Source organism: Haemaphysalis longicornis, unplaced genomic scaffold (genome assembly GCF_048455015.1).
Source record: "Haemaphysalis longicornis isolate Haplotype H1 unplaced genomic scaffold, Haemaphysalis longicornis Haplotype H1 scaffold_5, whole genome shotgun sequence".
Lineage (NCBI taxonomy): Eukaryota > Metazoa > Arthropoda > Arachnida > Ixodida > Ixodidae > Haemaphysalis > Haemaphysalis longicornis.
The window spans coordinates 15,551,301-15,623,389 of record NW_027526385.1 but is presented as its reverse complement, the minus strand read 5'-3'; the positions used below and the strand labels follow the sequence as shown (position 1 = coordinate 15,623,389).

Genomic DNA, 72,089 nt, shown 5'->3' with positions numbered 1-72,089 from the left:
AGTGTTGTGCGAGTGTGTCAGCCTGGTCTTCCAGTGTGTCCCCTGTAGTGCTGACCAGAGGCAGGCTGTGTGTTTGTTGTCCCTTGAGTTTGCGTATTCGTGTCCATACTTTCCTTGTGTCTGTGTAGGAGTTTATTGATGTTATGAATGTACGCCAACTCTCTCGTTTTGCCTCACGGCGCACACGTTTTCCTAACGCCTTGGCCCGTTTGAACAAGAGGAGGTTTCCCGACGTGGGGTACCGACGAAGGATACCCCACGCCTTGTTCTGGGCCTCTCGCGCCCGCCTACAGTCCTCATTCCACCACGGCCTCCGCTGGTTGCGCGGGGCACCAGAGGCGTGGGGAATGGACTTTTCGGCGGCATCGAGGATGTGCGCCGTGAGGAGTTGGGTAGATTCTTCAACGTGTAGGTGTCCTATGGATGTGTGGTGTAGTTTGGATGTCTCTGTAAATGTATTCCAGTTAGCTCGTGTTTCATTGAACCTATTATGGGAAGATGGACTGCATGGGCCTTTACCTATGTATGTAAGTGAGGAGGGGAAGTGGTCACTGCCATATGGGTCAGTTCCCACACCCCACTCGAGAAGAGGAAAGAGAACTGCGGAGCCAATAGCCAAGTCAAGACATGAGTATGTGTTGTGTCCTATGTTATGATATGTAGGCTGTTTATTGTTGAAAAGGCATGCTCCAGAGGATGTAAGAAACCTCTCCATCAGGCGACCCCGGGCATCCGTACGAGAAGAGCCCCAAAGAGTGTTGTGAGCATTAAGGTCGCCTGTCAGGATGTATGGTTCGGGCAGCTGGTCAACCAGCGCCTCGAAGTCAGAGCTTAAAAGTGAAACATCAGGAGGAATGTATATGGAGCATACCGTTATCAACCTATTAAATATTATCAAGCGTATTGCTACAGCCTCAAGGATAGTGTTCAGAGTAACAGGGTGGCAGGCTAAAGGATTTCCGGGCAATTATGGCCACACCGCCAGAAGAGTGTGTGCAGCCATCCCTGTCCTTTCTGAAGACCATGTAACTATTCAAGAAATTTGTGTGCTTGGAATTCAAATGTGTTTCCTGAACACACATAACACTTGGCTGATTAGCATGCAGTAGTTCGTATATATCAAGATTTTTAAGAAGGCCTCTACAGTTCCATTGAATTATGTTTTCTCTTCCCATTATTTAGTGTGAGAGCTACTGGAGTGTGTGTGTTTGTTTATGTGTCGTCTTTCGGGGCTGTGACTCTCGCCTTTTTTGGCTTGTCGGGAGGCTTTGGCGTCGGGACACGTTCCTTGCGCTGCGTTGCAGGCAGGAACGGCCCGACATCCATCTCGTCGTCGGATGTCCGAGGGGTGCCCGACGGACCGGGCCCCCTGGACTTGGCCCCCCCTCGGGAGCCCTTCGTTTGAGCCGCCACCGCCGAGGGCGTCCGGGGCGCCAGAGGTGGCACAGGCGGTGCAGTGGGAACCGGTGCGGGGCCCGTGGTGTCCATCACCTCTGTACCCTCCAACGCACTGGAGGGCGGGGAGACAGAGGCGGGAGCGGCACCGGTCCCGACGGAAGAGGTTGCCACCACAACCGCTGCTGCCTCAGCAAGCGGCGTGGTGGCGGGTTGGGCTGCCAGAGGCAACCCAGGGGGGGGCGGGCGAGGGACCAGGTCAGACTCGCTGAACTGGGTCCCTGTGGAAACGAGACGCCGCTCCGCCCCCCGGCGAGCCGCGTCGGCGTACCTCCCCAGGGGGAAAGAGGCGAACCTCTTTCGCGCCTCTGGGAAGGTGATGTTTTCAGTGACTTTGATGTTGATGATTTTCTTTTCTAGTTGAAATTTTTCGCACTTGCGGGAGTATGCCGCATGCGGCCCCCCGCAGTTTACACAAGTGAGAGTTTCGGCTGAGCAGTTCTCGCTCGGATGATCGTGCGCCGCCCACTTTGCACACGTCGTTCGGCCACGGCAAGAGTTCGTACCATGCCCGAAGCGCTGGCACTTAAAACAGCGCCGCGGGTTCGGGATGTACGGACGGATGGAGCAACGGATAAAACCTGCATTTATGTATTGTGGAAGAATTGCGCGGTCGAAAGTCAAGATAATGTGTTTGGTGGGAATCTCCCTGTCGTCTCTGCGGATGGTGATGCGTCTCACGGCAGTGACGCCCTGATCCTTCAAGCCGGCAAGGAGATCCGCATCCGTTTCGTTCAGGAGGTCTGTCTCGGATATCACACCCTGCGAGCTGTTGAGGCTCCGATGGGGTGTGACCCGGATGTCTAGATCAGCCAGTCTAGTCTGAGCTAGAAGCTTCGTGGACTGCTGCTTGTCATTTATTTCGATGAGGAGTTCACCGGACCTTTGTTTTTTGCACTTATATGATTTTCCTACTATGGCTTCAAGATACTTGGCGATCAAGAAGACTGACTGAGATGCTAGAGGGTGGGTTGGATTGAGCGATTCCATCACAAGAAATCGAGAAAAATTATCCGGTTCAGGAAATGTTAAAGATGGCAATTGGGGAAAAGATACTTCGGTGCGGCCCCTTTTCAGGGACCGATCACGTTTGGGGGGGGGGTTTGAAAATGCCATATAGCATAGTATAAAAGCAGGGAGACTGGGGTACTTTCTTCTTTGACCTTACCCTGGTAGCCAAAGAGGTCCCGGAGCTCCCTGCCTGGTGAACAGACAGGGAGCCCATCCGCCGGAGCTTGACCTGGACTCCGACGGCCACCGATTCGTGGTTTCTAACCCTCCACCTATAAACACATCGCCACGGTTGGATCCAGCTTATGTTTGGGGGCTCGGGGTCCGCGGTATCGCCAGTACCGTCACCAAGATTGCTCAAGGTGCCCCGTGCGGGGGCGTCCAGACAGGGAGCCCATCCGCCGGAGCTTGACCTGGACTCCGACGGCCACCGTTCGTGGTTTCTAACCCTCCACCTATAAACACATCGCCACGGTTGGATCCAGCTTATGTTTGGGGGCTCGGGGTCCGCGGTATCGCCAGTACCATCACCAAGATTGCTCAAGGTGCCCCGTGCGGGGGCGTCGTAGTCAGCCCGTTCGCACCGTCGCGGTCTCGGCGTGCGTTATAGCAGCGCGGTGGGGCGTGAAAGAGGGCGCGCAGCTAGCGCATGCGCGCTCTCCCCCCCGTACTGCTCTCCCTCTACTGCGCGCGCTGCAAATATAGCGGCTAGCGGTCGCTCGTGTTTCAGTCACTGCGTTGCTCCTTCCTTCCTTGGTTGACGCTCGTGCCCACGTTTACTCGTGTCTGGTACTCCAGCATCACGGAAGAAGCGATGGAAGCAACACTGCCTTCAATCAGTACTGAGGCCCCAATGCTCTGCATTTACTCGTGTTCCCCTCGCGGGAAGGCGCGGGAATTTTTTTGTTATTTTGTCGTCCTTGGCCACGTGACAATATGTTGGGTCTTTACAGGTTAATTACGAAGATACCAGCCCTGATGTTTGTATAACAAACCTTTGAACCTTGTTATCGCAAATGAACACCTTTTCAGTTTGTAGAAATATTCTTTTGTAGTGCTGCGTTTTGAATTTTTCTGTGCTCGTTGGTTAAGGTTGTCGCCTGTTTTCACATAGTTCTTCGTTTCTTTTAGTAGACGTCACGTTATTTTAGTCGTTTTGCTTCTCTACATATCTCTTTGATGTCATAGTGTTTACGTGCTCTCCATGGCTATGAGTTACTCTACTTCCCTACAGGCATAGCTCGGCATGGCTTTATGGAAAACTACTCAAGGTGTTTTGGTGAGTAGCGCCACCACGGTCCCGAGCTCCGCAGGGGTGCCTACTGCTGTAGGCACTTGGTGTCTTGCAACACCACGGACCCGAACACATTTGGGTTGGACCCACCCACGCCCTCGGCTATGCGTGGCTTTGCCGTGTCCGGGGAAAAGGGCATCCTGGTGGTTGAGCCAAAGCCAGGGTTGTTTTGGACCTTCGTGGCCCCCTGGCAGAGGCAACACACCACTTCGGCCCCCGCTTCCCGTAGACGGTGCCCGCAGTCTGACCCGACCTGGGCGGAATCAGCCAGTCGCCTCTTCCTGTCTTCCCTTTCCTATGTTCTTTCCTAACCCTGTCCTGTCATCTTTTCTCTTCCTCATTTTTCCGTTTTTTCTCTAGGCGGCGAGGGTTAACCCTGTGCGAGGACATCACCCTAGATTCCGACCATAGGGTTATAGTGGCGAGGTACAGTTAACGTGTGCTTCAAAGCCACGTTCCCTTGTTGGGCTCGGTGGTGGGCGACTGGCCTCGCCACCGAATTGATTCCATGTTCTATGGCTATTTTCTCAACTCTCGCAAAACACCCTGATCGACCTCCTAAAAGAGGTCGCACCGAAGTACTCCGCACCCAACCACCTCAGGCAGCTTTCAGCAAGTATCTAGTTGTACACTCGACCGATGAAAAACCTATGACCGAACTGTCAGTCTTCTTAAATGCCAAATGTATTGAAAACATTGTTGGCAAAGACTACAACGCCAAAAAGATGCCCTCTGGAGACCTCCTTGTTGAAGTTATGCGAAAAAACCAAAGCGAGAACCTCCTGAAGCAAGAAAAAATTGCCAACTTGACCGTCACCGTTACGCCACACCGCACGCTAAACAGTGTCCAAGGTGTTATCTCTGACAAAGAGCTCCTCCATGAGACAGATGATGATCTCCTTGAGGGACTGCATGACCAAGGTGTTGTTGGCGTCCGTAGAATTATTATGAGAAGAGATGGAGCAGAGATCAAGACCCGACACATCATCCTAACATTTGCTAGCTCTACCCTGCCAGAGACAGTGAAGGCAGCTTTCCTTAGCTGTCGTGTACGCGCCTACATTCCAAACCCGAGGCGATGCTTTAAATGTCAACACTACGGTCACGGAACTCTAGCTTGCCGTGGCAAGCTCACCTGTGCGAAATGTGGCGAGAATGATCACTCTTCTGATGACTGCAAAAACACAATCATGAAATGTCCGAACTGCAGTGGTTCACACGCTGCATACTCACGATCTTGCCCATCTTTCAAGAAAGAAAAAGAGATCATTCAGATCAAAGTAACCGAAAATATCAGTTTCCCCGAAGCACGCCAAAAGCACAAGATGTTTTCGGCTGCATCCTATGCAGACGCCGCCCGCCGGGGGTTGGGGCGACGTTTGGTTAGTACTGCGACACAATGCAGCTTAGCTGATGTATCGCTGTCGTTAACCCCCTCCGAGCAACCACCAGCTCCTGCCTCTACAGCAGAGGCCCTGGTGGTTCCTCCTCCTGCTGGGCTGCCGTCCACAGCCGAGCACCCCGCCACTACGTCTGCGGAGCCCGTGGAGAATGTGGTGACGGGCGCTGTTGGGACTGGTCCGGCCTCTTCCAGTCCAGCTCCATTGGCCCGCACGACACCCGAGGGCATTGAGAGCATGAACTCAGGTGGCCCCACACGTACTCCTTCCCTTCCCGCACCGCAGGTTCCAACCAAGAAGCCTGCGGCCACCTCAGGAACCAATCCGCGAGGTGGATGTCGGATGGACACCATGTCAGTGCCGCCTGATTTGTCAGACGAGGACATGGACACCTCGGCATCTCAACCTGCCCAGCAGGCGCAAAATGAGCGCCGCGGCACTTTTGGCCGTGGGAAAAAACCACCTCATCGTACAACAGGCCCTAAACAAGACTCACTGACATGAACCAAAATAGGCAACTTCTCAACTACATCTTTATTATCTTTAATCCATAACAGCTGTTGAAAACATAGTTCAATGGAACTGTAGGGGTCTCATAAAAAACTTGGATGATGTATATGAACTCCTTTATAAACATCAATCCAGTATTGTTTGCCTCCAAGAGACACACCTGAATCCCAAGCAAAGTAACTTTCTTAAACAATACACTGTCTTCAGGAAAGATAGAGATGCCTTTGCTCACTCATCTGGTGGGGTGGCCATTGTTACGCGAAAATCCATTCCATCCCAGTCCATTAGACTACTCACCAGCCTTGAGGCAGTTGCTGTCCGCGTGATCACTTTTTGGTCGGCTGATTACAATATGTTCCTTATACATTCCCCCGGATCATCCATTGTCTACCTCAGAATTTGAGTCGTTGGTAAATGAGCTTCCTGAACCATTTATCTTAGTTGGAGACCTAAATGCACACAACAAACTCTGGGGTTCTGGGCGAACTGACGCTCGCGGCCGCTTGATTGAACATTTCCTAGTATCATCTGGTGCGTGTTTGTTCAACAAAAAACAGCCCACATATTATAACATTACACACAACACGTACTCACACATAGACTTTGCAATCGGTTCTGCTGTGCTTTTTCCACTCGTTGAGTGGCAGGTGGAGAAAAACCCGCTTGGAAGTGACCATTTCCCAGTATTCCTGAGATGCCTAGACAGAGACCCTTACACTCCCACCCCAACTAAAAGGTTTAAAGAAACCGCTGCAGACTGGGAGAAATTTAAGCAGAAATCTCAACTCACATACAGTTCCATAGAACACTTGGGTATTGATGAAGCTTGTAGCCTTCTCACGGCACATATCCTTGACGCTGCAGAGAACTTCATTCCCCAGACTTCTGGTAACACAAGTAACCTAAGGCGGCCCTGGTGGAATGAAGAGTGTCGACAAGCACGCCAGGCACAGAACAAGGCGTGGGGCATTCTTCGCAGGTACCCCACTGCGGACAACCTTGTAGCGTTCAAGCGCACAGAAGCCATGGGAAGGCGCATTCGCCGTCAGGCCAAAAACAATACCTGGAGGTCCTTCTTAACTTCAATAAATTCTTTCACCGATACAAGAAAGGTTTGGAACAGGATAAGAAAACTAAATGGACAAAGCACACATGGCTTACCCCTTGTTGACACCACTGGTGGCACCCTGGAGGACCAGGCAAACGCGTTGGCACAACACTTCGAACACGTCTCAAGCTCTTCACATTACACAAGCACATTTATACACTACAAAAAGTCAGCTGAGCGGAAGTCCATACGTGACCACAAGCAATCAAACGACTCCTATAACTCTCCATTCTCCCTTCACGAGCTCATGACTGCGTTGGCTGGTTGCAAGCCTTCGGCACCAGGTGCAGATAACATTACGTACAGCATGATCAAACACCTTCATACAGACACAATCAATACTCTCCTGTTTTTATTTAACAGAATATGGCGTGCTGGGCACTTTCCTAAGGCATAAAAACAGGCTATTGTTGTGCCACTGCTGAAAGAGGGAAAGGATGCATCCTGTGTTTCAATGATGATGATGATGATGTTTAGAGTTTAATGGCGCAAGGCCGACTAAGGGCAAAGAGCGCCAAACAGAAGTGATTACATGAAAGTGACATGGAAGTAAAAGAACACTTTAGTAAAAATAAACAAAGTAAAACACAACGTAATGAAGACGACTGGTGTAAAGGGCCAGGTTGTCAACATGCATGATAAGAAATGAGATGTAAAAATTTTTCGTCGGTGAGAAACTCGAAAACGCGTTGGATTGAAAACAGGGCTTCGTCTCCTAAGAAGTGTGACGGGTGTGGTGGAATATGTCGTGTGTGTAGTTGAGGGAAGTGTTTGCGTCGTGTAGTGTCGAGTGCCTTACATTGTATGAGGATGTGCATCACGGATAGGGCCTCTCCGCACCTACTGCACAGAGAGAAGGTGCGAGTGTGTTGCATGAGTATGCCCTATCCGTATCTGGCCAAGGCGACTTCAATGTACCTATTGCGTGTGTCGGTGGTGTATGGTCCCAAGTGTGGTTTTATTACGTGTAACTTGTTGTCTGTCTGTTCACCCCAGTGTGTTTGCCATGTTTTGCGAAGTTGTTGTCTGATGTGTGGTTTCACGTCGGTGTAGGGTAATGTGGTTATGTCTACTGTATTCGTGAGTGTAGCAGCGGCAGCCATTCGGTCCGCTGCTTCATTCCCGGCTATACCACTGTGGCCAGGGACCCAGCAAACGACTAGTTCAAATTTGTGGACAAACACCGACATTATATCCTTGATGATCAGATTGACAACGTGGTTTTTCGAAGGCACTGTTGTCGACAGTGCCCGCACAACACTGAGGGAATCTGTATAGATAATGGATTGTGGGATGTGGCTTTGAAGTATATTACACTTGGCTGATTAGCATGCAGTAGTTCGTATACATCGTCAAGATTTGTAAGAAGACCTCTACAGTTCCATTGAATTATGTTTTCTCTTCCCATTATTTAGTGTGAGAGCTACTGGAGTGTGTGTGTGTTTGTTTATGTGTCGTCTTTCGGGGCTGTGACTCTCGCCTTTTTTGGCTTGTCGGGAGGCTTTGGCGTCGGGACGCGTTCCTTGCGCTGCGTTGCAGGCAGGAACGGCCCGACATCCATGTCGTCGTCGGATGTCCGAGGGGTGCCCGACGGACCGGGCCCCCCCGGACTTGGCCCCCCCTCGGGAGCCCTTCGTTTGAGCCGCCACCGCCGAGGGCGTCCGGGGCGCCAGAGGTGGCACGGGCGGTGCGGTGGCGGTGGGAACCGGTGCGGGGCCCGTGGTGTCCATCACCTCGGTACCCTCCAACGCACTGGAGGACGGGGAGACAGAGGCGGGAGCGGCACCGGTCCCGACGGAAGAGGTTGCCACCACAACCGCTGCTGCCTCAGCAAGCGGCGTGGTGGCGGGTTGGGCTGCCAGGGGCAACCCAGAGGGGGGCGGCGGAGGGACCAGGTCAGACTCGCTGAACTGGGTCCCTGTGGAAACCAGACGCCGCTCCGCCCCCCGGCGAGCTGCGTCGGCGTACCTCCCCAGAGGGAAAGAGGCGAACCTCTTCCGCGCCTCTGGGAAGGTGATGTTCTCAGTTACCTTCACATTAATGATCGCCTTCTCCTGCTTAAACTTCTCGCACGTTCGAGAGTAGGCGGCATGGGGTCCCTGGCAGTTGGCGCAGGTGAGGGTTGACGATGGACAATTATCAGAAGGATGATCATGCTGAGCGCACTTTGCGCAGGTCAGACGACCACGGCAGGAGTTGGTTCCGTGCCCGAACCGCTGGCACTTAAAGCAGCGGCGCGGGTTTGGAATGTAAGGACGAATGGAGCATCGGATGAACCCTGCGTTGATATGGTCAGGAAGTGAGGAGGGAGCAGTTGAAGGTCAGGATAATATGTTTCGTGGGGATTATCTTATTATCTCTACGCATCGTGATGCGGCGCACGGCTGTGACACCCTGATCCTTTAGACCTTCAAGAATGTCGGCATCTGTCTCGTTAAGAAGATCTGCCTCAGAGATCACACCCTGCGAGCTATTCAGGCTGCGGTGGGGTGTGACCCTGATGTCCAGATCGACCATTTTCGTCTGACTAAGAAGTGTGGTTGCCTGCTGCTGGTTTTTTACTTCAACAAGGACTTCACCTGTGCGTTGTTTTTTGGCATTGTAGGTTTTCCCAATTATTCCATCAAGGTATTTTGTAATCAAAAATACTGATTGTGAAGCAAGAGGGCGGGCTGAGTCAAGAGATTCGATAACAAGGAAACGAGAGTATTTGTCTGGCTTTGGGAAGCTACTGCTTGAAAGTGGAGGGAAAGATACTTCGGTGCGGCCCCTTTTCAGGGACCGATCACGTTTGGAGGGGGGTTCTGAATTTTCCATACAGCATAGAAAAAAGCAGGGGACGGGGGTACTTCCTTCTCAAACCTTACCCTGATAGCCTGAGAGGTCCCGGAGCTCCCTGCCTGGTAAACAGACAGGGAGCCCATCCGCCGGAGCTTGACCTGGGCTCCGACGGCCACCGTTTGAGGCTTCTACCCTTCACCTTTAAACACATCACCACGGTAGGTTACAGTTTATGTTGGGGGCTCGGGGTCCGCGGTGTCGCCAACACCGTCACCATGAATACTCAAGGTGCCCCGTGCGGGGTCCTGTGTTTCAAGTTATCGTCCAATTGCCCTGACCAGCTGTTTGTGCAAGCTGTTCGAAAAAATGATCAACAGAAGGTTACTATACTTCCTGGAATACAATGGTATTCTCGACAGCTGCCAGGCAGGGTTTCGGTCGGGCAGGTCAACAATGGACCAACTTGTCGCTTTTGAATCCTATGTGAAAAATGCCTTTGTGAACAAACAGTATTGTATGTCTATATTTTTTGATCTAGAAAAAGCATATGACACTGCCTGGCGCTACGGCATCCTGCGAGACCTGAAATCTTTTGGAATTTGTGGGAATATGCTTAATGCCCTTGAAAGCTATTTGTCTGAACGAACATTCAGAGTGAGGGTCGGGGCTGCAGTATCCGCGCTGTATATGCAAGAAAATGGCGTTCCTCAGGGTGGAGTACTTAGTTGCACACTTTTTATAGCTAAGATGAACACACTTGGAAAAGCTCTGCCCCGTACCATTTTTTACTCCATTTACGTGGATGATGTTCATATCAGTTTCCGGTCCTGTAACCTGTCTATCTGTGAACGGCAGTTACAACTTGCCACAAACAGGCTTGTAAAATGGGCCGACGAAAATGGCTTTAAGCTAAATCCTCAAAAGAGCACATGTCTTATTTTCCAAGAGGCGTGGTATTCACCCTGAGCCCACCGTCCACCTCAGTGGAGTGGCTGTGCCTGTGAAGAAGGAACACAAGTTTTTAGGGATTGTGCTAGATGAAAAGCTGTCATTTATTCCACATATAAAGCTACTCAAAATAAAATGTATAAAGGCAATGATTATCCTAAAAGTCCTAACCCACCACTCCTACGGCGCAGATAAGATGTGCCTGCTGCGTCTCTACAACAGTTTAGTGAAGTCGCGGCTGGACTATGGGAGCGTAGTATACGGGTCAGCTTCGAAAACCGCTTGACCCTGTTCTGCACCTTGGGCTTCGCCTTTCGTCAGGAGCCTTCCGAACGAGTCCTGCACAAAGCCTATATGTGGAATGTGACCAGTGGTGCCTGGAAGACCAGCGCTTATACACAGATCTATTGTATGCCATGAAGGCAACATCCATAAAAAATCACCCTTCTTCGTTTATTGTCAATGACACCTCTGCCATGCACTCGTTTCTCAGTCGGCCCTCTATATCTATGCCTTTTTCGTTGAGAGTGAGAGTGCATGCTGAAGAGCTTGGGGTTTCTTTTAGCGAGACTTACAAAACTTCGATCACAGACCCTGTTGCTCCCTGGGAAATGTCCCCCATTTCTTGTGATTTATCTTTCAGAGCCGTTAACAAAAGAACTGCACCAAGAGAACTCATCTTGCAGCACTTCCTACATCTACGACACAAATACCCCTACACAACGTTTTACACAGATGCCTCCAAGTCCGCCCATTCTGTGTCATGCGCTGCACATGGTCCAAACTTTGCTATCACAAAGACAATGAACAAAAATACAAGTATTTTTACAGCTGAGGCACACGGCATTTTAACCACTGTGGAACACATTACAGAAACCAGAATACACAGTTCCATTATTTTTACAGACTCCCTGAGTGTAGTATTAGCTCTCCATTCAGGAAAACCAACTAGAAACATTATTTTAAACCGTCTTATCAAATCCATAATGTCTGCTTACGCTCTAAAATTGACTGTAGTAGTGTGCTGGGTACCTGGGCACAGTGGAATTTCAGGCAATGAAATTGCTGACCAGAACGCTGCTGTGGCGGCTCTCCGCAGTGTTGTAGATATCCCACATGTGCCCTACCTAGACATGAAACCACTAGTTCGGAGTATGCTTCGGAGGCGCTGGCAGGTACAGTGGGACACACAAATCGAAAACAAACTGCGCATTATAAAACCACACATAGGGAAATACAACACAGAGAAACAGAACAGGTTCACAGAAATATCAATATGCAGATTAAGAATAGGTCACACACACGCTACACACTCATGCCTTTTAAACGGAACCCCACCACCATCTTGTGAGAAATGCGGACGAAGACTTACAGTCCTCCATGTATTGATGGAATGCTTGGCATACCATGACGCAAGGAAACGACACTTCCCAGAACTATACACCTACACGATACCCTTACACCCATCCTTGTTTTTATCTGATCAACCCCCGATTAGAAGTGAACGCCTTTTAGCCTATCTCGCTGACATTGGATTTTTAGCACTCATCTCATACCATGTGTGACATCAGGGCCACCCAATGCAAATAGTGAGGGCGGTTCTGAGCGTTTTCATAACGTGCCAGGGACGTCACCGCCATCCCTGCTATGTTATGGCGCTCCCAGCACACACATAAACATCGTCACTGTTACCTCTCATCTTATTCATCTTCGCTTCTTAGAGTAAGGGCCCTTTACACCCATATATACACTATTTTTATCAAATACATCACAATCATCGCCATGGCATTTTAATAAATGTGACAAAACAAACATTGTCTTGGCGCTCTTTGGCCTCAGACGCCCTTGCGCCAATAAAATATACACAGTAGTAGTAGTAGCTTTATGGAAAACGACGAAATCGTCGCACTGTGCTGGTGAACGGTGCTTGTATAGCTCTAATTTCCCTGTTTTTTTGTAGCCGGTATTAGGATTCCTGTATGAAGTGTTTTAGCGTTTAGGGTTAGTACAACGTTTCGCCTTGCCTACTGGCGTAAATAAATTGTTTTTGAACTGGTCACATGGTTGTCTCAAAGATGATGATAAAAAAAGCACTAGCTGCGCAACTGAGGACAAATGAAATTTTGGTTGTTAGCGCCCCCGTCCCATCTGCATTATGGAACCGCCCCCCCCCCCCTCCAAAATGGGCACCTCAATCCGCCCCTGTTCAGGCCCTCCAACAAATGACCTTCAAATATCAACAAGGTGGCTTACCTGTGTAGGAAGGGGTTCTGCGCTCTGAATGTGACAGAGGCAAGTCATTCACTGTGAGAATTGCCGATAAATGTGGCTCCTTGTTTTACAGAAAAATTTCAGTGAAATTGCCATGCCATCCTAGCAGACTTGAATTAAAGCAAGGCGCTCTTTGTGTAATCAACCCGGCACGCCGCTGTTTCAGAAACTAGATTTTCCTGGTTGACAGTTTAACATTTACAGAAATCCACCATTCTCGTTAATGATGCCACAAGGTTAAACGCCTATTGATGCATCCATACTGGGCTCGCGATCTCGCCCGATTAGAAAGGTTTTGTGGCTGGTACCTTCAGCTTACGCCACCCCCCAACCCCAACTGATAACTTGCATACAGAATGACTGAAGTTTTTCAGTGACAAAGCACACAATTTGCATCTGGAAATAAAATCTGCGGGCAACTTTTCACACAAAATAAAAAAAGCACTTCCTCGCTTCTCTTATTAACGAACCTTCAAACAGGACGCACTTGTAAATTAGGAACTATATTTGGTGATTTCTTGCGTTCTAGTAAGTCCTGATACTGTTTAGTTCTTATTTCAAGTGTGTAATCCTTCACATATATTGTACATTTTTGTGGTATAGGGTATGTGGTATATGTATTATGACAGGGAAATTGCTGTTTGTCTTACCTGTTCCTAGCTCATTGAGCCGCCAGGCTTGATGAGAGCTGACCCGCATAAACAAGACTTTTTTAGCACACGGAAGTACATGCTGCCATCTCTTTTTTTTAATTTTTGAAGGTCTGGGAACCTTTGTCTGACAACAGATGGAGTTAAATGACGAAAAAAGCACAAAGTGCGAGAGGAGGAGGAATAAACATTTATTTAACTGTACGAGTTCCACTGTGGGAGGCCTCGTTAGACCAGGAAGCCTAGGTCCTTGGCTGCCCAGCAGGCCCTGCCCCCCAGGTCTTGAGGGAATGAGCTGGTCCTCCCACTGCTCCAGTGTTGGTTTGGTAGGGGGGGTTAATCATGGTGATTGTCGGCATTTCCAGACCATATGGTAGAAAGTGTTAGGTGTGGGGCAGTGTTGACAAGTCAATGTGTATGTTGTTGGGTAGATGGCATGGATGGTTGGGTTTTTTTTTTGGCGCAAGGCCAGCTTGGCCTTGGGATCATACACTACTTGGGATCATACACACACTTGGGATCATACACTACTGACTCACACAATAGACACATTGAAGTTACCTTAGCTAGGTTGCGGATAGGCCATACACATGTAACACACTCACACCTGCTCACTGGCTCTCCAAGACCCATGTGTAGCAGGTGTGGGGAGGGCCTATCCATAGTCCACATCTTAATTACATGCAAGGCACTCGACACAACAAGACACAGACACTTCAAGGAACTATACAGACAATACATTCCGTTACACCCTCCCTTGTTTTTGGGTGACAATTCCATCGTCTCTGTGCAACGCGTTTTTAAATATTTGTGTGATGTTAAGGCGGACGACGACGACGACGAAGGGTGCATGCGTGTCTCGGTCGGCTCCGGCTTTAATGCCAATTATTGAGGCGATAATTAATTGGTATCACAAAGATTGTGTTACCAGTGCTTCCGGTAGGTCATCGCGCACAAGGTACGATTTTTTCGGAACTTCTCGGGGATTTCTCTGTGCCGAAATCCTGTTCGGAGCTAAGCCTAACCGACTGGGAACAAAATACGTGGCCGAGATAGGCCGCCAGGCCTTACGCTGAGCCTAATGCTGGCTGAAACAGAGACCATGCCGAGCGAACTCGCGGAGTCAGGGGTCCTCACAACTGACGACACGGGCCGGATGTGCGTAGAGGTCACAGGTGTTGATGAGGAAGTTGCGTCAGGATCTCAAGAACACAAGGAAGGCTGGACGACAGTCAGCCGCATTAAAAAGCCGAGGCAAGAGCAAGCACAGGGCACCTTGCCCCCAGCGCTAACGGCGGCTAAAACGTTTGCACAAAGAGCGGCGGCAGCGGCTACGATGGCGGCAAGACTGAACACTAACTTGCCAAAGGAAGACGGCAAAATCATAGTACGACCACGTGGTGCACTTTGCGTGGCGAGGACCCCACTCCCTGCTATCGAGGCGGCCATCACCAGAGCAGCCGGCATACCAATGACCGAAGCGGAGCACGACGCTTTCGTGGCTAACAAAGAGCAAAATATCATCATAGTCAGCACACCAGACGCAGACCGGGAACGCAAGTACTCGAAGATCAAGGAGATCGAGATAAGTGGAAGGAAACACGAGGTGGGAGCTTACGCGACGGTGCCCGAGGGAACAACGAAGGGCGTGATCCGCAACACGCCGCTGGACCACTCCCAGGAAACGATCTTAGCCAAGTTGATAACCGACAGGAACCCAACGGTGATCGGGGCCAGGAGGATCGGTAACACCCCTACCATCATCGTGGCCTTCGAAGGAGACAGAGTCCCCCGGCAAGTGTATTACGGCTCTAGCATCTTGGAGTGCAGCCTGTACAGGAAGCACTTCGATTTCTGCACGACGTGCGGAGAAGTTGGTCACAGGAGAGATGTGTGCCCAACACCAAACGTACGAGTGTGTGCGGACTGCGGGTTGAAGAATCCGAAGGAAGGACACTCCGAGACCTGTAAGCCAAACTGTAAGCTGTGCAACGGACCTCATCCCACCGGAACCTACGGTTGCAAAAATAGGTACTGGACCCCTTACATTGTTACGAAGCGAAGATGGGCCAGGAAAGAAGCAGAGGAAGAACGGCGCAGGAAGGAGCAGGAGAGCCTCGTGCCCGGCAGTTTCCCAGAACTAGAAAGGGCATCGTTCAACAGGGGCCAGGGAAGACAACCACGCTCGGTGAGCAGGAGAAGATCCGATCGTAGCGCGAGTAACAAGAGAGAACAGAGCCGATGCAGGTCAAAGTCCAAGGATAGAGTGAGCTGGAACCGGATCGTACAAGACCGCGCTGCAAGGAAGGAGTCCACGACGCGTTCCTCCACACCAAGTAACATCAAGACAAATCAAGATGAGGCCATCCAGAACGAAGCGGATGCACTCCGCAAGGAGAACGCACAGTTACGAAGCACAATAGAGAGCATGGCTGAACAGATGAAGATAATCAGCCAGCAGCTTCATGCGTTACAAGCGCAGCAGACCGAGCAAGCACGGCAGCCAACGCAAGAACGACAAGCGCCGCAGCAACAGCAGCAGCCGCGAGGAGCAACAACCAGAACCTATGGGAGATGACAGCAGTGCCAGCGAATGTCAACCACAGCAAACGGCAGCCTCTGAACCATCACCCAAGAGAAGGGCCGTTGAGAACATCAAGGAAAGGAAACTTATTGATAGAGTCAACAAGCTGGAAGACACGGTCACCAGCCTGAAGCAGGAATTCAACAGTCTCAAGAGTGAAATAAGCAGAGACATGGCAGCCATCATACAGCAGAGCATCACTGCGGCTATACAGCAAACTGTCATGCCTGCCATACAACAGAGCGTAAACGCAGCCGTCCAACAATGCGTGCAACAGCACATGTCCGTTGCCATACAACAAATCAGAGAAGAGATTAGCCTTAACATTCCACAATGGACGGGGCCACCACAGGCACAGTAGATGACAAGTCTCTCGTCATCTGGCAGTGGAACTGGCGCGGTTTCGACAGCAAGAAAGCCGTACTCCAAGTCCTCACCACCAAGGCAGTCAGAAAGCCAGACGTTCTTGTAATGCAGGAAACAGTCAGTGAAAATGTGCGATTACCGGGCTACAAGGTACACGCCTGCCCTCCCAGCCGAGCACCCAACGGCACGGGTAGGGGAATTTGCATCTTAATCAGAAAGGGGATATGCCACGAAGAGAGGGAAGGTCTAAAGAAGTCGATGGCTGAGCACATCATCACGGAAGTAGTAGTAGGCAAGAAAAGGAAACAGAGCATTTACATCGCAAATATCTATAGTAGACCAAGCTACATCAAACAGCGTTTCAAGACGCTGATGCGTAAGATCAGCAAGACGGCAGGTCTCAATGATAACCTCGTAGTATGCGGAGATTTTAACGCTCATCACAAGAAATGGGGATACGATGCGAATCTGATCAAGGGCAGAGATCTCCTGGAAGCCACCGAGGAAGAAAACGTCACCGTGATCACGGACCCCGCACACCCAACACGTACCGGCTCCAAAAGAGATCGCGATACTACACCAGATCTTACGTTCGTCAGGGTAAACAGCAACAGCAAGCTCCCGACGTGGACCAACACGGGTCTCAACCTGGGAAGCGACCATTACATTCCGGAAATACGGGTCCCCGTGAACGAGAAGCCAGTCAAGACACGCATCCACAAGCTAACGGATTGGGATATGTACCGCACTCTGTTACCTGTGGATGAAGAGGACATTCAGGATATTGAGACTTGGACGAACAAGATCATGGATAGCGCAAAGGCAGCTACCAAGGCGATAGAGACCAAACCCGAAATAGAGAAGATCGACAGCCGCTTGGCACACATGTTGGAAGCGAAGCAATCCATCCACAAGAGGTGGAAGCAACAACGACACAACAGAAAGCTAAGGAAAAAGGTCGCCGATCGCAACCGGGCCATCCAGAAACACTGCACCGCACTCTGCCACCAACAGTGGGCGGAGGTATGTAGTGCGGCGGACGGTCAACTTCACATAGGGAAGACGAGGTCATTACTACGCCACCTATTGGACGAGACCAAAACTAAATCCCACCAGCGCGACAACCTTAGCAGGCTCTTGAACAAGTCAATCAGAGAGCTTGGTCAGGAGGAGACGTTCAAGCGGATCGGTGACAAATACCTACCGGCCATCCCAGAGGAAATACATCCCGACTACCAGGGTCCCGCCAACGACGAGTTGGATAGAGACATCGAACTCTGGGAGGTTCGTGCAGCGGTCCAGGAACTGAATTGCCGCTCGGCAGCAGGACCGGACCGGGTGACAAATAAGGTGCTGAAACACCTCAACGAACCGACGTTAGCTAGTCTCACGGCCCTGTTCAACAGGTGCTGGAAGGAGGGAAAACTACCCAAGAGTTGGAAAACAGCAAAGATGATACTGATACCCAAACCAGGCAAGCCCCCAGGTATTGAGAACCTACGGCCAATTTCCTTGACATCGTGCGTAGGGAAAGTGCTTGAGCACGTCCTCATGATTCGATGGCAAGCATACTTGGAAGAGAACGACCTTTACCCCTATTCGATGATCGGATTTCGAAGCAAATTAAGCACCCAGGACGCCATGTTACAGATCAAGGCGGAAGTCATTGACAACAGAACAAGGGACAACCAAGCCATAGTGGGATTGGACTTACAGAGCGCCTTTGATAAGGTGAAACACTCTGTCATCCTTTCCCAGATCAGCGCCCTGCGGATGGGGGAGCGTACGTACAACTACGTGCGCGACTTCCTCTCAGGGCGCACAGCACATATTCAAGCAGGAGACCTTACCATGGATGAACGGAAACTATAGTTCATCTCACAAGCTAGCTGCAGCACTGTGGAGGCTACATTGTTGTCCCCCTCAGGGCGCCTAACTCACCGCAAAGGAAGCGACAAAAGGCGCTGGGGCCGTGCGGTGCCACTTGCCGAGAGGGGAGAAGGGAGTGTCCTTTCAGGACCCCCTTCACGGCGGATTAGGCGCCCTCAGCGGGCGCACTATTGATAACAATGTAGCCTCCACAGTGCTGCAGGTAGCTTGTGAGATGAACTATAGGAAGTGTAGGTACCCCTCAAGGATCGGTGATTTCACCACTGCTCTTCAATCTAGTCATGATTGGAGTGGCAAGACGACTGGAATCACTACCCGAGGTCTGCCACACCATTTATGCGGACGACATCACGCTACGATGCGATGGCCACATTGAATCCTCCCTGCAGCTAGCGGTGGACGCCATAGAAGAACAGCTACAAGGCACGGGTCTGATTTGCTCCCCTAGCAAATCGGAGCTACTAATCATCCCGCCAATGTCAAGACTCCGACAACAGAGTACCATCAAATTACGGACCAGCAACGGGCAAACGATCCCGGAGGTGGCTAAAATCAGAGTGCTGGGCTTCCTGATTGAAAGGAATCGCAGAAACAACGACGCGGTTACCCGCCTGGTTGGCAAGGTCACGGCTGCCACGCAGCTCATCAAACGAGTGGCAAACAGGAAATCCGGCATGAGAGAGGACAGCCTACTCAGGTTGATCCAATCATTTGCAATAAGTCATGTTGCTTACGCCGCGGCCGCGCATCCAATTGCACGAGGGTAAAGAGGACGGGTTTATTAATTGGCCATTTAATAAAGCCTTGAAGCTCATTGTTATTCACCCAGAGACACGAAACGAACTGGAACGGGTCCGAACGCCAGATTCATCGGACCGTTACAGGTGCTGTTTCAATAGACCGATAGGAAGAAGCAACACACCCATACGTTTCGACTCTCAAACCACGATTGAGGCGGGCGTCCTAGAAGGGAATGGTTATGTTAAGGAAGATCAGCTGCTGCTGCTGTTGGAGGTCTCTCGTAATTGTAATAATTGGGTCCCAGTTGGTAATCAAATCCTGCTGAGACAGGGCAGTAAGTGAAGACCAGAAAATTTTACAATTAATCCTATGTTTAGTACGGCCGCGTGTTAATTATACGTGTGCATCGGCATTACTGCACCAACACTTAGCTGCGTAAATATTACGCACTACGAAGACAAAGCATGCAGAGAGTCTGAGTCAACCTACTTCTGAACGATTGCTCAAAATAAAGTTCCGATTGTGATCTTTTCTCTGCGGACCGAATTCTTTCGCCAGCAAGGAGGACGCTTAGCAACCAGAACGATGCAGAAATAAAGAAATTAAGCGGTTTCTGGCACAGCGCATCGGCAGTAAATAAGAGGATCAGCTTTGACTGTAGAGGCTACTCTATCAGCAGAAACGAAGCTATTGCTGGGGCAGGCATGAAAGACGATAGTATTACGTGTGTTATCGGTAACCGATAAAATTACAATATTTTTGCGCATTCATTTGTCACCGCACTCCTCCAAGCCTAAAAAATCCGTGCCGAGTGAGTTCTTCTTGAGTGATTGTGTACAAGTGCGTATCATAGTTTGGTTAGTCAGGATTACTGCTGCAAGGAGCGCGTCCGCATTTGCTGTTGCTGGTGTGTTACGTTTCTAACGTAAGATATTAAGGCGCATTTTGTTGCATTCGAGTCATGGGAGCCCACTAGGCCAGACAGGAACGTTACCCGCCGCTGTGGCTCATGGGTAATGCGTTGCGCTGCTGAGCCCGAGGTAGCGGGTTCGATTCCCGGCTGCGGCGGTCGCTTTTCTTATGGAGGCGAAAAGCAAAAATGCCCGTGTGTACGATATTTCGGCGCACGTTCAAGATCCCCAGGAGCTCAAAAGTAATCCGGAGCCCTCCACTACGGCGCGCCTCGTCGCCTGCGTTGCGTCGGCGCGTTAAACCCTACAATCAATCAATCAATCAATCAATCAATCAATCAATCAATCAATCAGATAGGAACGTTGACGAAACGTTTGAGGACGCAAAAAGTCTGTAGAAATTTAGAGAATTACCTGCTAATGCGTAGCAGTCTTATGCCGCTTTCCTATAGTAGAGTTCTTTATACCCAACGGTAGATATGAGTCGCGAAACACGTTGAAATTTGTTCTTAAGTTTTCTATTGTTTCATTTCGCCAATGATGTATGTTTATACCATTATAGCAACAAAGGCTTTACTGCCAAATGATGATGTCTATCCGAAGATGCAAAGCGTATAGTGCTAGCTGTGGTACCAAGAGAGGGGGCGGTGAAGGGGGCGACCGCAAGCACTCCCCTCCCCCCCCCCTCCCAAGGGGGTCCTCAGCCTCTGTTTCTTTTAATGGGATTGCATTTCTGAGAGGTTGAGAATCGCACCTGTTCACTTTCGCCCTTTCTCTGACCATCTGTAATGCATGCTGGAACAACCCCGCCTCTTGCCCGCTTGTAAACCAATCGTTCACGTGATCAGCGAGATGAAATTTCCGCAAGATGGAACATCCAATCGGGCACTGAATACCCATACAGGCCGGAGATTCACCGAGACGGGTGATCGAATCGAGCCAGGATATCCGTCAGACGGAATATCCAACGAATCAGAAGATTCATTCTAGCCCGAATGTCCATTGAGACGAAACGTCCCCCACATTAAAGAAAAAACAATAAAACAGGTCTTGTATGCTCATTCGGTAAAACAGATAGCGATGTGTTTGACTCATTTGTATCACGTTTTACCTTAGCAAGCCTAAATGAGCTTTCTGACAATGTTGTTCGCCTGATGCAAGCAAAACGCAGTTCGGCATCAATGAAGCCTGTTTGCTCGTGAGCGTCTTTTACTAAAATGTTCTGATCAATTTCAAGAGTATCGGTTGTCACTAAAACTGCCAGCTAATGAAATTTGGTTTTGAGTTCCACAATTTTTTAGGGCCTTATTTAATGGGTTCTTCACACACGGTGTGGCCACATCAGTATATTGGCGACAGAAAATCACATTTTGATAATTACCCGCACGCTGGAAACACTATCTTGTTTCACTTGTCGCTCTATTTAAAAGCAACTCATGAGCTATCCTGTCGAGTTGGCCGGTGCGCTACTATAACGTGATTAAAGGTAAGCTTGTTGGGAATAAGCTTGACGGGAATAAACACGCAGACAAAAGCAGCTCGACAGCTAGCACAATAAATATTTGAATGCGTGCAGCATCGGCAACTGACCTTGTACTGCTGTAGCGTATTACGTGGGCGAAAGCCGGGAAGCAATCCGAGGATGACAGACTTTCAAAGTGTAAAATTAATTTGAACTGGTCAATTTCCGAGTAAGAGATGCTGTGAGACTTCGTGGACAGCCATGGACGGGGAGGGGGGGGGAGGGACTACGGACTAATTTATGACGACTAATCGATGTTGAACGTGGGCTACACTAGAAAAACATAGACATTTCTGCTTGTGCAAATTATTGCTTTGCTGCCATGTTTCAACTTGATGCAAAAAAGGACTATCGTTGTTAGGAATCAAGCAGCAACAATGTGAACAGCAGCGCAGTACTTGATTCATGCACTCGGCTACCATACTCTAAAGCTCAAATGGTTTCAGTTAAGATTGTTAAATAGATGAATTCCTTATACAAACGTTTGCGAAGGCAACAATACCGTTACTGTATTCTCACCTTCGTGCCGAAGGGTCAAACCAATCGGTGACTTTCTTCATTTTCCGCCAATCAGTGAACTGCTTGGTGAAAGTGGATCCCACAAAAAGACCCACGGAGGCTGCACACGCCAAGAAAAAAGCGGTTGGCATATTTTAAGGACACAGCACAACCTAGGTAATTGGTTGTTCAGTCGTAACCAAGGCTTTCTTAATTTTTTCAAACTGATGTTTGTGTTTGCATTGCGTAGCACGGGCCAAAATAAACATGATTTTCGTCATTTATGCAGTTGCTAATGCAGTATTTATGTTATAAAGCTTGAAAAAAGAAAAATACCATTCGACGTGTGCGGAAGCTGCAATAACTGCAGCAGTCACGCGAAATGACGTGAACGTATCTTGCGTTGTGTTGGACGATGACCAAGATTTGAATGTTCATACATACAAAACCTGTGTGTGTGTAAATTATATTTTAAAGAAAAACTTTAGAGCTAATGGCAACAATAATATGTTTCGGAATGTAATTATTGGGTTCTTTTTTCAAGGCTTGTTCGAAGTAGCTTATGTTTCGTTTATCCCGTGCAACATGCTCATAGCTGAAAACGTTATCTGTGATTGCAAGTAGCCATAAATCAGCACTGGACGCTACCCCCAAAATACCAAAGTAATTACCTGCGACTCCAAAAACGCCATAAACAAATATAACAGAGGATGAATATTGTCACGAAGCCAAGGACGACGCAGTTGTCTTGAAGGAGAAACAAGTTTATTGGAGCGAACTTGTGCTCCCCTAACAACTCAAAAGAATACAGAGGCGCGAAGCAGCGGTCATCACAGGGACCTGCGCAGATGAGTGTCGCCGAATCGAATCTCGCGGCGTCTGCTTTGCAGGCTTTTATCTTTCGGCGCGAGTGTTTCTGGAACCGTCGATTTACATACAGAACATTGTAGATCACAGAAGATTATTCTGGGCTAGCGACGTTAGGGCGAAACAGTCTGCTTATCTGAATGAGATAGCTCGTGCGGCATAAAACTAAAGAATGGAAGACGCCCCTCGCTTGGGACACAGATAACAGAGCCGGGCGGGGCCAGCCAGTAAAAACAAACAATAAATAAACAAACCCATACATGGTTCACGGCATTACCCCCCCTCTAAGAGTGCATCGACCCGATGCTAAAACAAAAGACAATCAAACAACAAGAACAAACAAAAGACAAGAACAAACAACAAAAAAGTCCGTCATCTTGCATAGTTAGGTTTCAACCGAACCACGTGGACGACTTCAGGCCGCGTGCGTCGTCGTGATGTTCCGGAATCACCATCGGGGATCACCTCGTAGGTAAGTTGGCCGACACGTCGTAGAATCTCGTAGTTGCCGAAATACCAACACAGAAGCTTCTCACTGTGTCCGCGTCATCCGATGGGAGTCCAAACCCAAACACGATCCCCTGAGTGGTACTCGGCGTCTCGGCGTCGGAGGTTGTAGCGCCCGGCATCCACCAGCTGTGGTCCATTGTACAAACTCGAGCGAGCTGGCGGGCCTCCTCCACGCGCTGAAGGTATCCTTGGACGTCGGGGTTGAGGTCGTTGCCTTCTACATGCGGAAGCATGTCGTCAAGCATCGTAGTAGGCCGTCTTCCGTCGACAAGCTCGAACGGTGTTATCTGCGTAGTTTCCTGGATAGCCGTGTTGTACGCAAACGTGACATACGGGAGCACTTCGTCCCTTCGTCCCAATTCTTCTGTTCAACGTCGACGTACAGTGGGGTCCACTGTTAAAGGGAAACGGCGAGCGCGTGGCCACTGCGCTCCGCGAAGCGCCGGCGCCGAGAAGTGGCGAGAATCGGAGACAGCCGGCACATGCGCACTGGCCGCATGAGGCGGGAGAAGCCGCTGTGTCGTCTGCTACGGCGCTTCGCCCGGCCGTTCACATACTTCGAGTGCGAAATCCCTCAGCTTGAGCGACGCAGCGGAGCGCCGTAGCAGACGACAGAGCGGCTTCTGCGCCTCGTGCGGTCAGTGCGCATGTGTCGGCTGTCTCCGATTCTCGCCACTTCTCGGCGCCGGCGCTTCGCGGAGCGCAGTGGCCACGCGCTCGCCGTTTCCCTTTAACAGTGGACCCCACTGTACATTGACAGCATATCTGCGATTATCTTGTTCAGACGTTCTGTTAGACCGTTCGTTTGGGGGTGGTACGCCGTAGTTATTCGGCGATCCATGTTGCTGTAGCGTAATATACCTTGCACCAGCTCCGCAGTAAAGGCCGTTACGCGGTCCGTGATTAGGACTTCCGGGGCTCCATGTCGCAGCACAACTTGGCTTATGAAGAACTTTGCGACTTCCTGTGCAGTGCCCCTCGGAAGAGCGGCGGTCTCTGCGTAGCGCGTCATGTAGTCTGTCGCTACGAGAATCCACTTCTTCTCGGATCTGGATGTAGGGAACGGGCCCAGAAGGTCCATTCCAATCAGTTGGAAGGGCCTCGATGGGATGGTGATCGGCTGCAGGAGTCCGGCGGGTCTCGTCAGTGGCGTTTTTTGTCGCTGACAGTCACGGCAGCTCCGGACGTAGTGGGTGACGTCAGATGTAAGGCGGGGCAAGTAGTACTTCGCCTTGATTTTTCCAATAGTGCGAGCTGTGCCGAGATGTCCGGAAGACGGGTCATCGTGGCACGCTTCCAAAATTCTGTCACGAAGGTCTGAGGGGGCGACAAGAAGATAATTCGCTCTCGTTCCGGGACTGAAATTCTTCACGAGAACGGAGTTTTTCAAGCTGAATGCCGGCGGTACAAGCAGTCGGCGTCGGAGCGTTTCTTGCCGGATTTATAGACTATTGCAACGTCGAACTCTTGCAGGCGCAAGGTCCACCGCCCAAGACGGCCTGAGGGGTCCTTCAAATTGGCGAGCCAATACAGCGCATGGTGGTCTGTTTCTCGGACAAAATTTCAAAACTCCGCCCATACGTGTATGGTAATACACGTATGGGCGGAGTTTTGAAATCGCCAATATAATAGCGAGGCACTCTTTCAGACGCTGAGTAGTTTTTCTCCTACTTCGACAGGCCACAGCTGGCAAAGGTGATTACTTTTTCGCAACCGCTTTGTTTTTGGACGAGGACGGCACCCAAGCCTATATCACTGGCATCCGTGGGCATTTCCGTTTCGGCGTCTTCGTGGAAATGCGCGAGCACGGGCGGGCTGTGCAGGCGTTTTTGCAGCTCGCAGAATGCTATTTCTTGGTCGTTTTCCCAGCTAAAAGGGGTGCTATCTTTCATCAAGCGTGTGAATGGCTCTGAAATGCGTGCGAAGTTTGCGACTAAGCTCCGGTAGTATACGCACAGTCCGAGAAATCTTCGCACGCCCTTCTTGTCTTTCGGCCGTGGTAATTTTGCAATGGCTGAAGTTTTTGCCGGGTCAGGTAGGACTCTCACGGCGTTGACGACGTGTCCGAAAAACTTGAGCTCCTCCTACACGAAACGGCACTTTTCAGGCTTCAGCGTTAACCCTGACGTACGAATGGCCTCGAGTACAGACTCCTACCTTGCAAGGTGTTCGTCAAAAGTCCGGGCGAATACCCCAACGTCGTCGAGGTATACGAGGCAGGTGTGCCACTTCAGGCCAGCTAGCACAGTCTCCATGACTCTTTGAAACGTTGCTGGCGCCGTGCACAGCCCAAACGGCATCACCTTGAACTCGTATAGGCCGTTCGGGGTTATAAATGCGGTCTTCACTCGGTCTCTCTGGTACACCTCAATTTGCTAGTAGCCAGTCTACAAATCCATCGATGAGAAGTACTTCGCATGGCAAAGGTGGTCGAGGGCGTCATTGATTCGGCAGGGGGTACACGTCCTTTTTGGTGATTTTGTTCAGTCGCCGGTAGTCCACGCAAAACCTTAATGTGCCGTCTTTTTTCTTCACCAGTCGAAATATCGAAAGTTCCTATCTCGGTTGAATTTTGAACTGTGAACTCTTCAGAGAACATCTATACAGTTGATGTGTTGGCATAGTTTGAACATTGTAGATTTCTGCAGTAGTTATAGGCTCTTTTTCTAGTGGGATCGGTAGAAGCTAGGGACAATAACATATTTGGAGACGGTATTTTTCCGATTTCCCGTATTTCGACGAGTTCACGAAAATTTTGCTTTACGTTTCTTTATTTTTTATTTTTTTTTTTTTATGGAGGGGGGAGGGATACTATGGTTCCGGCTTCTCAGCCACGCACATGTATCTGCGTTCGGCGCATTGTGGTCCTTGAAGATGCTTGAGTTTTTCTGAGGCTACCTAAAGGGAAATAAAAAAAATATTTCCAATGTGTGTACCAATGTACCAAAATTGTGTACCAAAATTATGTACCAATGTCTACCATTCTTAAGCCGCTTGTCTCGAGTGTTAGTTTTTTATAGCCAACATTTCAGGTTTTTTAAGTCCTATCCGACCAATTATCTCCATTCACGCTATGACAACGATTAGAAGTGGAGCATTCGCGAAATCTGCATTATTGTGGAAATGCAGTTCGCCACACGTTTCCCCCTTTCCCGTAATAATTTAATATATTTTTTTAAAGTGCTTCCGACCAATTATCTCCATCTACGCTATTATAACGATTACAGGTGAAACTTTCCCGAAACCTGCATTCTTGTGTACGTGGCATGGGTTATACGTTTTCCAATTTTCCGTAATATTTTAATATTCCTCTAACGTTTTAGTTTTTAAAAAATTTCGTTCGACCAATTATCTCTATTTACGTTATTATAGCAATTACATTTAGAACTTTTGCGAAGTCTGCATTATTGTGGAAATGCACGGCGTTAGAGGGTTCAGTAGTTTCCTTAAATATTTATATTTTTCTTTTTAATTTTTGAAACTTTTGTGTGACCAATTATCCCCATCTATGCTATTAAAACGATCAAAGGTGAAACTTTTGCAAAATTTGCATTCATGTGGACATACCATGCGTTATACGTTGCAATTTGCCGTAATTGTTTTATTATTGCTCTTACTTTTTAAAAACGAACAATAAATTCGAAAAGCGCGAAGGGAACGTAGAAAAAAGAATAAAGAAAGCGATAACGATCCACTGATCCAATGTTCTGAATTACCACCAAAATTCGTAATTGAAGAAAGTAGTACGTTGTATCACAATAGCCTAAACGGAGGCAATTGCGGGGACGGAATTTCGAAATACGAAAGAATCGAAAACATTAAAATGTTACGAAAGCGAACTGCCCAGGTCAGAATAGGCATCTTCTGGATGTCCACAAAACCAACAATAAACTAGAAAACAGCGTTAAGAACGTGATATGTACGAATGAAAAATTGATGATGGTTGGATGTTTATGGCGCAAGGCCAACTAGGGCAAAGAGCGCCAAAACAATAGTCATAATGAGGGGTGAAACCTTAAAAACTACGAACAGTCAGCAAAAACAAAAGTAAAATCACAAAACGACAATGAGCATGGCTGGTGTATAGGGCCAGGGAGTGATCACGCGTGGTATGAAATGAGGTCTGAAAATTGAACTTCTTCCAAATATTTAAAAACGCACTTGATAGAAAACATGGGATCATCAGAGAGGAAAAAAGCTGGGTGTGGTTTACAGGTTTAAAGTTTACAGGTGTCGGCACAGTAAAAAAAAAATCCCTTACGGGGGATACAAGGTGCATTCTACAAAAACAAGCCTCGGCATGTGCTTATTAATAATTTCATGCAAATTTCATGTGCTTAATTATGTATGCAATATACAATTGCATAACGTCACATTGGAAAAGACATACTGCGACTAAAATATGAATAAGCAGGCCCTCCCAGAGTAACTTGATACAGGAGTTGCAAAATTCGCCATAGGCCCCATGCATCAAAAAGCGGCCCTATGATTGGCCCACTGTTCTGGATTTTTCCATATAGTGGCGCCACCTATTGGTGACAAAATAAACTATACAACAATGTTCGCCGCTCGAAGAATGGGGCGAAAAATGGTATTTGGGTGCTTACGTAAATTTTCTGTGCCGAAGATGCCCAACGTGGTCAACCACACAACTGTTTTATAGGCATTCAAACCAACAGTAGTAAAAAAAATGCGGCCGTGGGGTCAGCCAACCGGGACAATCACCACCCTTGCAAACCACCTGAAAAAGCGTCCGAGCTTGTATGCGGCCTACGAAGAGCGTGCTGCGTGAAAGACAAAAGAAGGCCGCTGGGCAGTCAACGCCGCAGCCATCAGTTGCATCCCATTTCCGGCCGACATTGAAATCGACTGCACCGAAGGCGAGGCAGTTGACTGAGAAGAGCGCGACCTTCAACGCGGGCGGCTTGCACTCCTACAGCGTGGTCGAGGAAAGAGGCTTTGTGGAAATGCTGAGGTGCGCTATTTCAGAGTGCAGTGTGCCCTCAAGGACCACATTCTCGAGGTAGGTGATTCCTGACTTGTACGCCGCGAAAAGGCTGATGTTATGAAAGTGCTCCGGTCAGTCATTGAAGATGAAGTCGAGTGCTACAATTTGACCACCGACAGCTGAAAGAACACGTTGGTCAGAGCTATGTGAGCGTGCCACGTAATAGACAGGAAGTTCGTGCTGCACACGTGTACTTTGACGTGGTCAACTGACTGAAGTCTACCGCTGATAACATTCGCCAGTTTCTGCAGAATGTGACAAGGGACTGGGAGCTTCCGGAAGACTTGCCAAAATACATTGTCACTGATAATGGCACAAACTTTGTTGCTGCCATGCAGCATTCTCAGTGGCACAGGGTTCAGTGTTTCCCCACACTCTGCAACTTTGCATGACTGACACAAAAAAGGAAACACAGTTTCCTTCAGCTATGTGCAAAGGCAGGTGCTATAGTTGGCCACTATAAACGAAGCACTCGAGCACGCGCTAGACTCCATAAAATGCAAAAGAATACGGGATTGGAGAAAGTCATGCAAGACATGCCCACACGATGGAATAGCCAACATGTTATGGTGTCCAGGTATCTTGAGCTTCGTACTGCAACCTCTGCAGAGCTCTCCATTTCGGGCAGTGATGAAAAACTGTTGTCCGGCAGGGCTGGTCAGTGTACTTCAGCCCATTCAGCAAGCGACAGAGCTGTCTGTGACCACATACCCAACACTCTCGCAGGTGACACCCTTGCTTGACTGCACTGAGATTACTCTGAAAGAGTACATTCTGGAAGCCAATGGCAGCCTCCTCTGCAGGCAGCCAGCTTTATTTATTTATTTATTTTTTTGCGGTACGTTACTTTTCTCACCCACAGAGTGTTCGTGTTCGTAGAAAACGCCATTGACCGCAAAACGGCTGTCGTTGACAGCGGCGATGTAGAAATGTTTCGCCCTAAAAACACCACCGACTTTGATTCGTCAAAGGATTACACCGTATTTTGAAAGGTGATGAAACGACAGCGGGCAGTACTACAGGGCCAGAATAATTCACATGACAGGTATACTTCTCTCACCCGCAGAATGATCGTGTTCGTAGAATAGGCCACTGACAGCAAAACGTTTGTGGTTGACAGCGGTGATGTGGAAATGTTTCGGACTAAAAACATCACCGACTTTTATCCGTCAAAGGAGTACGTGTTTTCGAAGTGATAATACGACAGCGGGCAGATACTACAGGGCCAGAATAATTCCCATGATAGGTAACTGCATGTGCTTTCTCTAAAATAATATAGACGTATGCATATGCAGTTTTTAATACCATTCCTGCATGTCTATAGGACTTTGGCGTGGCGCAGTTGTGAACAATAAACCCGCTCAAAGCACTTTGTCCGTCACTGGCCGCGGATCTTGTAACTTCACGCTAATCGACGCCAAACGACGACAGCTGTACATGTGATTTACGGCGTCACTGGCGTTGTCATGAAATTCCCAGTCCCGTGCGCCGGAGAAGCATTTTGCTCGTCATTTCTTCCCTTCCTGCAAACATGTATGAGTCCCCGTGTACTATCTCCTAAAGCAGCACACTTAGGCCAAACGAAGTAAAGGCCTTTTAATATGGCAAAACAGATTTCGTTAACAGCTACCCCCCCCCCCCTTCATTTCTTGTCTCAACCGACAGCTGAGTTGGAATCATTTTGACTGACGAAATCTATGCTTTTTTTGTGTTGCTGCCTCTTTTTTTTTACCTCAGTGGGGCCTTTCTTGTGCTCAGGTTGCACCACTCAGCAAATGATTATGCGTACTCTTTGGGGTGTGACTAACATATAAGGGGTTGTCTGGGTACTTAATGCAGCCCTTCATTAGATCGCTACATCACGCAGAGCCTGCCGCAACAAGAACCAAAATTGTCAAAGCTGCACTACTACCTCCAGGGGCTACAAGAAATCAATGAGCATAGTAAGGGCCGGTGCACTGTGGTGGCTAATCTCAGCCGAACCAATGGCGCAGTTCTTGCGAAAGATAAACCCGCACCAAAGAGGAAACGAAGCAGTTTGGACGAGGCAGTAACAGTACCCCTCGCAATGTAGATACGGGAACCGTCACCGATGCTGCTGTCTGAGCCAACATCCGGCTGCCAACGAGAGAACATTCACCCATCCCGGCGTAGGCCTGATGACCATCATGGATGCCGGTGTTCGCCTGAAGAGTGACCGAAGTGGCGGTGGCGTAGAGCACGGGCAGTAAGGCCTCGTTTTGGCGTAGGCCTAAGCTCTCTACTCCCGCCACTAGCCGTCGACTGCCATCACGTTCCTTGCCGTAGGAACGTGATCCCGGGGTGAAGCTTCCCTGCCTACAGAGCTCGTCAGGCCCGCAGACAGGCTGGCATTGCTTATTGACCAACCGGAGACAACATCCCACCTCTACTCTTCTGGACCGCTCCCAATGACTGCCTTAGACTGGCATAGGGTCGCATTTTCGTTTAAGCCCTAATTTCTTCATTATTCCGTGCGCATTTATGTGCATAGCCTTTTGGTTTATAATTCTTTATTGTGCCGCCGCATAGCTCCATCTGGTTTTTTGGATACATATCGAGTGTGTGGGGGTTTCGCAACCATAGCTTCAGGCTCGTCCCTCTCCCTGCACAATCTGGCACCATCACTCTTAATAAAAAGCATTTCGCAAAAAGAACCAGCGAGCTCCACCCCAATAAACACTGGGACACTTTATCAGAATAGAGAGTTTTCTGTAAGCTTAAGCTCATTTTAGCACAATTATGCAACTGCTGGGTAATGAGAATCGAACTCTTGCGTTCAGCCAGACTGGCCTCTGAATTCTCATTGCTCCACAAATTGCATCCATAGAACTGCACGGGCCCTAGATTTCAGCAGAGGTGCGTATGACAGTTCTGGAACCCCAAAAGACCCACAACAGGAATTTGGCGCTTTACTCCTCATTGTCCCAAATTGCAGTTTCATGAACATTACTTCGACTTCAGAATGGTGGTATTCCGGAGTCCAGGGATCTTTTATGCTTGCAGGATTTACTGCTTTTTATGAAAGTTTTACAACAGTCACAAGGCCCCCTGTAGGGTTGGTGTAGTGTCTGGGTTTTCGGATCCCAGCACTTCGGTGGTTTCAAACCAGGGTGCTATGACCAGGTTTTATTATAAAAGGCGACATCTTGAATAAAGCCTCTTTGGATTTCATCTATTCGACGAGCGTGCGTCCCTTTCTGCCATGCCGTTCAGCACTGTCTTAACACTACAATGGCGCAGACAACACTAGCACCATCCGAAAAGTAAGCGCTCCTCATCTCTCAAGTAATGCATAAGCAGCCAAACAGGCTGCAGGTTTTCTATGAACATAGTCAGTACGGGAAGGCTCCAACGAGCTCGATAGGGGGTTAGGTTTACCACAGACGAGCGCAGCGGTCACGCAATTGTTCATCATGCAACAAGCATCAAACTGCTTCTGCAAACGTCAGAACGAAGTCAAAATTTAAGACAGCAAAAGTCACACCAGGTAGTAGGTACATTCTACGATCATTACAGCGGATCCGGCAACAACGGACTTTTGGTTACATCATACCATTTCTGCTGGTTTGTCTGGTCCCCATGCATTTTAAATGGAGTCCACTCCGCTCATAGCGAACCCCGCAAGAGCAGACTATTGGCTACAACAGACAAAAGTTTAGGTGAAAATTGTTTCGACTGAATGTTTATAGCAGTCTTCCAAGGGCTCCGAGCGAGGAGAATCCCCTTCCGGCGGCCCTTACCCCTTCCCCAACCGTCAGACGAGTTGAGTTGAGTTTTATGGCACATAAGCAGCTAAGGCTAGCATGCGCCAAACAGGTGATGGTGTGTTTACTTTTGTGTGTGTTTGCTTATTTTTAGAACATTTAGAGCTTGTTTAAGAGTTTTGCATCTTTTAGAAAACGAAGGGAAGAAATTTCAACAAAGGCGTTGTCTATGAGTAAGCTGGGGTGAAAAGGTTTTGTAAAACTGCGGCAAATGTTTTTTTCTGATGACCTCAAATTTCGCAGGTCAGATGAGTCGGTCACCTCAGCAACCATGTATACAGCATCAAAGAAAAATTCTGAGCCAAACATGGCCCTACAACTCATTGCAAGATGTGTGCCCCAAATAAAGATTTTGAAGAGTTTTAGATAAAGGGTATGCCATTCAAACCCATTAATAACTGCTAGTTGGGTGTGTTTGTATACGTTCATGATGGGTAAAACGCAAACAAAACTCTGACAAGACTACTTTTTCCTTTCCTTTTTCCTTTTGTCTGGTTGCTGGCACCTCCCGGATGGTCTGTGTTGCTCACACCCTTAGGGGGAACCTTCGGCGGGTCCCCCTCCGTCATTCTTGCCGCGGCTGATGAACCTCACTCATCAACAACCAACCATGAACAGCGAAGTACAAGACAAAACCCCTGCCGAAAAGAGGCCAGCGCGCTAACCGCGGCCCTTGGCACTGCGGCGGCACCGCACCTTGACCAGATCACCCAACAAAACATCGTCCCAGGTGGGACACAGCACACTGCATGGCAGCGGGCCGAACCACTGCGTCCCATCGCCATCACCCGGGAAACCAAGGCTGCTGCAGAAGTCGCCCGCGTGGACATGATCCCGTATCATGTTTGCGCCGGCGGCAGCACGATCGGCGAGTCTCAGGCCGAATCAGTAGTCACTGACAGGTGCAAGACGCTCGCCACAGCATTGACGAAACCAGTTGGCGAATTCACCGCCAGCGGGTTCTTCAGTTTCCCCGGAACATACGATCTCAGGGCAGAGTTTTGTTTGCACTGCACACATCATGAATCAAGAGCACTGTTTAAAAGGAAGCAGCCAAAGGCACAAGTTTTGCACGGAGTTGCCGTGTGTGTGGGGAACCCACCGGCACAACCCATGCTGGACACAAAGTTGATAAAGATTTATTTACATTCAGAAGAAACAAGCACTCTGCTGCACTACCTAATATATTTCGACATTGAAATTACTTGCACAGGGTGACACCATCACTGCAACCGCTGTGTGTGAGAATGGTACGCTCGCCATTTTCAGATGTCACACGTGCTCTCACAGACAGTCTTCCACACGAGGGCAGCCACAAACTGAAAAGTCGATCTGTATGCAGCCAAGCACAGCGGACTAAGTAATGTGCGAGGCAGCTATTGAGCTGATCCGATTCCTGCTAAGAGATGTGGGATTGGTGTGTTCATTGTTGAAGACAGGCAGATTACCACTCGAACTAAAAATGTTAAATGTGTTCACTACGTTCTAGGAGGGTGAGTAAACATTTTGTACAATGCCTAGAGAAAAACAATTACGCCCACCTCCCCTCGCAGGAACCCTGGTGTGATGGGACGCTGAGGGGGGTTAAAGCGCAAGCGGAGAGCAACCGTCGACCGAAAGGCCGCCGGAGAGCGGCACACCAGTTATATGCGCAGCGTGCCCGAACGAGAGGAGACGGCGGAGAGAGAGAGTACTGCACATGCGCAGCACCGTGCGCAGCGCCGCCCATCGGCGGAGTGAGAGCGCGCTGGGCCGCACACCCGCAGATTTGAGAGTGTGTGTTCGCTCTCACCTGGGCACGCGCCGGCGCCAGTGCATCTTCCGCGGCTATGATGCAACACAATCCAATACAATCCACTTCAATCCAATCCAAGCCCATCGAATCCAATCCAATGCCCCTCGCGAGAGTGTTCGCTATCGGAGAGGAGAGGGGGAGAGTGGAAAGGCTGCGGACAACGGACGCACGCAGGAAGGACGGACAACGGACGCACGCAGGAAGGCCAGGGCCGCCGACAAGAGATGCTCTGAGCGTCGCATCTAAAAATCCAGAATGATGCGTGGTCTACGCCTGCAATGACAGGTTAGATTACTGCAGACAGGTTTGTTATCTGCAGCCTCACAAATCCCGTGTTGTACTTTAAAAAGTACAAGTTTCACTAAATAAAGTGGAGCTTATGTAGTGCCAGTAGTGGCACCTGTGGAGCACGAGACCCACAGCTGAAAACAAGGCAGTCAGGGTTTTTTACCAAGTTTTTACAAGTTTTCACACGAATTTTTTACATAAAGTTTTTACAAAAGTGCTCGCTCAGAGTTTCTAGAACATCGCCGCACTCAGGAGATTCTGTACACAAGTCACTAGGTCGGGTGCGCATCGTGTAAAGGCTCACAACCATAAACATTTACTCCAGCCCTCCATCCTAACTGTACTACGTAAATACCAAATCAGAACATTTCTTCTGGTCCTGGAGGATGCAGAAAATAAAACTAAGTAGCAACCCCAGGGCAATGACACACAAGTTGTTGACACACCCTACCAGTGTGTGTTGGAAGTGAAGATAGCTAATGACGCTCTGGAAGCGATCGGCAACGAATCCAAGTTCACCCTGACCAATGGCCGGACTAAACTTTTCTGCGTTGTGACAAGTGACCGCCTACAAACTTGTGGGGATCCTTTGTATCCCCTTTTCCTCCTCCCGCGAGGGCGACCTTCAAACGAGTGTGCTTGCCCACGTGGTCCACGCCAACCCTAGCGGCAACGACAGGTACTCCATGGACAGGTATTGGTGGGGGTCCTCTGTAGATCTTGGTAGCAGTTGTAATCGACGGTCACACTTTGCGGTCGTCGCAAGTCCCCTGCTGCTCTCCGTCCTGCCCGCCGTCTGCCGCTACCTGTTGTGCCTGCCGGCCCGCTCCTGCCCGTAGTCCAGCCAGCCGCCGACCCCATCGTGCCTGCCGGCCCGCTGCTGCCAACAGTACAGCCAGACGCCGCTGTCGACCCCATCCGGCCTGCCGGCCTAGCTGGTGTCCGCCGCCAACCGACTCTGGTCTCATAGCCCCGCCGGGGGATGCTCCTTTAAGCCAGGCCTGGCGCCGCAAACCTAAGAAGCCCGCACCGGACCACCTGCCTGGCCATGGAGGCGGCGGCCATCATCGGTGCTGCCACGGCGTGGCTTACGTCGGCGCCCCGCAGCTGCCCCCACCGCCTCCAGCACCCCCAGCCACCGCCGCAGCCACGCAAGCGGCGCCACACGGTGTCCACGTGGGTCCACCAGGTGGGGCCTACGGAGGAGCCGGCCTGCTATGTGTCGAAACAAAAATGGAAATTTCAGAGAAAGGGTGAGGTCGGCATGGCGGAAGACGAGCTGCCGGCGCTGTTACGGGGGCGCACCCTACCCGCGGCCCCGGCAGCGTATTCCCAAACGATATCCCATGAGGAACCCCGCCGACCACGCCCCCCTCAAACAACGACGTCACGCCATGACGCCACTTCCGCTTCGTTCGCGACCTCATACGCCGTGGTTTTTTTTTGTTTGTTTGTTTCCCTTTGCTTTGGGCGGCGGCCGAAATGGCTTCGCTCCGCGGACGAGGCTGCGCCATCCTCCCTGTACTGTGGCTGGGCCTGCCGCGCTGCGGAGCTGACGTACTACATGTGGTAGAAGCATGGTAGAAGAAGTTAAAGGCCCAACCACATGCAGCGTACTTTCGGCGTTTTCTCGCGTGGCGACGACGCGCGAGCAACGCTTCGCTCGCCTACGCTCGCCAGATATCGGCCGTCGACGCAGCTCGAGAAAGCAGCGTAAAGCGGGCAGCAGCGGTCGGGTTTCAGGCCCTTCTCGTGCTTTGGGGTCATTCCTTTCAGCAGAAGAGATTCAATTTCTTGTTAACTCTTGCGCGTACGAGGCGTGTGCACGGAAGTGGTTGGCTGGTACCTTCAGTGCTAGGTGCGTCAACTCCCAACCATTACGTTCCCCCCAGTACTGGAATCGCGAAACAGTGGCTTGGATATCGGTGCTCTGCATGCAGATATAGGAGGTAAGTGATTGGCTAGCGCACGTACTCGCTCGCACGCGCACGGAGTGAATTCGCGTAAAATAATTTTGCCACATTTTGAGTATGTTAGATGTGGCATAATCAAGCTCTGATATTGCTCGGACACGTATGCATATTGCGTAAAAAATTTTGGCCTGGTGCAGAGTTGTACAGTGCTCCCCCCGCTCTGAGGTGGTCACCTTACATGCCCCACACGCACGCACACAAACATTTTGCAATGTATATCGCACCTTACGCGTTGCATTGCAACGGCGGACCTGTACGCAAGCAATTGCTGTTCATCTTTATCGAGATTAGCTGCTTTCTCAGATTGCTCTACTTTTGGGTGCGAGAAATTTATTCCTCAAAACAAATCGAATGTCTACCTGTGTCATCTTCAGATACGCAGTGTTGGTATATTGTTTACACATTTTATAGCAACGTTTTTGTTGGGCACTGATAAAAGATGCCTGCAAATAACTATTGTTGCTGAGGCAGTGGTGCATTTTAAAGCCAAAGAACATGTAACGTGCGTGTGACAGGCAACAGCTGCAGTGGCTAGATGTGAAAATTCAGAGGAGGTGAAACAAAATGTGCAGATATTAATACCCTTACAAAAAAAAAATGGTTATGTTGACCCTATAAGGGTAAGGGCTGTGCAACATGCCTCCATACGTAAAGAGAAAAGCCCTTGTAGCTCATGGGAGCACTGGAGTGCCACTGTAGAGCCTCAGCAGGATGTCTACGCCACGTTTCAGCATACAGCTGCACACCTGGCAATGCATGAGAATATGTAGTGTGGGTGCTCATTTTTCACGCGATTTTGGCATTTGCAATCACATAATTGCATTGGCACATTTTCCCGAAGTATTGACCTGAAGCTGGTGGCATGAAAGTTGTTCCTTGTACACCGTCGGACAGCATACTATGTGGTGTGCTTGCCCTGCCAGGATCTTGCAACGGCCTTTCTGAGCCCTCCTGTGCAGTAGTTTGGTGTGCAGTAAAAGCAGAAGCCACACCTTCTTGCATCTTTCGGTCCATGTAATGAATCATGTACACGTGGTACTGAAAGACAAACATAGGACGTAAAACACCCCCCCTTTTTTTTAAGTCCTCGTGAGTGGTGGTGGGTGTTTTTCCTTTTTTGTTTTATTATCATACCCTTTCCCTCATTTGCTCTCCTCTTTTCTATCTGCCTTCCATCCCCTCCCCGATCCCCCCGCCTCCAGCTTCTGGAGTCCACCTTGAGGTGCGACAAACTACGCCTGTTGGTAGACCTCTCTTACCTTCAAGTAGATGTGAACAAAATATTAAGCAGAATACTCAAATGCAGGAATTTCAGTAAAGGTGATGTGTTGAAAAAATGAATGACCTCAATTATGCTGAAACAGTGCCAAAGTTGCCTGTGAAGAACCAAAGGTGTCATCTTAGTACATTCAGGTTCTTGTAAGGGTGGTAACTTTGGCTAGTCGGTACACTATAACTAAAAGACAGCACGAACAGATGAATACACAAGGAGAGGAAAGACGCGAACACTGCTCACAGCTGAAAGTTTATTGTTTTAACAATATGAATTCCGGCGTCATCAACAAAGAAAAGGTGAAAGCTATACAATGACAATCTTAACCACATACAAAACATGAACCCCATGATACCGAACTGTAGACACGTGTCACGTCAGAAACATCATATGGGGGTTCAGCTGCCAGCAATAACGCCCATGTGTACAAGATTTTGGCACACGTTGAAGATCCCCAGGTGGTCCCTCCACTACGGCGTGCCTCATCACCTGCACTACGTCGGCGCGTTGAAACCTACAATCAACCTCTGAAACAAATGCCTCCTAAACAAACGAGTAAGGGAAAATATGACAACGGTCAAGGTGCAGGCAACCTTTCTTGCGAGGGAGGACTAGGCAGTGTTTGAGATCCAGATGACTTCATTTCTTTCTGTGGCCTTCTCCTCCTATCTCTGATCACTAATTGAATGTTGCCAGGTGAGTTTATGCATTTGCCGCTGCTGCTGACTTTGTGGACTGACTGCATGCTGCTAGAAAAATGGGTGCGCTTACCACTGCCGTGCCCGCTTTTCCATTTCTGAAAATTCTCTCGAGGCGAAGTTGGAGATCGTTTCGTGCGTGCCTCCTTTCGCGAGCTGTTTTTCTTGCTCTGTGCGTCCTTTTTAAGTGGAGTGCAAGTAGTATGCAGTGGACCTTCACTTCTCTAAATCAAGATAAACTCAAGAATTGAGCTCTTTGGTACAAACTCGTTCCACCCACACCAATAACTAAAGTGGTTGGTTTGCCTGTAGTCAACTTAAAACGATCCATTTGGCCTTGTAAAGGACTGGTACATGAATAGCCATACCCATTTCACCTGACACTGTTTAGACCCGTGAGCAGTGACAGAAAACTCCTTTGTAGAGTTGACCATGCGGCTGACAGAGCTGAGGCATACAATGAGATGAAGCTATTCAAATGCCATTATTCGGAGAAGGGGGTGGCACACTTCTTGGAGAATATAGACATTTCAAGTAATCAGTTGTTCTCAGTATTTGAATTCATGCTATCCCTTATATGGATAGTGGTCATCCATCTGGCCTGTAGAGCAGCCATTGAGGCTGGCTGATGCTGTTGTGATAGAGTGGCATTTCGAGTTTTCCGCTGGGCAGATTGACCATCAGTGACAATTTCCACCGATCCAATGGCAGGACTCGATTGATTGATTGTAGGGTTTAACGCGCCGACGCAACGCAGGCGATGATGCGCGCCGTAGTGGAGGGCTCCGGATTAATTTTGACCACCTGGGGATCTTTAACGTGCGCCGAAATCTCGTACACACGGGCGTTTTTGCTTTTTGCCTCCATCAGAAAAGCGGCCGCTGCGGCCGGGAATCGAACCCGCGACCTCGTGCTCAGCAGCGCAACGCCTTAGCCACTGAGCCACCGCGGCGGGTCCAATGGCAGGACTCACTTGTGCACTTGGCCCAAGATGAACTTGCTGTCGGTTTATTTTGCCTTCAGGCTTCAGTTAGAAGGTGGTTTGTGGGTGTCCGACCATTTTACATGACATGCAGAGCCCACCTTGTTGATGGCTACCAAGCCAAGGTGAAACTCTGACTGCTGCTGCTTCACCGTTGCAAGTTGGTGTGCTGAGTCTAGAGCCTTTTAAAGCATTAGGTTGTGATTGAGCTGTGTTGAGTAATTTTGGCAGACATCTTGAAATCCCCGCAACTAATCATTCACGAACCAGCTTCTCTTGAGGGCTGCTAAAGATTGCTGGGCCAGTGCGTGAAGCCTTGTCACAGTCTTCAGCAGACTCTTCTTCTTGAACTTTTATGTTCCAGCACGCTCAACCATATACAGCAAAATATCGATGATCTTATTTTGTGTCACACAAATTTCTGAGAAATCCTGGCAAAATTGCATTGTTGTCAGTGGGCACAATTTTGGCTGTTACGAATGGCCTTACGCGGGCCAGCGGATGATACGAACGAGCTGGTGAGGCGCCCGACGTGTCAGAGTTGCCGTGACCGCAGAGCAAGGGACAGCAACATACAAGTACAGACTCTCTCTTCCCTCTGTGCCACTCTTTCTTCGGGAATGGCCGGGCTGTTGTGGTGCGCACGCATGCATGGCGTGCCGAGTTTCCATGCCGCCGGTACCAGGACAATGCTGCTCTAGAGAGAAGAGCACCTTGACAGCCTTGGGCAGGCAGGTGCTTATGATGCAGTCGGCTAGTGACTCAACTTCTCTTGATTTCTGGCATCTCATTGGTCTTGGGTGGGGTGCAGCGATGGATCAGAGGTACAGCACTTGCATTGTATGTGGGAGGTACCGGGTTCGAAATCGGCATACCGCCAAGCACCCACCGGTTTCTCTAATGGGTACAGGTGTCCTTGGTCGAGTGTGGACCCTTGAAAGGGGAACTTGTGACTGGAACGCTGCCTTTACCCTTGATAGGGGTCCCCGACCCTGGTCCATCTGGCAGGGCCCCTGGCCGTCATGCCACATTGCGTGGGGTGAAAGAGTATAATGCCATGTCCTGTCACAGGTGGTTATGGCGTCCGCCGTGTCTGTGGAAGTCACCATGTGCATTCGTGTTCCTTGGTGGCGACAGGCAAAACGCTAGACGAAGAAAAAAAGAATATAACTACCTCGGACAGATGGTTAGTGCTGACCCCAACCATGAGAGAGAAATCTGGCACAGAAGAGGTATGGGTTGGGGAGCACATGGCAGGCACTGCCAAATAACGAAAAGTGAGCTAACTCTGTCACTCAAAAAAAAAAAGCTGAAACTTGGCGCCTTACTAAACAAGTAGAAAGCAAACTTGGGTTGGCTCAACAGGTCATGGAAACAATAACAATAATGTTAGTAGTAACACCCGGGGACAAGAAACGAGCTACCTGGATCAGGAAACAAACCCGAGTTGATATCATAGTTCAAGCAAAGAAAAAAGAATGGACTTGGGGTGGCCGTGTGGTGAGATAAACCGACAACCAGTGGGCGATTCGGGTAACAGAGTGGATACAAGGAGATGGGTCTAGAAGAAGAGAAAGGCCAATAACACGATGGAGGGATGAAATACAGAAATTCGGTGGCCAACAGTGGACTCGAGTAGCGCAGAACAGGAGTGGTTGGAGGTCTATGGGAGAGGCCTTCGTCCTGCAGTGGACCTGAGCAGGCTGTTGATGATCTATTTATTTATTTATTTATTATTTATTTATACTGTCAACCCTCACTTGAGGGTCATTACAGAGAGGGAAGCATAAGATATGGAAAGCAAATACAGACATTGACACTTTCAGCAACTTCGAACACTAACAAAATAGCATATTCATTGCTCGGCGAAGTAAACATCAAGAGCACATTCAAATTTCTTAACGTCAGAACTTTCAACAATATGTCGCGGCAATTTGTTCCATGCTTCTATGACATCGGGAAAAAAAGATTTACGAAAGACACCGTGCGAGCACCGAAGGGGCGATGTGTAGGAAAAAAGCAGACCAGGGAGCTCGGTGATGTGCCTGCCTTCTGAACTCTCACGCTAGCCAAAGAGTGGCAGCGAGTTGCCACTGTGGTTGCTGCAGAACATTAGAGGCTGGCCTTAGAGCAGGCGTGCTCAGTGCAGCCTTGCACTTGGGACATTGTCTGACACATTTCTTTGCACAGAGTGGGGCCTCTTCCTTGGCCTCTTGGCAGCGGGCTGAGCTGGCGGGCGTCCAGCTGGCACCCTCTTAGAGCCTCTTGTAAGACCTGGTCGACGCCTGGCAAGGCTCGTAGGCTGCACCCTTATCTGACGCCCCCTACGCCTCCGTGCTGCTGCAGTTGCCCTGAAGGCGAGCATAAGAGCAGTTGCGTCACTTCCATTTGACACACGGCCAAGTTCCTGCCCAAGGCCCTGCAGTATCTCCAGTTATGCCGGGTTATGCTCGCTCATGGCATGCAGGCGTCGCAACTGGGACTCCAGGCTCTGGTAGGCATCTTCTCGAGCCTGCAAGAGAGATGTTGGCAGCAGCAAGTTACTTCCTGTCTTCTCACCCATTACAGCTTGCATTTTTGCTTCCGTCATTCGCCTTCTGCTTAAAGTTTATTCTTGTAGTCCATCTCACAAGGCTTATGGGTGCGTGAAAGCTATAGCCGTTAGACACTCATAAAAGGAGTGAACACACCCCGAGAAATGAATACGATTTGCAAAGTTGTGGAGAACAGCGAGGGCAAAATTAAATAAAGTGGAAAAGTTTTGTTAAGAGGGGAGACTTCTCTTAAAACAGCTTCCTTTAATTTTTAAGTAAACTCTGTGAACCTTGTCAGTCTTTCTGCTTTTTTTCCCACTGATTTCAAATGTGCCGTTATTTGCTGAGTAAGTCAATTAGTTCCCAAGATGATTAGAGATTATTAGTCATTTTTGGAGGAACAATAGACAAAACAGTGCTGGCCATAAAACTGTAATCTTTATATTTTGTAAAACTACGAACCATGGTGAGTGGAATAAAAGAATCGGTCTTTTGATGCACCACTTGGAACTAATTTTACAGCACACAAAACTTTGGTGTTTGAAATGGGCATTCGAAAGGGTTCCTTGCCACTGGTGCCACCAAATTTTGATGAGCTGTAAAATTAGTTCCAAGCGGTGCATCAAAAGACCGATTCTTTCTCAAAAGACTGATCCAGAGTGCCTTGCCGTTTAACCTACAATTGACGTTCGACGGTAACCTCAGTATCAAGGCAGCCCCGAAATTTGCTTTGCTCACACTTTGAATTAATGAAGCTGCAGTCGGTACATAACATCAAGGTTAAGTCAAGTAGCAAGTACAGTTGTGCTAAGTGAGTCTTCGTTTATCATCCTATCTTATTTTGTTCAGATTTGAGCCGTGGTAACGTTTCTTTCTTACGCACCCATCCGAGGGCAGTTATGCTATTACTACAAGAGATGTAACTACAGCCCTCTTATTTGAGTCGAGAAAAGTTATCGCAAATCTCGGTCTTCCCTATGCAAGCCACGGTAGCAACGAATGGGATGGCATGCGCCGCTAGCATTCTGGCGTTGATAAGGCTTGGTCGTCACACACCAATCTTGCAGCCAAGCCCCATCATGCTAATACTACAAGCGACGTAGCCAGAGCTCCCTTATATAACTAAAAAAAAAAAGCTACCCCAAATACCCGATCTTCCCGATGAAAGCCAAACAAGCCACAAGTGAATGTGCGCTTTCGAACAGAAATAGCTTGCAATTTGTCTCAAGGCAGCCGATAACCGCAAGTTAAAAAGAAATTGATTCTCTTCTGCTGAAAGGAATGACCCCAAAGCACGAGAAGGACGTGAAACCCGCCCGCTGCTGCCCGCTTTCCGGTGCTTTCTCGCGCTGTGTCGACGCCGATATCTGGCGAGCGTAGACATCAGCGTTGCTCGTGCATCAGCTCGCGCGTCAGCTTGTGTCGCCACGCGAGAAAACGCCAAAAGTACGCTGCATGTGGTTGGGCCTTTAACTTGTACTAAATGTGCGTCAGCTCCCCAGCGCCGCAGCCCCAGCCTCGGCGCACGAAGAGAAAGTGACGTCACGCTGTATGAGCCTGCCGTGGTACTTAGCTGACACACAGCACCTCCAAAACATACTAGAATGTGGTGCAATAACACCAGCCTTTAGAATGAGTCTTTGGACTGTGCTGTGCACGCACTGTTGCTATTATCTGGTAGCATATATGCCCTGGTCATCAGTTGATCATACGGTATGCAGTGGTGCTGTAATACTTGCCGGGGCAAAGGGAAAGCTACATGGAGATTCAACACTCACAGCCAGTTAGACCCCTCCCCCCCCTCCCTCTTCCCTCGCGTATACGTAGACAGCCAGTGAAGGCTGAATGCGGCAGATTCTGTTGTTCCTTTTGGGTTGTCAGTGGACGCGTGTTTTGCCAACCATCACTGTTTACATGCAGGGAGAAATCCACTCCCTGAGTGCTGGGACCATATCAGGTGCAATGGTTACAGAATATACTGGAGGGGTTCTTACATATGAAGGACCATTTTGATGTAACTGAGGGGGTGTGTTTCCAATGAGTGTAGTCTTCCGAGTGGTAGCCCTGTACTTTTGGGAGAACAGCGCAGGTGTTGTGTAAAGAACGTAGGGGCTGCGCTGCAGTCCCAGAGAATTGTTGTCCTTGCATTTTATTGTTTACATGTACGTTTACACTACATTTCTTCCCACTTTCTATTACTCTCAGGTATTGTTCTGTTTTTCTTTAATTTGCCGGTATCACTGGGGTAATGTCACATAAAAATGACTTGCCGCATGTAAGAGTGAGCAACAGTATTGCATCATGTGTCTGCATGAACATTTATTTGCGTGCTCTCGCCTTTTTTCTCAAATGCCAATATTTTAAAGAAGCCTCAGACTTTGCTTAGATTTTGGCTGCTCATTATAATATATGCATACGACTGAGAGCTGTACTGGATAGTGCCTCGTCATGTCTGCACACCTTGTTTCTCTGAAGTTGGGGTTCCACATGCTCACAAACAGAAACAAGCAAATACTCTTTTTCTGTGTGCTCTATGCGGACACCGAGCACATGCTTACCTGAGCAAGCTGGGCAGGGTCTGTCTCTCGCACAATGGGTGCCAGGCTTGAAGAGGGCTGAGGGGGTGCGTCAACTGCACTGCTGGCCTCAGTGTGCGGACCTTCCGGAGTGGTGCTGCCGTCTGCATCGTGCTCTGGGAGCTGCTGCTCTCCCCGGAAAGGCTGGAAGAATTCCCGGGGCGGGCATGTGTCGCCCAAGGCCAGCTTGCCCAGTTGGTGGCGGTCGTCGGTGCTCAGGGGAGGAGCATTGGGAAACAGGCCCCCAAATTTTTTGTGCACCAGGGCCTGATGTTTACAAAATGCCCCCTGCTTCCCGGTGGCACAGCTGCAGGCTCCGAAGTGTGCATACACTTCATAAGTCACACCCTGGTGCGTGGCACTGGGCACCGCATACAGCTGGGGACCAATCTGCTGAATGCTCTCGCCTGCACTCTCGGGCATTCTTGATAGCAGCCGCTTGTACACGAGGCGGTGATGGGAAACGCGGTTGTTGGCGTGGCAGAGGATGCGGCTTTCAAAGTAGCGCTCCCACACCACAGCCACCGAGTCCACCAGAGCAACCACGTTGAACGCTTCCGTCCGGTTCAGCACAATGTCCTTCAGGACACGGATGGTGGCCTCCGCAAAGTTATTAGTGTTGTGCCCCCGTGTTGCAACACCAGCACGGAACAGCAGCACCCACTCCTCCTGTCTTGCGAGGAAAGCCTCCACTCGTTCCACATAGGCAACGTGGGACTCGGACTTCAGCTTGGCCGTTGCAGTCGCCAGCTTTTCCACCGTGTCAGCATACATGATCTGAAATAACAGATAATAATCGTGCAGTGAGAAATGTGCCCAGCAACAGTTCACAATCCTCATTTCACAAACATGCAAATTTACTTTCCAATCGATTTCTATGAAAAGTGCTGTAAATACACCACATTGAAGCTTCTTTAAAATACTTTAAAAAAATCAGACTGCTTGTTTCTTATCCTAGAAGATTAAAGTGAAAATTAAATTTTATTATGTATTTAAAAAAAAATTGTCACCAGACCGTGCCTGCTTATTTAAGGTACAAATTTAAGACACTCCTACCTTTGGCTGTGTTTTTACAACTGCTTTTTTGAGCTTGGTTTATGCTGGGCTATAAAGATGCCGTTTTGTTTTCTGCTCAGGCTAGCACCACAAGCCAAAGCTAAAAAGATAGACAAACATGAAATCTAAGTGTGTGAATTTTGTACACAAACAGGAAAGGTTCTTAGGCCAGAGAATGTTTGCAGATTGTTATCATAAAATATCGATAATTAAAAAAGTAGATTCCTCAAAGGATTGCTTGGGATATGCGAGACATAATCAATATATTATGTTTATGGTCGGGTTTTTTTTTTTTTTTTTTGGTACAACCCAATCTTACCTTATTTAACACCCCAAACATGTTTAAGGAGGATCGGGTTAAACCCAATTTCTCCCCGAATGGACATTTTCAAAGTGCACTATCGTGTGCTGACGGTCCGCTGTTCTAAACCAGTACTTGATAGAGGCAAGCCACACAAACACAGCTTTTGAACTTGTTGAGTATTGGCATGACTCTGCCGCTCGCTACCCAGGCTGGAAAATGCTGCACTGACATTGTTCCGCCTAGCTAGCGGAAGCTGTGTGGTCGAGAGAACTTTCTCCCGGCTGAAATACGTTCAACGATCGGACAGACCTCGAATGGAGACCAACATGTTGTGCATGCATATAATTATGTACGAAAACAAGGGTGTGTAAACAATCGATGAGCAGCTTTTTGTGAATAAAATGTTTCGTTTCTTAGAAGTTATTACTGCTCTTTACAGTCATCATTACTGATCTATTTCCAAACAAACGCCAAATATAGTAGAGAATTTGCTAAAAAACCTCGATATTCCTCCGATAAACAGCGTGGAACAAACACCACTTTTAATGCGTTATGGTCGAATTTTTTCACCAAATGCGACCCCCCAGGGTCATTTTTTTTATTGCTGTTATCAATTATTTGGACGAGTCCATATCGAGATAAAATTGTAATTTTTTAGTGTGATCATAAAGTGAGAAAAAAATCATTTGTGTTGTTACATACACAGGGTTTATTCATGAGTAACACAAGAAAAATTCTAGGAAAGTTTCATGGGCGTAAGAAGCGGGAAGCGCCCAGAGGATGAAACCGAAATCAACCACTGCGCACCCACACGTGACCCGATGCGCAGGCACGGCCTCTGGATGAGAACACGGGCCTTTCATCCAGCAGCCGTGGCGCGAGCGATAGCTGGCGTGCTGCTGTAGTAAAGCATTAAAGAAGAAAAGCAGAGCCATCGGCGCAAGAGAAAAATTTCACGTATTTCTGCAGTGTGGCATTACAAGCCAAGTGAGAGAAATGATCGAAAAAGGCGCACTGTTGAAAGAACCCAGCGATGGCGTACATGTGCGTCATTGACCATTTTGCAGGTGTTTGCCGGGGACGTACATGAACACCATTGAACATGAAAGGGTTAAGAATCTTGTAATACCTACTGATAAAATAAACTGAGTATTACTCAGTACATCTGTAGATTTGACCCGACAAGACCCGAATTCCGGAATGGTTCAGCAAAAAGACTCGATTTCCCCACAATTATCAGTTTGAAAAATAGCACCTGATTTTTACCACCGATTTTCTAAAAATATAAAGCCCAAAAACGAACAACCCTAATTATGTTAAGGCATCTGCTGTGAGGGGGTCATTAGTTTCTCTCGATAAAACAAGTCTTTACAATGTGACTAGCGCGAGTTTATTTTTATGAGCCTAAAATGGTGTTGAGGCACTGTTGGCCTCGGTGAATAAAGCCAAATAGGTCATCGCCCGCAGTTACACAAACCGCTGAGCGCGGAGATATAGGCACTATTACCACCGGAGTGGGCCACACCACCTTACGGTCATGCTACAAACACAGTAGCAACAGCTGGCAGTTTGTCTCTTTTCTTTGCCATTAATGTAGACTGTACCCACCTCAACGTGTTGGTGCTGCACCAGCCTAAGCCACGAGCCAGCACATGTTCCTTCATTGCTTTTTTGTGCATGGTGCAGCCAGAGCCAACATGCTTTGTTTATAATCTGCTCTTACATTACTTTCGACACCATTTTTAATGTTCTTTTCTTATTTTTTTTTTCATTGCAATTCATTTTGGGCAAAATGGTGGGGAATTTTAGTTATAGGGGCCATGAAGACAAGATACAAGTTTAGTTCAATAAAAAGGCTGACTTGTAACGATAACAACAATGCAGATTGTATTGAAAACTCATAATCAAGATGTTAGAAGAAACAGTCTGCAGCGGCGCCTACCTAGCCACTTTCTGGTGCTTTTTTTTTGACGTCACAGAATCTTGTTTGTGCAATTGGTGGTTGCCGACCAAAGCCATCGCCAAGAAACTCGACTGTGCGAGTGTGGCAGTGGATCTAGTGCCATTTGATTGTACCACTTCAATGCTAACCGATAGTTGACACTTTGATGAGCATTTCTTAGTGCCAGCCTATAACATTCCACTCCTACACATATTGCATCACTACGGGGTGGAATTTGAAAGCTTTTCTATATTCATTGCTTTTTTTCTGTTACAAGACATCTGGCGTGGTTGGAGTGGAGTTGAGTGAGCTACCAAAGCCTAGTTCTTTCAAACTAAACAAAGTTGTATTTTGTCCTCATGGAGCCTTTAAAAGGACAGCACCAGTCTTGGTTATGGACTTGTGTTCCACCTCAAATATGCACAAGGATTTCTTTGTGCTGAATCACAGTAACATGTATCAGCCATGCCTCCTGTCTCCCTAGTTCGGGAAGGCCTTGTCTATATGTACGCAGACTGTGTTCACACTGTCTGTTGTGCATAAATGCTTTTGGAGTGGGCACTAGAAGCAGCTTTAAAAAAAAGGCAATGCTAGAACTGCAACTTTTATGTGGTGTCGCCAAAGTGGGGACAAAAAACATGCCCTTATTCGTTTGAATATGAAAATATCTTACCATTTGAAAAGCCGACATCAGGCGACGCCTCTCGTCTCTGTCAGCCTTGTTTTTAGCTGCGGTCAGCCAGCGCCACTCAGCCTGCGCCACATGAAAGTGGCACAGAAGATGTTTTGCTGTTGGCCATGTTTCCTGCAATGCAGCCTTCTCTGAACTCGAATTGTCCGTCATGAAGACTTGTGGGGCCTGCAAAATGGTAAAATGTGGCTTATTACACATAACAGGCCAAATAGAAGGCTACACAACTCTACTAAAACTGGAGGCTATACATGTTTCAGTTCCATTCCTTCTTGCAAATAGAAAATTTTTGCACTTATTGAAAACAACCTACTAATGCTACTGTGAAGCCTGGGCACTAATTTAGAGCAACACAACTCCATACTTTGACACTTAAATTTGTCTACAACGCATTATTTTATTCTAATTTAATTGTTACAGTCAAACCCAAGCACTGACTTTGCAGGACACTCATGCAAGGTATAACACACTGCCACGGCTCTTTTGAAACAGTGTCACAAACATCCCTTCCACATGCTTTATGACATCGTAACATCATAGAGGTGGTAGTTGGTAGTTGTCTTCAGCAGTGGCCATAAGATTTTGGGCCCTGCTTAGCCTGCAGATGCATGCCAATCAATAAAAAGATGGTATAGAGAAAACATGGACCAATTTGTTTCATCTAATGTCTGACAAGCAGTGCCACATTAAACATTAACAATGAAATCATCTTTAACATTTTCAACTTACACACTGATTCCCAAAGCAAAGAGGATAGGTGTCCTTCAGCAGCTGGAAGGCAGCTAGGTAACCCTCAGTGCTTTGCTCGTTGTGGAGCAGCGCTGCGATGGGGATTGCACCAGCGCTTGTTGCCACCAGCACCAGCGTCACGGTGCACCTGGTTGTGTCGCAAGAGGAGGTTGAGTCAATGAACACAATGTCCCGCGCCACATCCAGTGCCTGGGCTCGCTGCATGATGGGGGTCGCCACCAGAACTGCCCAGCAGGTACTGCTGTCGCTCCTGCTGACAGTCACGGTGGTGCCTGCAAATTTTTGTACAAGGAATCAGTTGCACTTTCACAATTAAGTCCCCCTTAAGTAATTGTGTTGGGCCCTCATGGCCTCAGAACCACCTTGTGTACACAAAAAAAACTGGCCTTGTATGTGCTCACTTCACTGAAAATATTGTCGAAGAAGAATATTTGTCTGTTGCCCCTGCCACTTCAATGCCTCTTCCCGCCCACTTCTTGCGCTCTGCCTTTTACGTCATCCTCCGCTCCTGACAAACACAGCGGAAGTTTGCTCAGGTCGGCTCACTTTTGCTGCATTTCACTGCTCACATGCCATCTATTGGAACCTTTTGTTCCCGTTGCACTTGGAATGCCACTTAAGGGGCCATGAAGATAAAACACAAGTTTGGTTCATTCAAAAGATTGCCTCGTTAGAATCATACTGACACCGCCTTTAGCTTAAACTTCACTCAAATAGGCTATATAATTAGGAAAAAAGGGAATGGATACGCGACTCGCGAGCTCATTTCCCGCAACAGAACCTATGATGTCATACCAGCCAGCTCTGTGAATGGCGGAGGCCGGCAAAAGCAAACGCAAATTAGGTAGAGCTTACAAACTAGACGAACGAGCGATTTGCGCTTAAATTTAGGGCACATTCTTTACAAAGCAATAAGAATGATGGGACAAACAGTGGAAGTTACGAAAGCACACGTAAACATAGAAGTACCAATGTGTACTGCTGTTGGTGCTCCGTGCATTATGCTCGGTTTAGCTGCACAGGACTGCGGGGCTTTGGGGTTGTCTCAGACGACAGTGGCGAGTTGACGCATGCAACGGTGTCTTACGAGACCATATTTGTCGAGAAAGCACAATGTTTCACGAAACGATTATTTTCTCCCTGAACAAAAACAAGCCAGGATTAAATACGGTCAAAAACAAAGCAAAGGCAGAAAACGGATTTCTGCGGTATGGTGGCACCATCTAGGTTCACTAACAGTAAACAAAGCTTCACAATCGGCTTCAGAGCAGTCAGTTCCTTTGATGTCATCGCAGACCACGAAAACTCATGATTTAGTGGGAAAATAAAAGAATGAACTTAAATTGAATAATTTCTCAGTGAATAAAACATCGTTTGCATCTGAACAAGCGCTGGGGACACTATAAAACATGACATCTTTCGAATAAAACAAACATTTTTTCTGAATGGTCCCTTTAAAGGTATATACCCAGGTGCTAGCCCTTTTTGTAGTTTGGGTCAAACTATCTTTTTCAACGCATCTTTTTTTTTTAATTTTAACAAACGCTTCAGAGTGCTTAAAATACTCTTAAACACTTGGTGCAAAAGTGTGAGGCTCACACTATCCCATGATGATAAGACCATGTTACTTATCGCCAGTAGTCGGAGGGCACAACAAAGACTGCAAAACCGCACGTTACCTTAATCCTTTATGGCAAACCTGTAATGTAAGTTACTTGCTACCGCAATCTTGGCCTAGACGTCACAGCCTCCAGATCAACTACGCCATGGCTCCAAGAAGCCCACCAGCATGCCCTTCAACCGTTACATTTAGTTTGCTGGATTTCCACAAAACACAGGAGCAGTTCACACAAAGATGGCTCTTCTCGTTGATGCAATCCCGCTGCGTCATCTCGCACACCAGGCGCAGTTTCAGTATATGACAAGGGCAGAGTGGGCTCACTGAGAGACCATCAAGAGAGAAGCAGTGGGAATCATTAGCTGCCTTCCTCATTTAAAGGAGCCATGAAGAGAAAATGAAGTTTGTTTTATTCGAAAGACCTGCCGTGGTGGCTCAGTGGCTAAGGCGTTGCGCTGCTGAGCACGAGGTCGCGGGTTCGATTCCCGGCCGCGGCAGCCGCTTTTCTGATGGAGGCGAAAAGCAAAAACGCCCGTGTGTACGAGATTTCGGCGCACGTGAAAGATCCCCAGGTGGTCAAAATTAATCCGGAGCCCTCCACTACGGCGCGCTTCATCGCCTGCGTTGCGTCGGTGCGTTAAACCCCACAATCAATCAATCAATCGTTTTATTCGAAAGATTTCGTGTTTTATGGTGCCCCCAGCGCTTGTTCAGGTACAAACGATGCTTTATTCACTGAGAAATTATTCAATTTAAGTTAAATTTTTTATTTTCCCGCTAAATCGTTTGTTTTCGGGCTCTGCAATGACATCAGAGGAACCGACCGCTCTGCAGCCTAGAGTGCCTTGATTCACGCGTCCGCCGTACAGGGTAGAGACGCATATACGCTGGCGCCACCATTTTGGGTCGCTCGTTCGCCGCCGAAGCAAGTCAATGTGTCAAAACAGCGCTAAATTATCGCCGCAACGTGGGTTATTGGCGAAGTTTAAATCATCTTATCTATGTCGCGTTGCTAAATCTCAAGGGAAATGAAAAGAACAACTCGTTGAGCACGTTGGCCCAATCGCGACGGCACGAGACCGTTAAAAGGGTGTCTCCACCCTGTACGGCGGTGCTGGCCTCCAGGCATAGAGTTAATACTACTGACTCCAGGTACCGTACAGTGGCGTTTCCGCGTTTCTTTATGTTACCTGAACCTAGTTGTTGCCACCATACCGTGGCAAGCCTTTGGTTTGTTTTTGACCGTATTTAAACCTGGCTTGTTTTTGTTCTGGGAGAAAATAAGCATTCCCTGAAACAGTGCTCGCTCGACAAATATGGTCACGTAAGACACCGTTGCTTGCGTCAATCGGCCAGTGTTGTCTGAAACAACCCCAAGCCCCGCAGTGCTGTGCAGCTAAACCAAGCATAGTGCGCGCAGTACCAACAGCAGTACGCATGGGTACTTCCATGTTTACGTTTGCTTTCGTAACTTCCACTGCTTATCCCACCATGCCCTAAATTTAAGCACAAATCGCTCGTTTGGCTAGCTTCTAAGCTCTACCTAATTTGCATGTGCTTGTGCCGGCCACCGCCAATCGCAGAGCTGGCTCGAATGACATCATAGGTTCTGTTGCGGGAAATGAGCTGGTGGGTCGCCTGGCCATTCTCATTTTTCCTAATTATGTAGCTTATTTGAGCGAAGTTTACGTTAAAAGTGGTTTCAGTATGATTCTAACGAGGCAATCTTTTGAATGAACGAAACTTTTGTTTTCTCTTCATGGCTCCTTTAACACCCATCTCTACACGACAGGAAGAAGCTAGCCTTAGGCAGTGGTGACAGGTATGCTTGCTTAAAGCAAAGGTGTACTCATTTGTGGTTTCCTTAAGGTGGTATATGCACCTCCAGTTCAATACACCACCATCTACCTCTCCAGAACCCCCTTCTTGAACACAAATATTACTTGCTGGTTGCAAGCCTCTAAGTTTTTCTAGCCGTGGTGTGCCACACTTGCACCCAGTGCTAGTCAAGACACATTTTATGCCGATGCTGGTGTTTCAGGCAGCCTTGTCACCACAGTAGTTGAGAATCAGGAACCCTGACGTGCAGTTTTGTCAAACCTGCCACAACTACGCCACTCAGAGACCTCTGTCAACACTTGCTGAGCTAAAAGCAATTTCCGAAGCATTGACTATAGAGCGTCTTAGGTGAGAACAATCACAACCTGTTGTGATTTTCAGACTCAATAAAAGCTGTATAAGGCCCTTGGAAAATACCCCACCAAGTACCCATATCCTAAACGTTCCACGCAAAGACTACAACACTTAGCTTCAGAGTGAAGATTGCTTGGGCCCAGAGGACGTTAACTCCTGGACATAGGCAGGTAGATGGTTGCAGACACACATGCCTGCTATGACGCATCTACTACCTCTATTTTCAGTTGACTCTACTACAGAGCACCTTGGACAAAATGCCTTCAGTGCTCCACACGTGCACTTATCCCACTCTGTGGATGTAACCTCCCTGGTGGGCTCATCCGCCTCAAAAAGGTGGCACTACTAACAATTTGCACTGATGCCACAATTACACCTGCTTTCACCCACACCTGGCCGCTAGGTCGACAGGGTTTATTCGGGCCTACACATTTATTTTGCTGTATGTTGGCACCGACCACAGACATTCACCACATTTTGTGGACTTACCGTGGTCTCCAGTGTTCCTAACAGCAAGTAGCATGAAACTTCATAGGCTTGTTCAGTTTTTTTAGCTGATTTTAAATATCTAATTAGTTTTGATGTGAGATGGCTAGTTTCTGGGTTAATTAAAATATTTCTTGATTTTTTTTTAGAAAAGTAGGAAAAAAGTATTCAACAAAACATTACCAGCAAGACATGAATACATAACAGAAGTTGTGGAGAATGAAATGTGGAAAGCAGTTTTTTGTTTTGCAATCACGTACAAGTTTACATCAATTCTAACTTCTAGGTTTGAACTACTTCTCCTAACCAATTAAAAATAATGCTAATTAAACAACTACTGAAACACAAAACGCAAAATCTGCTTCCCATATCACATGGTTTACACATTCAGCTTCAAAGTGCAAAACAACTTATGTTCCTAGTTGCACTACATGCTGGGATGTACCTCTCGAGAATTTTGTATCAGTGCGATACCACTCGAGGCGAAAAAGTGGGGAATTATGGTAAAATAATTATTTCTTTGTTAGAATCGGGCCTCTATGGCTTTTATAAGTGTGTGGCACTGTTTCAAATATGGAATTTTTGGAGGAAAAACTGTGAAAATCGAGAGAAAAGTGACACCTAAAAAAATGCTTTTTTGGGCAATTTTTTGGTCCCAAAGACCCACGTGCCTCCTTAAGTAGTGTGGGGCTCAACCCAGAGCAGCCACCTGACTAGTCTGACACTGGCTTTTTAATCCATATCGCAGGAGCCTTCAGACTTCCTCACTGAGAACTACCTGTTCCAGTACATTTAGCCTCACTCGTACCCACCATTTTCTGCTGCAGAGCAAACTCTTGGAATTAAAAAAAAAAGTACACATCTATTTTAACAGGGGCCATGAAGACAAAATGTAAGCTCGGTTCATTTGAAAGATTGCCTCATTAGAATTACACTGACATTATTTTTGATGTAAACTACGATCAAATAAACTATGTAATGAAGAAAAAATAATGGGCATGCAACTCACCCGCGTCTTTTATGCATTGAATTTGTGACCTATAATGGGTTGCTTTTTGCAATACGCTTAGACCGACAAAATCAAGTATAACCTAATGAGGGATTATAAGCTCACAAAAAGAGGTTTGCAAGCTTGGATTCCAGGCTTATTCTTTTTACAAGAGTAATGGTGAGGTAAACAATGGAAATAGCAAACGAATGCATAAACATATAAGCACTGTGTATGGTGCGCACCAGGTACTGTGGCAGATGCTGCACAGCTGTTGAGAACTGACATAAGCGAGGGTGCCACTTACACAATTCTGCCCATCAAGCCATACACAATGTTTTACAAAACAATCATCACATGTAACAAAAATACGCAAGCTACAGCTCCGGTCAAAAAGAAAAGAGAGCCCGCACAGTAGTCTGAGTGGTATCACTGCGGCATCTAGGAGGGCGGACAGTACCCAAGGTAACAAAAGACGTTTCACTGTTACCACCTCCCTCAATCAAAATACTAAACTTTGTTTTAGGTATCTGCCTGGACTACGTCATTGCTGACGTCACGAAATGCACGACGCAGCGGGATAATTGAAATTTTTGCTTAAATTGTTCAATTTCTCAGTGAATAAAGCATCATTTGCTGCTGGACAAGCGCTAAGGGTACTATGAAACACAAAACCTTGTGAATAAAACAAACATATTTTCTCCTCATTGCCCCCTGTAATTAAATAAACACTGCTGGTACCAGTTATGAATTGATCTGTTTCAAATATGCCTAATGTTTTCTTTTTGCTCAACAATGTTGAGACCTGACTTGTGTTAACTTTTGGATAGGTGACTGGATCGAAAGACAGGCAAATGTACAGTACAGACAGACTACAATTTTTGTTTAAGTAAAGTACATACAGTTGAACCGCGTTATGATGAACACTGATATAGCAAATTATTGGTTATAGTGAAATAAATACGAACATTGGTTGGTCACGCTTCGTTTCAATGCCACCTATTCTTTTATATTAAAAATTAATCCGTGAGAGCAATGCGTGATATCGGATACTATAACGAAGAAATATTGGCCAGTAGCCCAAGAAGCTATTTGGAAAAACTTGGAAAAGAAGTAGAAAGAGCCCTTTTGTTCGTGGACACTAAAAATTTCATGCTGCTCAGTGCTGTGAATAGCCAACAGACGAAGATCACATCCCAACTAAAAAAAAAGAACGCAGGCTTGTTTTGTAAGATGAACTTTGTTCTGTTGCTATTTCACGTGTCATGCTCTGGTTCACTGAGCTTGAAATAAGGGTTACCTTGTTTACAGTGGGCTTGAAGCTTAAAATGTTTCGTATTTTTATCAACGATTTGTGTGGGAGTGAGACTGCTGATTGGCTTCAGGCTATTTTTAACTCTACCGTTGGATATAACGAACTAAATCAGTGTCCTGATACTACTTCGTTAAAATGAGGGTCGACTGTATCCCAATAAAGACTACCGTCTCTAAAGCTCTGCGCAAAGTCTCTTGTTGTGCATTAGAAGTGCAATTACAACTGCAAAATTGTGCTTTATAATTGGAATGGCTGTACTCTTGTACCCTCAGTAGGGTAGCAAGTGAGCCTAAAGCAAATTATAGAGCAATGCCAAGCCTACTCCCAAGAGTAAGCTGTTCGTGGGAAATAATCCTCACTGTACCTTGGGCTGCATAGAGGGGCGCCTTCTCCTCTAGTTTGGCCAGTGGGTCGATGGCTCCACCCCCGAAGCTTGTGGCCCTCCAAACGCAGTGCCAATGCTGCACGGTTCTGGCCAGAGGGTTGATGGCCCCGTTCGCCAGAAGCATGAGGCCGTTCTCTTGCACGCACAGCTTGCTCTCGTGGAGCTTCCTCGCTTCCTCGATTCCCATGCCGTCGTTGAAGTAGCCGATGAATGTCTCCCTAGTTGAGGCAGTGCCACGAAGGAGGCGTAGTGCATCCGCTGACTCCAGGCTGTGTGTGTGCCTTCCGTCGATGCGTATAACAGCAACGAGGGGTACAGGTAGGCGCAAATACGGGTCCTTCTTCTTCGTGGACTTTGTCACGAGCTTTATCTTAATATCTAACCTTGCCATGCACATGGCATTGCGTTTCTCCGACACCTTGTTTCTCTTGTGGTGTTGGCAGCGCCAAACCTTGTGAAAGGCCATTCTGCAACACAGAGAAGTGTATACAGTTGAGTTGGGTGCTCTTTCACTATATACACACACCTCAAAACACTATTCGGTGCTGCAGGTGAGGATTACAAGAAAGGCAGCCAATTAACCATTACTGCATTTACAAACTGTCCTGCACTTGTGAAATATTAAAGCTGCATGATAAGCACTATTGCATTGAATTTTGTAAACAAGAACTTCATTGCATAATTTCTTTCTCAGGAACAGTGCCACTAAGGAAAACATTGATATTTTTATAAACAACAATAGAAGATGTGAATCCTTCTGGCAAGCGTGATACTGTAGTGATACGTTGACTGGGAAACATTACCTCAAACATAGTCGTTTTACACTTGGTCGTGAATGCTGCATAATTTTCACTGGTGGTCATAACAGTTTAGGGTAACAATATCGAAATTTTAGACAAACCAAGGGCTAAGTAATGGTTGGGTTGTACAGCTTCTGAAGTACTCGACGAATTTGATATATGTCTTCTGTACAAGGCTATTGACCACAGTCTCTGCACTGACGCCATAAAGACAGAGTTTGATATCAGTAATCATCTGCGCTACCACTCACACTGTTGCCAATGTCTTATTTTTAACAATTTCTGCTTCATGCACACAGATTTTGCTGCATACGATATGCATACTCTTTTTGATGGGATTAATGAGTAGCTGCACGTGAGCTTGGGATCACGGTAGCCGCAGCAGAGATAAAACTCAGTAAAAAAAAAGAAAACAGTTAGCCCCTGGGCGCACTATTTTTTGGGCCAGTGAACTGCTGCGAATCCAAATAGCGGCAAGGAATGTCACTTTTCGAGATGCACTCGACCGATAGATGAGCGGTTTGTGTCGGTTTGTGTGGCCTTTTAATGAGCGCGCATTGCGTCACAGTTCGCGGCTCAACTGTAAGCGACACACACGCAAAAAAAATACAAATATATAAACAAGAAATAGCCAGAATAAAAATATAAACAGTACAACCCAAGTTTCGAAACGACGCTTCACGTACTACAACCCATCGTATCAAAACGTACCTTTCTCCGCGTTTCTGCACCTTCTGGACAATCCAGGTAGTGTTTGTACACCCGCTGTAAGCGTCCACGAAGGCGTTGACTGCGGTTTCGTCTGGAAGGTTCGCGCGGAACACCGACTCCTGATGTGTTGACGCGAGGTCATCTCTGATTATCTCGAGCGGCTGCACGTGCACATCCATGAAGCAGAAGTAGGCACGTTTCCACTTGGTGATTCGCCTCGTCGCCACAAAACGGTGAGCCAGCCGTCGCAGCCGCGCCAAAACTGGATAGCCAATCACGGCCGAGGAGTAGGCTGACGTACTAGCTGAAAACGAAACTTCTGGCCACGCAAACGGCGGCGGGCGAGCCTCTGCTGCCGCTGCCGCCGCTGGGACCGTCAGGTCGGGCCGGCAACTTTCGCGTGTGCTTCGGTTCTTTGGTCAGTGGCTTCAGCGTACGCGTGCACTAATAAGCGAACAGCGTGGTACTCATCAGTGTGGAGAAACGTTATAGGTTGACTTGCAGCATTTCGTACTTCTATCGGCGAGTGGTAAAGCTTGTAGAGTTGGGAGGCGTCAGAACTTTGCGCCAGTGAAAAGAAGCGAAATTTGTGGGTCGTGATGGAAGTGTTCTGGCATGAAAGCAAGCGTCTAGATTGTTCGCTTTCAGGAACGTAAACAATAACCATGCATATATACGCGAAAAAGCGTCCGCGTGCGCGCGCACTTAAAGCACCGCGCCCAGCGCTACCTTTACTAGGAACAGGATGAAAGACGAGCGTCTGCAGGTGCGCAAGAGAGTGCTGAGAGTGAGAGGCGAGAACAGGTAAGCAAAGGTTTATTTCGTGCTTCAGCTTCCCAGCGCGTACGTCATGCTCGCGCACGGTGTGAAACCATGGACCGCCGCGAAGCAGCGCGACTACAAAAGACGAAAATAAATTTTTGCCTTCACTTTATCAAGTCATTACTGTCAAATCTGAACAAAATTAGATAGGATGATGAACGATGACGCACTTAGCACAACTTTACTTCTACTTTGTTTAACCTTGATGTTATGTGCTGACTGGAGCTTCTCATGAATTCAAAGTGTGGGCAAAGTAAATTTCAGGGCTGTCTTGATTCTGAGGTTAGCGTCGAACGTCACTTGTAGGTTAAACGGCAAGGTGCTCTGGCCCCCTTTGTTTGCCTTGAATAACAACAACAAAAAAGCCGATGAAACCCTCATTGCAAAAAAAAAAAAAAAAAAGTGAAAGTTCTACCAGGATTCGAACCATGGACTTTCCAAACAAAACGCCAGCACACAAGCGCGCAACCGCTCGACCACGGAGGAAGCGCTAGCAGGGCTCCAGAATTTGGTACTCTAACGGAGGCTGCCAATGAATATATTGGCGAGTGATTTCCTTTGGTCGTATTTGAAAGATTTGAGCCGTGGTAACGCTTGTTTCTTACGCCCCCATCTTGAATTCGAGGACAGTTATGCTATTACTACACGCGATGTAGCCACAGCCCTCTTATTTGAGTCAAGCAAAGCTATCGCAAAACCTCGGTCTCCCCAACGCAAGGCACGGTAGCAACGAATGGAATGGCATGCGCCGCTAGCATTCTGGCGTTGATAAGGCTTGGTTGTCACGCACCAATCTTGCAGTCAAGCCCCATCATGCTAATACTACAAGCGACGTAGCCTGAGCTCCCTTATTTAACTAAAAAAAAAGCTACCGCAAATACCCGATCTCCCCGATGAAAGCCAAACAAGCCCACAAGTGAATGAGCGCTTTCGAACAGAAATAGCTAGCAGTTTGTCTCAAGGCAGCCGATAACCGCAAGTTAAAAAGAAGTTCATTCTCTTCTGCTGAAAGGAATGACCCCAATGCACGAGAAGGACGTGAAACCCGCCCGCTGCTGCCCGCTTTCCGGTGCTTTCTCGGGCTGCGTCGAGGCAGATATCTGGCGAGCGTAGACATCGGCGTTGCTCGCGCGGCGTCGCCACGCGAGAAAACGCCGAAAGTACGCTGCATGTGGTTGGGCCTTTAACTTCTTCTACCATGCTTCTACCACATGTGCGTCCGTCAGCTCCGCTCGGCAGCGCGGCAGGCCCAGCCTCGCCCACGGAGCGAAACACATCGGCCGCCGCCCTTTTTTAAAACAAGGGAAACAAACAAACAAAAGCCCACGGCGTACGAGGTCGCGAACGAAGCGGAAGTGACGGCACGTTGTGACGTCGTTGTTTGTGGGGGGGCGTGGTCGGCGGGGCTCCTCATGGGATATCGTTTGGGAATACGCGCCCCGGCAAAGGTTGGCGCCACGCTGATTGACGTGAGCGCTACCGAGGGCAAGGCTCCACTGGTTGCCCTGGGCCCACCCGGCCTCCCGTTGCTTCCGCCTGGACAGCCTGCCCCGGGTCTTCCTTCGGCCCAAATCGCGGTCATTGTGGGGGCCTTGGCGTCGAGCCAAGCTTTCGCCGCAGCCATTGCGGCGCGGGTGTTCTCCACTCCCGCTTCGGCCGCAGCCGAGCTGGACGAGGTCGTCCTGGCACCCGCAGGACCCAGCGACCAATAAATGTGCAAGCACCCCCCACCTTTTCTGTCTGTGTGTTTTTGGATGGAAGCCCGGTTCAGCTAGATTAGACTGGGCTCGGTGTTGTGGAGGGGGGGACACGTGGGGATCCTTTGTATTCCCTTTTCCTCCTCCCGCGAGGGCGACGTTCAAACGAGAGCGCTTTCCCGCGCCGCATGTGACGTCACCTCGCGGACCGACACGCCGGCGGGCACCAACTACACCGCCACCACTGTCACTCCTCCTCACCCGAGAACCTGCCTCCTCTTCCCCACGCCCTGGACACATGTACGACTAGCGCACGCGATTCGCATGCGACTGATCGTTACGATTGATCGTTAGGACCTGTTTTGGCGTCGTTCGCTGGTCGGAGGAGGCTCACGACGTGCGTCTGGCAAGCCAGATGTAGTCGTGCCATCGTTGCAATCGTCGTGAGGCCACAGGCAACGAGAGTCCGCTGAGCCCCAACCCCCCGCAACCGGCGTGCGTTGCTCTGGTCGGCTCAGGTGTTGGGCGGATATTTGATCGCCGCTATCTGTGTAACTGCGAATGACAATCCGTAACACAACTTTTCACCACACTATCATCCCTTTTCTCGCATAAGCTACTTCTTTTTAGCGATCAGATTGATTCAGAAGAGCAGCGACAAGCGCGGTTGCTACCGTGGTCTGCGCCGGTTCGAGCCGTTGAGTGTGCCGAGCTGGCAGGCGCGACCGGCGTGTGCGCGGACTGTTTCCGAAGGCAGAAAACGCTTCGCGATTGCCTGCTTTATCAATTTCTTGCGAACAAACGCGCGGAATCTACAAATTCAGCTCAGCGATCGTTGTAGTTGAACATCTGCGTAGCCTGTTTCGATGCTTCCGCGCAGGTATTGCCATCTCTCGACCGGTCGGCGCACCGCCCGCCGCGCGCCGCGGCGCCGGTCAGCGTAGGCTTGCATCGCGGCAGATATCTGATCGCCGCTTTTAAAATAAGCCCTGACAACAATCCCTAGCACAATTTTTCACCACACTAACACCTACTTTCTCGCATGTGGAACTTCATTTTAACGATCAGATTGATTCAGAAGAGCAGCGTCAAACGGTTGCTACCGTGGTCTGCGCCGGTTCGAGCCGCTGAGTGTGCCGTGCTGGCAGGCACGGCCGGCGTGTGCGCGGACTGTTTCCGAAGGCAGAAAACGCTTCACGATTGCCTGCTTTATCCATTTTTTTGCGATTGAACGCGCGGAATCTACAAATTCAGCTCAGCGATAGTCGTAGTTGACCATGGAGCAAAAACGGTGGGCGGAGCGACGCCGACGACGAATCGCATGCGCGCATCGGGTCATGTGTCTCAAATTCACGCGTACGACTAGTCGTGGTGACAGTCGTAACGATCAGTCGCATGCGAATCGCGTGTACCAATCGTACATGTGTCTAGCGCTTAAAGACGGAAGCAAAAGCGGCTGATTAGACGTCATGGTACGTGATGCAGGTTCTGCATTGCTCGCGTGCCAATGTTAAAAGATTGCACAGGGTGTTTGCTGTCTTTATTTGGTGTTCCACTTGGGAGCGCACAAGCCGAACCAACCTGTTTAGACGAGTGCGCTGTGGGGGCCTTTCCCTGGCGCACCTTTTTCTACGCCAGGTAGTGAACCGCTTTCTTTTTTTACGTGATGTGCAAAACCGTTTTTTGCGCACCGTGTGTCAAGTGCGCCTAGGTAGAGTTTTACCCGAATTTGTTGTTACTTCTTGTGTTCGTGACGGTGGCATTCATGGCTATCTACGTGAGGTGGTACTTTCGGCAAGATTTTTATTCTCGCGGTTTTCTTTCGAATATCTGGCTACCGTGCACAGAAAAATTAAAAGCTGTATAGAGACCTTCTTGACACCACTATGCCGACTCCTTTGTACCGATCCCTATACAGTGCAGGGCCAGGACAAGACGCGTGTCAGCGTGTGAAAAAAATGACTGTCCCGCCTTATGTAAAGTCTTTTTTCTTTAAATTACACGTGGGAGTATTACATGTTAAAACTTGGATGATTGAAAAAGGTTTGTTTGTTCCCTGGGGGCCTGACTGCTTGGTTTGTAAAAAGCCAGAAACGACTGTTGGGACGGGGTGTTCCTGTGGGACGTTTTGCAGAGAACACTAAAAAAGGATTTCCCGTTGGATAGCCATGGAAGCAGGTTCTTGGCCGTTGAAAACTACGGTGGCGTCCCGTATGATATTTTGATGTTGTGGCCCTGCATAGTATATGGAAAGCTCGAATGGCAGTTCGCCATAATGATGTAGATGTGAAACCGAGCAGAGAGTTGTTCTGCCAGAGTGTACGGGAGATCTTAGAAGTGTACAAAGCCCAACCATCTCCACCTGACTGGTTAAATGTGTTGGAAAGTGTGGCATGGCTTCGGCCTTTTTAACAAGCGCGCACTAGCAAGTGGCGTGCTGATGTCTTTTCGCGCTTTGTAATCCTTTTAGGGGCGAAACTCCTTAAGGCGTGGGTCTGTCCATCGTCGACGTATGTATGTAGCCACCTCTAGTTTAGTTCTTGGATTGTTTACTAGATGGCGTGGCTACCTCTAGTTTAGTTCTTGGATTGTTTACTAGATGGCGGTACTTGTATATGATGAAAAGATGCGCTTGGATTGTTTACTAGATGGCGTGGCTACCTCTAGTTTAGTTCTTGGATTGTTTACTAGATGGCGGGGAGCGTTGTAATAAAATCCGTTGTCCGCACATCAACGCCATAATACGCACAGCGTTCAAAGCTGCCCTCAACCTACCCCAGTTCACCTCCAATGAGAAGCTCACTCACCTTGGGCTCACGAACACCATGGAAGAGATAAAACACGCCACCCTTCAAGCCCAACGAATACGACTAGAAAAGTCCCGCACGGGGAGGGCGATCCTATGGCAAGTAGGCGATCCACCCGATCGCAGACGCCAAGAGCAGGAAACAGACCTAAACCCTGCACAACGATCCCACATCAAAGCGCTGCCCCTTCCAAAAAACATGCATCCTAATATCCACGTAGAAAGAAGAAAGGCCAGGGTCAATTTCCTGCACAAAAAATTCGAACATCACGATAATACGGTGTACGTCGATGCAGCGAAGTATGACGAAGAAACGGCAGCATTAGTGGTGACCACCCGTGAAGGCGACATCATAGACTGCATCACCATGCGAAACACCACCACAAAGCACGCGGAGACCGGAGCCCTCCTTCTCGCGATTCGCTTGGGAGAACGAAATGGCCGCGGCCTCAACATCATCACCGATTCGCAAGCGGCTGTGCGAATGCTAGCGGCAGGAAGAATACCACTTGCACTTAGAAAGGTACTTCCGGAATCCCTCGAGAAAGTTCACAACATTACGTGGACCCCCGGACACGAGGGACTGCCGGGTAACGAGGCGGCGAACAGGCGAGCGTGCGACTTCACTCACCACCCCCCTGTGACTGACGCCTTACGATACCCAAGCACCACTACGTACGGGGAATACCTACAAAATACCAGAAAAGAGCGGGCTACATATCCAATCCCGCACCGCGAACTAACAGCAAGTGAAGCCTAGATGCTACGTAAGATTCAAACAAACACCTTCATACATAAATCTCGCTGGGCGAAGATTTTCCAACAACGGCACCCTGACTACACGGAAGACTGCAGGCTATGCGGAGAGAATGCTACCCTCTTCCATGCCACGTGGGCCTGCCCACACCTCTGGGCAGGGGCCGAACACCAAAAGAACCCGCCACTGACTTCCCGTGAATCATGGGAGGCCGCCCTCGCCAGCCCCGACTTACAGATCCAAAAGGACCTAATCAGCCGGGCGAAGACGGGAGCAGAAGCCACTGGAGCCCTGGACAAAGGGTTCCACCTATGATTCTTTCATCTTTTTCTCCCCTTCCCCTTTCCTCCATCTTTCCTTCAATAAAGTTTATTCAGTCAAATCCGTTCGCTGTTCGCGCGCGCTCGGAGTCGCCCGATGGATAAGGCTGCAGATGTGCGAGCCCGCGAGGCAGAAGCGCTCCGTGAAGCTGCGCGACGCCGCCGCCAAGATCCTGCCGTACGAGAGCGGGAGGCCGAAGCGTGTCGTCTGGCTGCGCGACGACGCCGCCAAGATCCCAGCGTTCGAGAACGAGAGGCCCAAGCGTCACGGCAACGGCGCGAGGACCCTGCCGTACGTACGCGAAGCGGCACGGCTGCGGCGCGAAGAGGATCTCCAAAACGTCAGAGAACGGGAAGCGGCGAGAAAGCGCGCGTATCGGCAGGCAGACCCCGATGCAGTGAGAGCTCGTGAGGCGTCTGCAAAACGCATCAGGCGAGCTCAGCCCCAAGGTGCCGACGCGCGGTTTAAGCGAGACTTTCTAGACGTTACGTTCGGACACAGATGTAGTGGGCGAACTTTCACTGAAGAGTCACGGTTTTACCGATGAGTTCCCCTTAGGAGCTTCGCCCACTCATCATCATTCACCCCGTGGATATGCTGTGAATTTTTTTTTGTTCTTATTGTGTAAACCGAAGACAGGCAATAAAGAAAAAAAATGATCGGTGGCGCAGAGGTTGCGCCTCGGATAATTGCACTATTGTACCTGGTTCCCCCCGGATATGCTTTATTTATTTATTTATTTATTTGCGTTTGCGACAGTGTTTTGTAACGCGCCCACAGCACCTGAGGATCTCTAACGTGCGCCGAAATCTCGTACACATGGGCGTGTCTCAAGAAGAAACTTCCGTAGCTTAAAAAGACTTGGGGACTGGAAAAAAAGATCACGTTCAGCCGACAAACCAGCATGCACATCCTGGCATACATATTTAAGGTCGCTAGATGGCTGCCACCCTGAAACTCTTAGTCTCTTAGCATCTGAAACGCTTTGGTTGCCACTAAACCCGCTATTGATAACTTGGATCAGCTTCCCTGCACTCCTCCTTTATGCTCAAACGAACGACAGTGAAGACGTGTGGCCTTGTCGGTACTAAGTGCTCTGCAGTATATGGTGCCACAGAGATTCTCGGAAACCAGCTCATGCGTACCCAAATTTTCAATGAAAAGACAATTGCACACGGGTGCTATTCCTGAAGTTTGAAGAGAGCGTGAGTACCAGATCAGACAATGCATATACCGTATTTTCGCGCGTATAATCCCCCCTGCATATAATCCGCACCCCCACTTTCTACCCGCCGGAAAAGAAAAAAAATCATGGCGTACTGCCCGCACATTTTATTTATTTATTTGAAATACTGCCAGTCTCTTTTTGAGACCAAGGCAGGCGGGCATACAAGGGTGTATTCATATACATACAAAAGTACTTAGTCGGTAGGTACTACGTACAACAGTAATAAGAACAAAATGTCAAAACAAGAACAAGGGTTAAGTAACTCTGGTGTAAGCGTCATATTTTTAGATTACACATATTTATAAAGGATACAAAGGAAGTGAAACGTGTAGAAGGGTTGAGCAGCGCATAATACAAACATAATAATTTGAGGTTCCTCAGTCTATAAAGGATACCAACAAGAAAAGTGCACTCAAATAAGCAAAAAAAAAAGCAACTTGTGTAAAGAAAAGAGATTGGTATACAGACTAACCATACGTTGCGCAAACCATAACGAACAATACCGCGCCGAGCGGAACCGTAAAAAAAAAGTCTCAAAACCATGAATAATCAAGTAAAAACACTGCGGGAAGTTTGCGCATGCGGGTATATAGTATTCACAACAAAGCAAGAAAACAAAAGATAAGGAACATAAGGAACATTGTGAGGCAAGTCATACATATTGTATTCCCAAAAAATACATTACAGATAAGTTAGTACAGTCAAAATTCGCAGTGACTGAACATGATGCTGTACGTTATGTAGACGCCGGTTTAGGGGTGCTCGCCGTGAAGTGTACAGAACACATAACATCCGAGTCCACACTTCATAAAAATTAACGTGGCATGTTTTACTTTCCTGTTAATTGGTAATGTTAGCGATTCTGGACAAAAAATCAGTAAGTGAATTCGTGTTAGTAACCGATGGGTCCAAGCGATTCCATTCTCTGATAGCAAGCGGGAAGAAATAATATTTGAAGGCGTCATTATTGTAAAGATATTCAGTCAAAGTGTGCGCGTGTTTTTGCATTGTTTGCCGGGATTCTGAAGGGTGGATGAACTTGTATGCGTCGATTTTATAATGATTGTGCAATAGTTGAAAGAGAAATTTTAGACGGTCTTGTTTAGCTCTAAACTGAAGTGTATGAAGTCCACAGTCCAATAGCATATTAGTTGGTGAGTCCGTACGTTTAAATTTACTGCAGATAAATCTTACAGCTTGCCTCTGTACCTTTTCTAGTCTTTTTATGTTAGTGAGCGTATAAGGGAACCAAACGGTGCTGGCATATTCTAATACTGGTCTGACATAAGTGGTGTAGGCTAAAAGCTGATGATACAGGAAATGCTGCACCAAAGCTACTGCTCAAGCAACACATCACATACTATGTGTAAAGAAAAAGCATACATTTATAAGTAGAATACGCTGACTGCTAGGTGAAAGTCACAATTCACTCAGTGTTATAGCTCTCGTACAACAGTACATCGCTAGCTCAGTTCAGTACAATAGCTCAGTACAACATCGGTAGCCTTGCCGGATAAGGAGACAGCGTTTGAAAAAAAAAAGAACTGGTCTTGGTAATGACTGACACGTGTGGGACAGTGCCAAGTGATTCCATTATTGTAATGTCTGTATAATCGTAACCTTTTCTGTGTCTCTTGTCTTTTTGCTGGTATATATTTCACCCTGATTCAACAACATTCAGTTGGAAGTAGCGTTTCTCCTTGTCTTCGGTGTCCGTGCGTTTTTTGTGCGCTTAAGATGAAAGTTACTTATCTTGGTTAGGTGCTGAGAAAAAAGGCCCCACATTTGGAAAAATGTTTAAAATTTTCCAATTATGAATTTTTTATTCAAAGGAATTCACTCTGCGAGACAAATACGAATACGTTAAATCATCTGAGCGTAGGCAAAGTTTTTGCATAAAAAGAACTAGGGCGACAGCTGCAGTAGTGTTTGTATTACAGAGGTAGAAGCTTCAAATTTTCCGCGAGCCGCTCAACGTGGCAGTGACCCGAGCGGGCTTTGGAAAAAATTTTGAAGAGAAGTTTTTTTCCCCCGAAAATAATTCCACATGTGTTTTCCCCTGTGCACAAGGAGCTATATCTAAAATGTTCGTCAGAATTAAAGATGTCAACCGGACACGCCTGTCCCATCTACACCCGCAAACAAATTGTGTGCACATGTTTTTAGATTTATACTTCAACACCGTGTCGCACTGCCTTCTGCTCGTCAAACTACAGATTCTAAATTTTAACCAGAATGTGCTAACTTGGTTAGCCAATTACTTGTTTGACAGGTGTCAATTCGTGCTTTTGAATGGGAGGTGTTCATCCTACGATAACGTTTCATCAGGCGTGCTCCAAGGCTCCATCCTTGGGCCGCTCGTATTACGTAAGTGATATTTCGGTGGGCATTTCGTCGCGCATGCGTTTATTTGCCGACGATTGTGTTTTATATCGGCAGGTTCGGAACGAAGGTGACGGTGTTTCCTTGCAGGACGATTATAAGGTGCTGCCAGAAGTGGCAAACGACGTTGAACCCCCAAAAAATGTGTTCACATGCGTGTTTCAAACAAAGAGAAACAGAAATGGCGTACTCCATAGATACGTATGTTATTACTACTGAGCTAACGTGCAAATATCTTGGCGTTGTTTGGTCGCATGATTATTCATGGAATGCTGATGTTGATCATGTTGTTGGTAAAGCAGCAAGGGCTCTGACACCCCCCCCCCCCAAAAAAAAAAAAAAAAAAAATTCCCCCGCATTTCCCCGAGGGGGAGAATGTGAAAGTGCGAATGCACGGTTGTCGGCCCGCTTGCGGCGCTTGCGCTCGGCCCCCGCAGCCCACCGCCTCGCCGCCTTCTCTTCCATCTCTTCCATCGGGTTTGTAGTATCACGTGTACACCACGCAGTTATCAAGCCGCTATAACGCCGCTGAGTCGCCAACGCACGCCGCTGACGACGTAGTTTGAATGCGTTAAAGATATAAGGCGCGTCTAACACTGATATCACCGTCGCGTCCGTAGCTTGGTCGGTAGAGCGTCGCGCTGCGGCCGCAAAGTCCTCGGATCGAAACCTGGCGCCGGATGCTGTTTCTTTTTTAAATATAGAGGAGCACTGCGGACGCCGCCGACGCCGCCGCCGGCGGTGGATGGTTTGGGGTCGCTTATAAAGTGCATTCGCACTTAAAAAAAAAAGATATAACGCCTACCTCACGTGTATTACCCCGATTATGGACCCCCCCCCAAAAAAAAAAAAAAAAAAAGATATACAGCCTACCTCATGTGTATTACCCCGATTATGGAGTACGCATGCCCTGTGTGGGCCCCGATGCAGGCCAGGCCGATTGATAAGCTGGAAAATTTTCAGAACCGAGCTGCATGGTTTGTTTTAGGGCGGTACAAGCGGACCATAGCCTCCTGTATAACCGAAGGCGTTATACAGCGTTATACAGGATGCTATGAGCGGACAGACAGCTGTACTGCTATGAAAGCGGAATTGGGTTGGGAATCGTTTTCTTTGCGCAGAAAGCAACTGCGTTTGAAGTTTTTTTTTTCGTGTATTTCATGGGCCCACTGAAATTGCCTGTAACAACTACCTCAGTGAACCCCGTTACATATCCAGCCGTAATGACCACCGACACCAAGTGAGAGAGTACCGTGCAAGGACAACAATGTTTTACAATTCGTTTTTTGCGATGACCATTAGAGATGGGAACCGGCTGTGCTGTATGAACAAATAGTTGTTTTATCCAATCCTGAACCCCCCCCCCCCCCCTTCGCTGTAACATCTTTTTGGCAAAGTGGGGACTCGCTGAATAAAAAAAATTCCAAGATCCTTCTGTGTGTGGGCGCCCGTCAATCATGATAATCAAGTCTGTTGCTATCTCGGTCAGGGCGGCGGCGAGGTGAATTTAATGCTTCGAACAGAGGCCGTGAATTGCATGGCGTCTCTCACAATAGAAATGACGCCCTGAACCACCAGGATATGGAAAATGGCGCTGCTGCTTGTGCGGCAAACATCAGCGCAACGTGCCTATACTAACGCGTACGGCTTCACAAGTTAAAATTTTACCCGGACCTTACTTTAGCACGAGAAATACAGCACGCGCTCAGCGAAAAAAAGCACGCACCAGAGCTGCAGCTTCGACATGGTAAAAAGCGCACTAGACGGGGACACAAGAAAAGACAGTGACACGGGACGAGCGCTAAACATCAACTCAGGCTTTATTGACAAGAAAGGCTATATACATACACACAAATGCGCAGAAACACTAAAAAGATACATAAGGCGCAGCTTTCACAGGACATGTGATTGACGCTGTAGATAGGCCTTTTCTTTTGTGTGCAAAGCCAGCGACGGAGTGCTCCCGCATTCTTTTTCCTTGATAATGCAGAACGCCTTGAAGATTTCTCTTTGTAGTTGCGTCCGAAAGCTGCGCAGGAGGCGCGTTTCCTGAAAGTCAGGCGTGCAAGTGCACCGCCGGCAGTGATCTGCCAAATGTCCTCCCCCTGCCAATGAGTTTACGGCTGCAGCACTGCAGCGCCCTCCTGCGCCCCTTTCTGCAGGCTACATCAGTAACTCTGGCTGTGACAGCTTTCATTTCCTGTGGTGACAGCAGTGACAGCGTGATAGCTCGATTCACTGCCTTGTCGCCATCGACGGCGGGTGTTACCTGTTCCGTGGGCATTTCGACCGGGACGCTGTTTCGAAGCCAACCTTCCTGTGCACATACTAAACGAGTTCAAGATCGGCGTTCCGCCAGTCTGGAAGCGAATCATTGATGGTTACCTCCCCCCAACGGCACCGGGCCAGGAGAACCGCACCCTGAAACGCCGAGCTTCAGGTCGCTACGGAAGCCCGTCGACGACAGGTCCGGTGAGTGTGCCAAGAACTCCCCGCAACGATAGTTGAATGTCTGATCTTAGCAAAAAAAAAAAAAAAAAGGGGGGGGGGGGGGGGGGTGGCAGCTTCGCACTAGTGGCGCGAAGACTGCGCGAACAGCGAAGCTGGCGGCCCCACTAAGCTTATTCTTGGCGAGGCGAAGTTTACCCAAGAGATAATTTAGCTGGGCCCAGCTGGTCCTACCCAACTGGGACCCGCGGGTTCCCAGTTCGGACCAGCCAAGACCAGCTGCGTGGTTTTCTGCGCGGTGTCGTCGTTGGCCTACCGAAGAGCAATGAACGCCCTACCATTAAAGTATGTCCATCCTAAACAGCGCTTAATAAAACAACGACGATGAAGAAAGGGACACAAGACGGCGCTTTCTTCCTCGTCGTTGTTTTGTTAAGCGCTGTTTAGGATGGACGGATACCAAGTAGCCCAGCTGTCGATTCCATTAAAGTATGGACAATGTACGCGTGCCCATCGGCTTTCCGGTGAAGTTGCAGAATAGTAGAGGGCTCAGCGGGACGAGCGTTTGCTCAAAATTTTTGAACTTTTTCGGTGACCAAATTCGGATTAGGTGGTCTGGCGTGCGGGACGCTAATTAGGTTGATTAACGTTATCGTTACTCGGCCTTTTGGCTTCTTTCATTTTAGCGTCAAGTCACTTGGAAAATGAGTTGGCAGTTCTAGGCGAAGAAGCCTTCCTGTTACGCTGGTCCACGCGTTTCATAGTGGCCAGGAACAACATCCTGAGCATCACTACTGTGCCGTATTGACTTTCAACGAGTTTATGAACTCTGTGTGAACGCATGTGAACTTTTTATGGATTGATTTCGGAGTAGCTTGTTTTACCACCATAGACATTTGTCGTGCAAAGTGTTGACTGCCCGGAGTACTTGGAAACTAATTGGATTTTGTTTTTCTGTTTTTCGGGCAGCACTGTTACCACTAGTCGCTGCGTGCTGATATGTGGTTTTATAATAAATTGTCTTCTCGAAGTCCTTCTCTAGCACCGTCAAAACTGTACCCCGCGTCTCGTCAAGCGACAGAGCGAGCCACCCCAAGACGCGTTTCCAAAGCCGTGCTTGTACAGTGTGAGCTCGCTTAGGGTGAACATGGGAGCGCGTGGATACGCTGCGCGAGGCATCACGCATGCGTTGTGCGTGTCGTCAAGCCGAGACAGAATTTCCTTTCAGCGCGTGCACCGCCCACGCCTCTTCTGCTGACTCGCTTTCAACCTCGAATCCTCGATCCTTGTATGACCATGCCTAATAAAAATCACAAAGTTGCTCTTCCACCGTAAATTGAATCGAGGTTGTAGTGCCTGAGCGCACTTCGGGCTCTCAATTTATTTCTGATAAACATCGTGCACATGTGTTCCTTCAGTTTTAGTGGCAACCACTTCAAAATAAAGGGCTGTTAAAATGAGCGTCTTTATATCGAGTCTGCTTGAAGCAACCTGGCGAATTGTGATGTTACGAACCGATTGCATTCAAGCTACTGAACGAATAACCGCTCACTCAAACATTTTTCTTGCGGATTCCAACTTTCGGTTATTTATACAGCGCCCGATTGCTCCCCCGCTCCCCGCAAGATGAAGTTAGCAGACGGCGCTCAGATGACGCGATGCGCGCGCGGAAAGCACAGCCTCGCTCAACACGTACAGAGCATGCGTGCAGCTTCGCGTATCACAAGGTAGGCTGCTTTGACAAATACCGCGGTCACGCGCTCCCGTGTTCACCCGAAGCGAGCTCACCGCTGTAACAATTGTATCGTGCCTCCGACAGGTGGCGGCACGAGTACCGCCCGAGCGTGGCGAGGCAAAGCTACGGTGGTGTGCCGGCGCGCGCGGTGACGTCATCACTCGGCGAAGTTTTCCTGCTCACGTTCACCGGCCCATCGACAGCTCGCACATCACTGTTAAAACAATCTGCCCGGCGAGCATCGCCCCGGGTACCGGAAAGGGGCGTCTCGGTCAAATAGTCTAAATGAGTGACAATCATACATGTAGCCAACACAATATAACTAGCAACCAGCTACACGTAAAATTATCATCGTTCTTAGACTTCCATCCAATATAACTAGCAACCAGCTACACGTAAAATTATCATCGTTCTTAGACTTCCAT

At 48.4% G+C, this 72,089-nt stretch overlaps 1 protein-coding gene across 1 annotated transcript; it reads right to left on the bottom strand.

Annotated features, from left to right (window-relative positions):
- Positions 1–37,511: 37,511 nt before the first annotated feature.
- Positions 37,512–57,157, bottom strand: LOC144137905 (uncharacterized). Its single transcript, XM_077669924.1, has 5 exons — positions 55,937–57,157; positions 48,952–49,244; positions 48,205–48,390; positions 44,212–45,006; positions 37,512–41,631 (listed from the first exon to the last, which is right to left on the bottom strand). Exons 1-5 carry the CDS (start codon positions 56,421–56,423, stop codon positions 41,554–41,556), a joined length of 1,839 nt encoding a protein of 612 aa, XP_077526050.1. The 5' UTR covers positions 56,424–57,157; the 3' UTR covers positions 37,512–41,553.
- Positions 57,158–72,089: the final 14,932 nt, after the last annotated feature.

Coding starts and splice junctions, on each gene's coding strand:
- LOC144137905 (XM_077669924.1), bottom strand. CDS start 56,423: ATGGCCTTTCACAAGGTTTGGCGCTGCCAACACCACAAGAGAAACAAG. Junction 49,245..55,936: donor GCCCCTCTATGCAGCCCAAG/GTACAGTGAGGA, acceptor AAAAATTTGCAG/GCACCACCGTGACTGTCAGC. Junction 45,007..48,204: donor TGATGTCGGCTTTTCAAATG/GTAAGATATTTT, acceptor CTGTTATTTCAG/ATCATGTATGCTGACACGGT.